The sequence below is a fragment of the Leptopilina heterotoma genome, unplaced genomic scaffold (genome assembly GCF_015476425.1).
Source record: "Leptopilina heterotoma isolate Lh14 unplaced genomic scaffold, ASM1547642v1 Lhet_559, whole genome shotgun sequence".
NCBI classification, from domain to species: Eukaryota; Metazoa; Arthropoda; class Insecta; order Hymenoptera; family Figitidae; genus Leptopilina; species Leptopilina heterotoma.
This window is the reverse complement of record NW_025111122.1, coordinates 96,578-168,666: the sequence shown is the minus strand read 5'-3', so window position 1 is coordinate 168,666 and position 72,089 is coordinate 96,578. Positions and strand designations below refer to the sequence as shown.

At 28.0% G+C, this 72,089-nt stretch overlaps 2 protein-coding genes across 2 annotated transcripts; one reads left to right on the top strand and one right to left on the bottom strand.

Annotated features, from left to right (window-relative positions):
• The first annotated feature begins 22,081 nt into the window (after nt 1–22,081).
• LOC122508730 (27 kDa hemolymph glycoprotein-like) lies at nt 22,082–48,347 on the top strand. The gene is made up of 4 exons (XM_043622250.1): nt 22,082–22,127; nt 46,811–47,164; nt 47,894–48,011; nt 48,188–48,347. Exons 1-4 carry the CDS (start codon nt 22,115–22,117, stop codon nt 48,345–48,347), a joined length of 645 nt encoding a protein of 214 aa, XP_043478185.1. The 5' UTR covers nt 22,082–22,114.
• Nucleotides 48,348–57,693: 9,346 nt separating this feature from the next.
• Nucleotides 57,694–58,305, bottom strand: LOC122508729. The gene has a single exon (XM_043622249.1). It carries the CDS (start codon nt 58,303–58,305, stop codon nt 57,694–57,696), a length of 612 nt encoding a protein of 203 aa, XP_043478184.1.
• Nucleotides 58,306–72,089: the final 13,784 nt, after the last annotated feature.

The window sequence follows — 72,089 nt, the reverse complement described above, 5'->3', positions numbered from 1 at the left end:
ATTTGAAGAAATCAACGTAAATCACAATTTTTAATTTTCCTATAGAAAAAAAACGAGAAAAACGACGATTTTTAAATTTTGAAAAATTTTCAAATTCTATTAAAAACTTGTTTTTTGTGTATAATTTAGATGGAAAATAAAAAAATTTTATGAATTTAGTCGAAAATCAAGATTTTTAAATTTTCTGTACAAAAAAAAAAACGAAAAAATCGATCAATTTTTATTTTTCAGAAATTTTTTAAATTGTTTAAAAACTGATTTTTCGAGTATAATTCTGCTTGAAAATGAAAATAAATAACGAATTCAGTCGAAATTTACGATTGCAAAAATTTTCTGAAACAAAAATAATAATAATTTTTATTCTGTACTATAAAATATACATTTTGTTACAGGAAGTTTCCGCTATATACACTATTTAATTTAATTACATTTATTCATTCAACACAAACGATCGCAGTAAACAACAATTTATCACATAATAGCAAACATTTTTAATACTATAATCATCTGGTACATTACAAAGCGCTGTCATTTTATCACAATCCAAAGCATTTAGCTTAATTTTATTTAAATAAAATTCTCTATAACCCTTATAAATCGGACAAACAAACAAAAAATGATACAAAGATTCTTTCTCCTCTAGATTGCACAGTGTACACATTTGACTTTGGTCCCATGAGTAAAAGTTTCCCTTATATGTAAATCTATGAAAATACTTCGATGCCAGCCTCAATTGTATAAACACTTTAGTCAAAAAAAATTTGCGTTGCCTGCTTAAGTACAAGGATGTTTTGTCTTCCAATGATCGTGTTATATTATTCAATTTTGATTCGGATCTATCATATTTAATGACATCAGAGAACCTCAAAAATCTCTCATAACGCTCTAATGCCAAACCCATCTTTTCTGTCCATATTTCAGATGAAGGAGTTAACCATAAGTCCGACATATTAATTTTGGATAAAAGTGTGTCAAACTGAGCGGCCCAGTTATACTCAAGCGCAACATCGGTGTTTCTCATTAAATTAATTTGTCGCATGAGTCATACATAGGGTAATCGATATTCTGGCATCGAGAATACTTTAACAATATATAGATAAGCAATTTTAAAAATTTTCAATTCCAGACTGACAATACCTAATTCCAGGCGCATAGCTGCGTTAAACGTGCATTTAGGAAGGGATAACAGACTTTTAAAATGTGACGTATGCGTAGCTTCTAATTTTGCTATATATCGCAATCCCCATATATGTCCCATATACGAAAGAATTATTAGCGAAGTACAATTGTAAAGCTTACATTGAGCTTGCCAAGAATCGGTTTTACCATTATACACAATTCTTCTTACGGCGCCTAAAGCTCGATTCGCATTTGCTATTGCATTCCCCGTTGCCAATAGTCCTAATGAAGAGCTTGAAAATTCAACACCTAGATAATTATACGTACTTACAATCTTCAATAGTTTTCCGTTTATGCGAAATGTTTCAGATGTTTTTTTACCCGCTCGCCTAAAATGTACTATTTGAGTTTTCTCCGGATTTATTCCAAGCCCATTTAACGTACAATACTTTTCAATAGCACTTATTAATCTACGCATTGCTATTGGTGTATTTGCCAAAGCAACAGCATCGTCAGCATACAATAACAATAGTAAATCCTTATACCCATTCAAATTCAATCCCTCGTTTCCCGCATCCCTGAGCTTTTTCTCAAAATCTGCGATGAACAAAATGAACAGTATAGGACTCAGAATCTCACCCTGCAACACCCCCTCCGTGACTTCAATGGGATTTGAGGTTTCACCTCCGACCCTAATTACAAGAGATGCATAATCGTATAACGCTTTCATTATTCTTATTAACTTCGGACTCACTCCCATATCATACAATTTTTGCCATAGCAATGTATGAGATACGGAGTCAAAAGCTCTTCGAAAATCAATAAACAACGCAAAAGCTGATGCATTTCTTGTTCGCAGTCGGAAATGAAGAGCCGATTGCAGAGTGTAAACACTATCGGCACAGCTTCTCTTTGCTCTAAAACCATTTTGTGATTCCGGAAGGAGTGAATTTTCCTCTGCCCATTTCGTTAGTCTTGTGGAAAGTATTTGTGTAAAAATTTTAGCAATGCTATTGCAAAGTGCAATACCTCTATAATTATGGGGATCAGATCTATCGCCCTTTTTATAAATCATAGTTAGAACGGCCTTAGACCATGCTTCGGGAATTTTTCCTGTTTCGAATATACTATTAAAAAAAGACTGAACAAACAATAACCAAGATGGCGGTAAATTTTTGAAAAACTCAGAACTAATCTTATCAGATCCCGGGGCTTTGCCGATTTTGGTTTTTTTCAGCGCGGCATGCAATTCCAAGAAAGAGATTTCTCGATCCAGCTCAGGGACACAGACACCAAAAAACATTACATCTACATTTATTCTTATCGGGTATACTGAGGCGTAGAAATTTTCCCAATCTTCAATTGTTAATATTTTTTCGTTATATTTTATATTTTCTCGGCAGATCTTTACTGCTGCCCAAAAAGTTTTTGCATTTTTAACATTGGTAAATTTTTCTTTAATATTTTGCTCGTATTTTATTCGTTTTTTTGATAACTCTGACTTATATTTTTTTTTGTCATGCACAGTTTAGCTCTACCCAATTCATCGAATCCTGTCTCTTTCCACGCCTTAGCCACCCCTTTTACTTCCTTTTTTAAATTATACAATTCTTTATCGAACCATGGTTTTTTGTATTTAGGTATGAAATTAAAATTTATATTTTTTGTCATTTCTAGCTTTCGCGCTACAATTAAAATTTTATCTATAAGTATTTTATTTTGTTCATCGACTGATAGTGTAGATTAAACAATTTTCAGTGGACCAAAACAGTCACTCTCTAAAATATCCCTATAATCAGTCCTCTTATTTAAATCCCATTTTAAACGCTCACCATACAGTTTTCCGGAACCGGCAGCACCGCAGTCCCCCCTCGATGTTAACCGATATTTACTTTTAAAAATGACTTCAATTGGAAAGTGATCCGAGTTAATTACGGACGTGTGTACCAAAAAATCATCCACCAAGTTAGCGTGCGCGATATCAATCCATGCTAGGTCGACAACGCTGCTACCAATTCCACTAGAAAACGTCATGCTACCATCTACATCTCCACTTGTCCTTCCGTTCAACAATAAAAATCCATTCATACTCATAAACTCATTCAACTGTATTCCTCGCTTGTTTACAATTCTATCGTGGGAGTTTCTTTTCGCAGAAAATTGTGAATTAAAGTCCTCAATCTGATCAAAATTATCAAGAGCTCCCAATCTAGCGTTAAAATCCCCCCCTATTAATATTGGAAGGTGATTAAAATTTGAATAAATTTCGTCCAGGACTACCTGAAGCATCTCGAGCAAAATCCCCATTTCTAAAGCAGGTTTAAAATAAAGTGACCCAAGAATATAACTGAAATTATTACTACAAGTAATTTTCAAAAAAATCCAGAAAATCGATTTTTCAACAATTTCACACTTAAAGCTATTATTGTACATTACCGCAAGACCTCCTGAAGCTCGCCCTGTATTGCGTTCCCTTACCGCTGGTGAAACAGTGTAGTCGCTTGCTGTCCAATTCTTTGGTAATCGCAAGGTCTCCGCAGTAATCCAGGTTTCTGATAATGCCAAAATTGTTTCCCCTTCCGAAGGTTTGAATCCATCATCCTCTGCATCGCTCAAGTTATTCAAACCATGTATATTCCAGAAGATGACAGACACTGCTTTTGTTTCTAGTTTTTTGACTGATTATTTTCCAATCTTGAATGTTCACCCTTTTGGACTAACTGTCCTGTTTCTTCATTTATAGCATACCACAAACCATCAACTTGTAGTGTCCCATTTCTGATGCGAACATTTTTGCCACTTTCTCTGTATTCGCGAGCTTTTATTCTCAACAATTTATCAATTCGAGCGTCCTCAGGGGTAAGATCCGGATTTATAAAGATGTTATTTCCTGTTAATTTTTCTTTCTTTGTTTTCAGAATTGTGAGTTTTGACTGATGGGAGTGGAGCTTAATCATCAACAAAGGTTTATTCTCTGATCTGGATAACACTTTTACTTCAACTACCTGATTTATCAATCCGAATTTATCCCTTAAAAAGCTATTAACATCCTCTTTCATATTTTCCTTTGAGATTTCAAGGCCTCTAATCAGAAGATTATTTTCTCTATTTCGACGTTCCTGGATATTAATCACCTTTGCTTGCTTATCTAATTGCTGTTTTAGGGATTTTAAGGGACCATCCAAATTATCCAAATTGACAAGTGACTCCACATGAGCCAAACGCTTTTGAATATTAGTGTCCGGTGTTAGAATCGGACGATCTTCAAGGGCTGTTAGTCTCTTATTTGTTGTTTCCATCTCTCTCCTTAGATCAATAATTTCTTGCTGAAAAATGGCTCTATCATCATTAATACGTTGAGTAAGAGTATTAATTATTCTATCAAATCCTTCATCCATATAAGCTTTCAATTGATCTCGAACCTCCGAAGTTGAGATATCCTCCTCAGTTTTTGACATTTCTGTTTTTGATTTAGAATTGCTACTTGACGTGTTTACTCGCTTTGACGGTGTGTCTTCTATCACGAGCTCTCCGATTTTTCTCTTTCTCTGTATCTGGTCTGGTGTTTTCAGTAGGAATGTGTCGATTTTGTTCTTTGTCGTAGACCCCTCTCTCAACGTTAGTTGTAGCTGTGTTGGTCTTCCCCTGCCTTTTTCCTCTTGCTTCTTATTTCCATCACTCATACCATCAAGTAATTTGAACTTGACATATATATCCAAACAGAAGCAGAATGAAAACTAGCACTGATGAAAACACAGCTGATGACCGTTGAAAACAAGCCTTTAGAGTTGTGATAAAAATGTGCTTCAAGGAATTTATATTCCTATCAAGTCATTTCATCAAAAAGACAATTTATAATCACTCAGTTAAATGCACCACACTTTAAACTATCAGCACTGCACTTTATATTTATACAATCAGTACTTTTCATTTTCTGAAACAAAAAATTGGAAGAAATCGACGAAAATCAAAATTTTTAAATTTCCTATAGAAAAAAAACGAGAAAAACCACAATTTTTAAATTTTGAAAAATTTTCAAATTCTTTTAAAACTTGTTTTTCGTGTATAATTTAGATGGAAAATAAGAAAATTTTATGAATTAAGTCGAAATTAAGTTTTTTAAATTTTCTGTACAAAAAAAAACGAAAAAATCGACCAATTTTTATTTTTCAGAAATTTTTAAAATTGTTTAAAAACTGATTTTTCGAGTATAATTCTGCTTGAAAATGAAAATAAATAACGAATTCAGTCGATATTTACGATTGCAAAAATTTTTTAAAACAAAAAATTTGAAGAAATCAACGAAAATCACAATTTTTAAATTTCCTATAGAAAAAAAACGAGAAAAACGACGATTTTTAAATTTTGAAAAATTTTCAAATTCTCTTAAAAACTTGTTTTTCGTGTATAATTTAGATGGAAAATAAAAAAATTTTATGAATTTAGTCGAAAATCAAGATTTTTAAATTTTCTGTACAAAAAAAACGAAAAAATCGATCAATTTTTATTTTTCAGAAATTTTTTAAATTGTTTAAAAACTGATTTTTCGAGTATAATTCTGCTTGAAAATGAAAATAAATAACGAATTTAGTCGAAATTTACGATTGCAAAAATTTTTTGAAACAAAAAATTTGAAGAAATCGACGAAAATCACAATTTTTAAATTTCCTATAGAAAAAAACGAGAAAAACGACGATTTTTAAATTTTGAAAAATTTTCAAATTCTCTTAAAAACTTGTTTTTCGTGTATAATTTAGATGGAAAATAAAAAAATTTTATGAATTCAGTCGAAAATCAAGATTTTTAAATTTTCTGTACAAAAAAAAACGAAAAAATCGATCAATTTTTATTTTTCAGAAATTTTTTAAATTGTTTAAAAACTGATTTTTCGAGTATAATTCTGCTTGAAAATGAAAATAAATAACGAATTCAGTCGAAATTTACGATTGCAAAAATTTTTTGAAACAAAAAATTTGAAGAAATTAACGAAAATCACAATTTTTAATTTTCCTATAGAAAAAAAACGAGAAAAACGACGATTTTTAAATTTTGAAAAATTTTCAAATTCTTTTAAAAACTTGTTTTTCGTGTATAATTTAGATGGAAAATAAGAAAATTTTATGAATTCAGTCGAAAATCAAGATTTTTAAATTTTCTGTACAAAAAAAAAACGAAAAAATCGACCAATTTTTATTTTTCAGAAATTTTTAAAATTGTTTAAAAACTGATTTTTCGAGTATAATTCTGCTTGAAAATGAAAATAAATAACGAATTCAGTCGATATTTACGATTGCAAAAATTTTTTAAAACAAAAAATTTGAAGAAATCAACGAAAATCACAATTTTTAAATTTCCTATAGAAAAAAAACGAGAAAAACGACGATTTTTAAATTTTGAAAAATTTTCAAATTCTCTTAAAAACTTGTTTTTCGTGTATAATTTAGATGGAAAATAAAAAAATTTTATGAATTCAGTCGAAAATCAAGATTTTTAAATTTTCTGTACAAAAAAAAACGAAAAAATCGATCAATTTTTATTTTTCAGAAATTTTTTAAATTGTTTAAAAACTGATTTTTCGAGTATAATTCTGCTTGAAAATGAAAATAAATAACGAATTCAGTCGAAATTTACGATTGCAAAAATTTTTTGAAACAAAAAATTTGAAGAAATCAACGTAAATCACAATTTTTAATTTTCCTATAGAAAAAAAACGAGAAAAACGACGATTTTTAAATTTTGAAAAATTTTCAAATTCTATTAAAAACTTGTTTTTTGTGTATAATTTAGATGGAAAATAAAAAAATTTTATGAATTTAGTCGAAAATCAAGATTTTTAAATTTTCTGTACAAAAAAAAAACGAAAAAATCGACCAATTTTTATTTTTCAGAAATTTTTAAAATTGTTTAAAAACTGATTTTTCGAGTATAATTCAGCTTGCAAATGAAAATAAATAACGAATTCAGTCGAAATTTACGATTGCAAAAATTTTCTGAAACAAAAAATTTGAAGAAATCGACGAAAATTAAAATTTTTAAATTTCTCATAGAAAAAAAAACGAGAAAAAGACAATTTTTAAATTTTGAAAAATTTTCAAATTCTTTTAAAAACTTGTTTTTCGTGTATAATTTAGATGAAAAATAAGAAAATTTTATGAATTCAGTCGAAAATCAAGATTTTTAAATTTTCTGTACAAAAAAAAAAACGAAAAAATCGATCAATTTTTATTTTTCAGAAATTTTTTAAATTGTTTAAAAACTGATTTTTCGAGTATAATTCTGCTTGAAAATGAAAATAAATAACGAATTCAGTCGAAATTTACGATTGCAAAAATTTTCTGAAACAAAAATAATAATAATTTTTATTCTGTACTATAAAATATACATTTTGTTACAGGAAGTTTCCGCTATATACACTATTTAATTTAATTACATTTATTCATTCAACACAAACGATCGCAGTAAACAACAATTTATCACATAATAGCAAACATTTTTAATACTATAATCATCTGGTACATTACAAAGCGCTGTCATTTTATCACAATCCAAAGCATTTAGCTTAATTTTATTTAAATAAAATTCTCTATAACCCTTATAAATCGGACAAACAAACAAAAAATGATACAAAGATTCTTTCTCCTCTAGATTGCACAGTGTACACATTTGACTTTGGTCCCATGAGTAAAAGTTTCCCTTATATGTAAATCTATGAAAATACTTCGATGCCAGCCTCAATTGTATAAACACTTTAGTCAAAAAAAATTTGCGTTGCCTGCTTAAGTACAAGGATGTTTTGTCTTCCAATGATCGTGTTATATTATTCAATTTTGATTCGGATCTATCATATTTAATGACATCAGAGAACCTCAAAAATCTCTCATAACGCTCTAATGCCAAACCCATCTTTTCTGTCCATATTTCAGATGAAGGAGTTAACCATAAGTCCGACATATTAATTTTGGATAAAAGTGTGTCAAACTGAGCGGCCCAGTTATACTCAAGCGCAACATCGGTGTTTCTCATTAAATTAATTTGTCGCATGAGTCATACATAGGGTAATCGATATTCTGGCATCGAGAATACTTTAACAATATATAGATAAGCAATTTTAAAAATTTTCAATTCCAGACTGACAATACCTAATTCCAGGCGCATAGCTGCGTTAAACGTGCATTTAGGAAGGGATAACAGACTTTTAAAATGTGACGTATGCGTAGCTTCTAATTTTGCTATATATCGCAATCCCCATATATGTCCCATATACGAAAGAATTATTAGCGAAGTACAATTGTAAAGCTTACATTGAGCTTGCCAAGAATCGGTTTTACCATTATACACAATTCTTCTTACGGCGCCTAAAGCTCGATTCGCATTTGCTATTGCATTCCCCGTTGCCAATAGTCCTAATGAAGAGCTTGAAAATTCAACACCTAGATAATTATACGTACTTACAATCTTCAATAGTTTTCCGTTTATGCGAAATGTTTCAGATGTTTTTTTACCCGCTCGCCTAAAATGTACTATTTGAGTTTTCTCCGGATTTATTCCAAGCCCATTTAACGTACAATACTTTTCAATAGCACTTATTAATCTACGCATTGCTATTGGTGTATTTGCCAAAGCAACAGCATCGTCAGCATACAATAACAATAGTAAATCCTTATACCCATTCAAATTCAATCCCTCGTTTCCCGCATCCCTGAGCTTTTTCTCAAAATCTGCGATGAACAAAATGAACAGTATAGGACTCAGAATCTCACCCTGCAACACCCCCTCCGTGACTTCAATGGGATTTGAGGTTTCACCTCCGACCCTAATTACAAGAGATGCATAATCGTATAACGCTTTCATTATTCTTATTAACTTCGGACTCACTCCCATATCATACAATTTTTGCCATAGCAATGTATGAGATACGGAGTCAAAAGCTCTTCGAAAATCAATAAACAACGCAAAAGCTGATGCATTTCTTGTTCGCAGTCGGAAATGAAGAGCCGATTGCAGAGTGTAAACACTATCGGCACAGCTTCTCTTTGCTCTAAAACCATTTTGTGATTCCGGAAGGAGTGAATTTTCCTCTGCCCATTTCGTTAGTCTTGTGGAAAGTATTTGTGTAAAAATTTTAGCAATGCTATTGCAAAGTGCAATACCTCTATAATTATGGGGATCAGATCTATCGCCCTTTTTATAAATCATAGTTAGAACGGCCTTAGACCATGCTTCGGGAATTTTTCCTGTTTCGAATATACTATTAAAAAAAGACTGAACAAACAATAACCAAGATGGCGGTAAATTTTTGAAAAACTCAGAACTAATCTTATCAGATCCCGGGGCTTTGCCGATTTTGGTTTTTTTCAGCGCGGCATGCAATTCCAAGAAAGAGATTTCTCGATCCAGCTCAGGGACACAGACACCAAAAAACATTACATCTACATTTATTCTTATCGGGTATACTGAGGCGTAGAAATTTTCCCAATCTTCAATTGTTAATATTTTTTCGTTATATTTTATATTTTCTCGGCAGATCTTTACTGCTGCCCAAAAAGTTTTTGCATTTTTAACATTGGTAAATTTTTCTTTAATATTTTGCTCGTATTTTATTCGTTTTTTTGATAACTCTGACTTATATTTTTTTTTGTCATGCACAGTTTAGCTCTACCCAATTCATCGAATCCTGTCTCTTTCCACGCCTTAGCCACCCCTTTTACTTCCTTTTTTAAATTATACAATTCTTTATCGAACCATGGTTTTTTGTATTTAGGTATGAAATTAAAATTTATATTTTTTGTCATTTCTAGCTTTCGCGCTACAATTAAAATTTTATCTATAAGTATTTTATTTTGTTCATCGACTGATAGTGTAGATTAAACAATTTTCAGTGGACCAAAACAGTCACTCTCTAAAATATCCCTATAATCAGTCCTCTTATTTAAATCCCATTTTAAACGCTCACCATACAGTTTTCCGGAACCGGCAGCACCGCAGTCCCCCCTCGATGTTAACCGATATTTACTTTTAAAAATGACTTCAATTGGAAAGTGATCCGAGTTAATTACGGACGTGTGTACCAAAAAATCATCCACCAAGTTAGCGTGCGCGATATCAATCCATGCTAGGTCGACAACGCTGCTACCAATTCCACTAGAAAACGTCATGCTACCATCTACATCTCCACTTGTCCTTCCGTTCAACAATAAAAATCCATTCATACTCATAAACTCATTCAACTGTATTCCTCGCTTGTTTACAATTCTATCGTGGGAGTTTCTTTTCGCAGAAAATTGTGAATTAAAGTCCTCAATCTGATCAAAATTATCAAGAGCTCCCAATCTAGCGTTAAAATCCCCCCCTATTAATATTGGAAGGTGATTAAAATTTGAATAAATTTCGTCCAGGACTACCTGAAGCATCTCGAGCAAAATCCCCATTTCTAAAGCAGGTTTAAAATAAAGTGACCCAAGAATATAACTGAAATTATTACTACAAGTAATTTTCAAAAAAATCCAGAAAATCGATTTTTCAACAATTTCACACTTAAAGCTATTATTGTACATTACCGCAAGACCTCCTGAAGCTCGCCCTGTATTGCGTTCCCTTACCGCTGGTGAAACAGTGTAGTCGCTTGCTGTCCAATTCTTTGGTAATCGCAAGGTCTCCGCAGTAATCCAGGTTTCTGATAATGCCAAAATTGTTTCCCCTTCCGAAGGTTTGAATCCATCATCCTCTGCATCGCTCAAGTTATTCAAACCATGTATATTCCAGAAGATGACAGACACTGCTTTTGTTTCTAGTTTTTTGACTGATTATTTTCCAATCTTGAATGTTCACCCTTTTGGACTAACTGTCCTGTTTCTTCATTTATAGCATACCACAAACCATCAACTTGTAGTGTCCCATTTCTGATGCGAACATTTTTGCCACTTTCTCTGTATTCGCGAGCTTTTATTCTCAACAATTTATCAATTCGAGCGTCCTCAGGGGTAAGATCCGGATTTATAAAGATGTTATTTCCTGTTAATTTTTCTTTCTTTGTTTTCAGAATTGTGAGTTTTGACTGATGGGAGTGGAGCTTAATCATCAACAAAGGTTTATTCTCTGATCTGGATAACACTTTTACTTCAACTACCTGATTTATCAATCCGAATTTATCCCTTAAAAAGCTATTAACATCCTCTTTCATATTTTCCTTTGAGATTTCAAGGCCTCTAATCAGAAGATTATTTTCTCTATTTCGACGTTCCTGGATATTAATCACCTTTGCTTGCTTATCTAATTGCTGTTTTAGGGATTTTAAGGGACCATCCAAATTATCCAAATTGACAAGTGACTCCACATGAGCCAAACGCTTTTGAATATTAGTGTCCGGTGTTAGAATCGGACGATCTTCAAGGGCTGTTAGTCTCTTATTTGTTGTTTCCATCTCTCTCCTTAGATCAATAATTTCTTGCTGAAAAATGGCTCTATCATCATTAATACGTTGAGTAAGAGTATTAATTATTCTATCAAATCCTTCATCCATATAAGCTTTCAATTGATCTCGAACCTCCGAAGTTGAGATATCCTCCTCAGTTTTTGACATTTCTGTTTTTGATTTAGAATTGCTACTTGACGTGTTTACTCGCTTTGACGGTGTGTCTTCTATCACGAGCTCTCCGATTTTTCTCTTTCTCTGTATCTGGTCTGGTGTTTTCAGTAGGAATGTGTCGATTTTGTTCTTTGTCGTAGACCCCTCTCTCAACGTTAGTTGTAGCTGTGTTGGTCTTCCCCTGCCTTTTTCCTCTTGCTTCTTATTTCCATCACTCATACCATCAAGTAATTTGAACTTGACATATATATCCAAACAGAAGCAGAATGAAAACTAGCACTGATGAAAACACAGCTGATGACCGTTGAAAACAAGCCTTTAGAGTTGTGATAAAAATGTGCTTCAAGGAATTTATATTCCTATCAAGTCATTTCATCAAAAAGACAATTTATAATCACTCAGTTAAATGCACCACACTTTAAACTATCAGCACTGCACTTTATATTTATACAATCAGTACTTTTCATTTTCTGAAACAAAAAATTTGAAGAAATCGACGAAAATCAAAATTTTTAAATTTCCTATAGAAAAAAAACGAGAAAAACCACAATTTTTAAATTTTGAAAAATTTTCAAATTCTTTTAAAACTTGTTTTTCGTGTATAATTTAGATGGAAAATAAGAAAATTTTATGAATTAAGTCGAAATTAAGTTTTTTAAATTTTCTGTACAAAAAAAAACGAAAAAATCGACCAATTTTTATTTTTCAGAAATTTTTAAAATTGTTTAAAAACTGATTTTTCGAGTATAATTCTGCTTGAAAATGAAAATAAATAACGAATTCAGTCGATATTTACGATTGCAAAAATTTTTTAAAACAAAAAATTTGAAGAAATCAACGAAAATCACAATTTTTAAATTTCCTATAGAAAAAAAACGAGAAAAACGACGATTTTTAAATTTTGAAAAATTTTCAAATTCTCTTAAAAACTTGTTTTTCGTGTATAATTTAGATGGAAAATAAAAAAATTTTATGAATTTAGTCGAAAATCAAGATTTTTAAATTTTCTGTACAAAAAAAACGAAAAAATCGATCAATTTTTATTTTTCAGAAATTTTTTAAATTGTTTAAAAACTGATTTTTCGAGTATAATTCTGCTTGAAAATGAAAATAAATAACGAATTCAGTCGAAATTTACGATTGCAAAAATTTTTTGAAACAAAAAATTTGAAGAAATCGACGAAAATCACAATTTTTAAATTTCCTATAGAAAAAAAACGAGAAAAAAAACGATTTTTAAATTTTGAAAAATTTTCAAATTCTCTTAAAAACTTGTTTTTTGTGTATAATTTAGATGGAAAATAAAAAAATTTTATGAATTTAGTCGAAAATCAAGATTTTTAAATTTTCTGTACAAAAAAAAACGAAAAAATCGACCAATTTTTATTTTTCAGAAATTTTTAAAATTGTTTAAAAACTGATTTTTCGAGTATAATTCAGCTTGCAAATGAAAATAAATAACGAATTCAGTCGAAATTTACGATTGCAAAAATTTTCTGAAACAAAAAATTTGAAGAAATCGACGAAAATTAAAATTTTTAAATTTCTCATAGAAAAAAAAACGAGAAAAAGACAATTTTTAAATTTTGAAAAATTTTCAAATTCTTTTAAAAACTTGTTTTTCGTGTATAATTTAGATGAAAAATAAGAAAATTTTATGAATTCAGTCGAAAATCAAGATTTTTAAATTTTCTGAACAAAAAAAAAACGAAAAAATCGATCAATTTTTATTTTTCAGAAATTTTTTAAATTGTTTAAAAACTGATTTTTCGAGTATAATTCTGCTTGAAAATGAAAATAAATAACGAATTCAGTCGAAATTTACGATTGCAAAATATTTTTGAAACAAAAAATTTGAAGAAATCGACGAAAATCACAATTTTTAAATTTCCTATAGAAAAAAAACGAGAAAAAAAACGATTTTTAAATTTTGAAAAATTTTCAAATTCTCTTAAAAACTTGTTTTTCGTGTATAATTTAGATGGAAAATAAAAAAATTTTATGAATTCAGTCGAAAATCAAGATTTTTAAATTTTCTGTACACAAAAAAAAAACGAAAAAATCGACCAATTTCTTTTTTCAGAAATTTTTAAAATTGTTTAAAAACTGATTTTTCGAGCATAATTCTGCTTGAAAATGAAAATAAATAACGAATTTAGTCGAAATTTACGATTGCAAAAATTTTTTGAAACAAAAAATTTAAAGAAGTCGACGAAAATCACAATTTTTAAATTTCCTATAGAAAAAAACGAGAAACACGACGATTTTTAAATTTTGAAAACTTTTCAAATTCTCTTAAAAACTTGTTTTTCGTGTATAATTTAGATGGAAAATAAAAAAATTTTATGAATTCAGTCGAAAATCAAGATTTTTAAATTTTCTGTACAAAAAAAACGAAAAAATCGACCAATTTTTATTTTTCAGAAATTTTTAAAATTGTTTAAAAACTGATTTTTCGAGTATAATTCTGCTTGAAAATGAAAATAAATAACAAATTCAGTCGAAATTTACGATTGCAAAAATTTTTTGAAACAAAAAATTTGAAGAAGTCGACGAAAATCACAATTTTTAAATTTCCTATAGAAAAAAAACGAGAAAAACGACGATTTTTAAATTTTGAAAACTTTTCAAATTCTCTTAAAAACTTGTTTTTCGTGTATAATTTAGATGGAAAATAAAAAAATTTTATGAATTTAATCGAAAATCAAGATTTTTAAATTTTCTGTACAAAAAAAACGAAAAAATCGACCAATTTTTATTTTTCAGAAATTTTTAAAATTGTTTAAAAACTGATTTTTCGTGTATAATTCTGCTTAAAAATGAAAATAAATAACGAATTCAGTCGAAATTTACGATTGCAAAAATTTTTTTAAACAAAAAATTTGAAGAAATCGACGAAAATTAAAATTTTTAAATTTCTCATAGAAAAAAAAACGAGAAAAACAACGATTTTTAAATTTTGAAAAATTTTCAAATTCTCTTAAAAACTTGTTTTTCGTGTATAATTTAGATGGAAAATAAAAAAATTTTATGAATTCAGTCGAAAATCAAGATTTTTAAATTTTCTGTACAAAAAAAAACGAAAAAATCGACCAATTTCTTTTTTCAGAAATTTTTAAAATTGTTTAAAAACTGATTTTTCGAGTATAATTCTGCTTGAAAATGAAAATAAATAAAGAATTTAGTCGAAATTTACGATTGCAAAAATTTTTTGAAACAAAAAATTTGAAGAAGTCGACGAAAATCACAATTTTTAAATTTCCTATAGAAAAAAACGAGAAAAACGACGATTTTTAAATTTTGAAAACTTTTCAAATTCTCTTAAAAACTTGTTTTTCGTGTATAATTTAGATGGAAAATAAAAAAATTTTATGAATTCAGTCGAAAATCAAGATTTTTAAATTTTCTGTACAAAAAAAACGAAAAAATCGACCAATTTTTATTTTTCAGAAATTTTTAAAATTGTTTAAAAACTGATTTTTCGAGTATAATTCTGCTTGAAAATGAAAATAAATAACAAATTCAGTCGAAATTTACGATTGCAAAAATTTTTTGAAACAAAAAATTTGAAGAAGTCGACGAAAATCACAATTTTTAAATTTCCTATAGAAAAAAAACGAGAAAAACGACGATTTTTAAATTTTGAAAACTTTTCAAATTCTCTTAAAAACTTGTTTTTCGTGTATAATTTAGATGGAAAATAAAAAAATTTTATGAATTTAATCGAAAATCAAGATTTTTAAATTTTCTGTACAAAAAAAACGAAAAAATCGACCAATTTTTATTTTTCAGAAATTTTTAAAATTGTTTAAAAACTGATTTTTCGTGTATAATTCTGCTTAAAAATGAAAATAAATAACGAATTCAGTCGAAATTTACGATTGCAAAAATTTTTTTAAACAAAAAATTTGAAGAAATCGACGAAAATTAAAATTTTTAAATTTCTCATAGAAAAAAAAACGAGAAAAACAACGATTTTTAAATTTTGAAAAATTTTCAAATTCTCTTAAAAACTTGTTTTTCGTGTATAATTTAGATGGAAAATAAAAAAATTTTATGAATTCAGTCGAAAATCAAGATTTTTAAATTTTCTGTACAAAAAAAAACGAAAAAATCGACCAATTTCTTTTTTCAGAAATTTTTAAAATTGTTTAAAAACTGATTTTTCGAGTATAATTCTGCTTGAAAATGAAAATAAATAAAGAATTTAGTCGAAATTTACGATTGCAAAAATTTTTTGAAACAAAAAATTTGAAGAAGTCGACGAAAATCACAATTTTTAAATTTCCTATAGAAAAAAACGAGAAAAACGACGATTTTTAAATTTTGAAAACTTTTCAAATTCTCTTAAAAACTTGTTTTTCGTGTATAATTTAGATGGAAAATAAAAAAATTTTATGAATTCAGTCGAAAATCAAGATTTTTAAATTTTCTGTACAAAAAAAACGAAAAAATCGACCATTTTTTATTTTTCAGAAATTTTTAAAATTGTTTAAAAACTAATTTTTCGAGTATGATTCAGCTTGAAAATGAAAATAAAAAACGAATTCAGTCGAAATTTACGATTGCAAAAATTTTTTGAATCAAAAAATTTGAAGAAATCGACGAAAATCACAATTTTTAAATTTCCTATAGAAAAAAAAACGAGAAAAACGACAATTTTTAAATATTGAAAAATTTTCAAATTCTCTTAAAAACTTGTTTTTCGTGTATAATTTAGATGGAAAATAAAAAAATTTTGTGAATTCAGTCGAAAATCAAGATTTTTAAATTTTCGGTACAGAAAAAAACGAAAAAATCGACCAATTTTTATTTTTCAGAAATTTTTAAAATTGTTTAAAAAAACAATTTTCAAGCAATGTTCCTTACATTGTTCTAGTACACTGCAAAAACCAGTGTCCTATTTGATATCTTAAAATAAGATGCCTTCGAAAGCATCTTACTGAATTTTAAGATGCTTTATACGTCTTAGATATTTTTTCTATCTCAAAAAGTAAGACACTTCTGTAAGTTTTTTAAAGTGTCCCAAATCAAGATGTTTTTGGCGCAATAATATGTTTAGTGATAGAGTCACTTATGTATCGTAAAATGCGAAAAATAATTTAAGTTACTAAAAACTAAGATGCATGAAATGTTTTACATATAAGCCCATAGTTAACCTCCAAACTTTTTTTAAAAAAAAAATATGCTGAAAATATGTACGAAGATACTTTTAACATCTTAAGTTAAGACACCTCAAGTAACTAAAAGTGACTACTAAAACATCTTAGAAATGACTACGAAAACGTCTTAAATTAAGACACTTCTTTTTTGCAGTGTACCAATTCTTAATCCGTACTATTAATCAAAAGTTGTCTTGTTTTATGTTTAATTTATGTCAATATAACTTTTTTTAATTATAAATAATGATTTGATTTAAACAAAACTTAATTTGTAATTTTAAAATATCTTATCTTATCTATAGCCATTGTTGATGGAATTTTAAATAATTGGTGACAGGTTGGTTAGGGTTATTTTTTTTTACTTCTGAAGAAAGGATGATTTGTCTTATTTTGACAAAGTAACTTGATTTCAATACCTTTATAACACAAGAAAATTATATGATAATGCGATACTTTGAAATTTTGCCGATTGCGAAAAATTCTTCTTTTGTAGACTAGTTAAACAATAGCTGAAAACAATACTTAAAAATAGCTTTTGGTTTTTTTTTTGTGTATACGAAATTTTCAAATCAACGATCGAAACCACTTGTTCTGGCTTGAATTTTGTTCTGATGAAATTTTTTTTTAGAAATCAACCCTTTTTGAATTACTCTTATATGATGTATTCAAATATATGTCAGTCACATTACAATTGTTCTTCATGATTATGTTTCAAGACTTTTTTTTTCACTATAATATTCGAGCTATTTTATATCATATAACGAAAGAGTAATCTGGATATTATAACCTCAAAAGTGAATTTTAACATCTAAAGGTTTTACTTAGTTATATTACTCATAATCTTTAGAAGTAACTTAAAAAAACAAAATGATGAAACTAAAATAATCATACACAATATATTAGTGATAATATGAATAATGCACACATAACCTAATACAAGAAAAGCACAAAAAAACGATCTGTTACGTTTAACTGAAAAAGAGAAAAGAAGAAACTACTACATAAGTATATACATAAATTGTATACTAATATGTTTACAATTTACTAATTAATATATATTAAAGATAAAGCTAGTTTAATCTATATTTGTGATTAAAGCTTATTCATCAGTTTCAAAATTAGTTACTAACTTACTTACGACATTCCTAGTGGCTATTTTTATAGAAAGACATTTTTCAATATAATTAAATGTTGTATACTTCATCTTAGTACTATTTTAATTAAATATTTAAAATTTAAAAATTAATTTTTTCTCAGGTTAAGGCAATAGATTTTATGCTACCTATCGGAATATGTTAATTTTACCTAATTGATTAAAATTTTTTTTTAATTATTCTTGTTTTTAAACTTTTTTTTTAACATTTTTTTTTTATAATGGTAATTTTTAATTACGTTAAAAGAAGTAATACTAATAGTCTCATTCGTCGTGAATGGTTATTGACTAAACTTAACCAAGCAAAAACAAAGCAAATACATATTTTTTATGGTTATTATAATCTTAAAAAACTTATTGGATTTCTCCTGTAGGTATTCTTATAATTCGTATATATTAGTATAATTCTGTTAAGATCTTATAGAATTATTTAAACTATTTTATTACATTATGATAATATATTATACCATTTAGAATTATTTATCAAATAACAAAAATATAATGATATTACAATGCATTATAGTATTTTATTGTTTTAATAACAAAGTAATTAGATAACTAATAATGCAACTGGCAGTATCTTTATTTACAAAATTAACTTTAATAATTAATTAAAAATAAGTAATATTAATATTATTAATTAAAACTAAATATCTTGCTTCTTAAAGACTTAATACATTTAACTATAATATATATCGTAATGATTTATTTTTTAATTTAATATTAAAATCCTAATTATTTATTATTATAAAGAGAAGATTACGCTTCAAATATAAGATAAGTAATAGAACTATAATTATTCAAGTAATACGATCACAGTAAAAGTAAATCTTATTTTGAGAATTATTTGAAATGAAACATATCTTGAAAAAAATTCAATCTTAATTTAAGCTGGGCTTACGTGAAAATAAGGATAGGCAATCTAAATTTATAATTCTTATTACTTTATTTTTAAATTATTCACTGAATTTAATAGTTGTATCATTTAGTTTTCTCACATTCTATATGATTTCCTTAAATTGAAGATAATCAATGTTCTGATAATCAGCATGAATTTCTCTTTAAATTCAGGAAAATTTATGACTTGTAATTAATCAAGGACTAAAAATAAGTTTTCTTTTACTGTGATATTGTAATTTAAATAAATTAACTGAAATTACCTAAAAGACACTTTCACATTATAACTATTGCAATATGATATATATATATGTGTGTGTGTGAAGATAAATGCTTGAATTTGTTTTGTTCCTTTTAAAATTTTGAGGTTATAATAAAGCTCGAATATATAGTGATAGAATAAAATTTTTTTTTACAGAAAAGTTATGCCAAAGTCATTCTGAGTAATCATGAGAACTTCAAATATCAGAAATATTAAAATTTAAATTAATTAGTAATAATAAGTAGCACTTTGTATTTGTGATACGTATAAATGACATGTGGGTAATAATATCTCTTCTAATTAATTTTGTCTAATCAACAGAGAATTTGCGGGAAACAATATTGATTTAGTATTTCCCTTTTTTTAAAAATAATTTATCTTTTTTTTAAAAAGAAGGAGTTTTCGCAACCGACATCACTTTTGGCTAAGGTGAAACTTAGAATTACCAAACATTTCTTCATACCAGCTGTGTCCTTGAAATCAACCTTGCTAATTAAGCATGGTGGATCATAGTAGAGCTTATCTCAATTACTGATGCATGCCAGGACAAGAATCATTTCTTTTAATTTCGGGAATATTAAATAATTTAATTGATTAATAATAACTTGTTATTGTAACTTATTGTAAATTTTGTTTTAACAATTGTAGATTTAGACCAAAGAAAACATTTTTTTTTTAATTAAGATAATTTCCTTTTTTTTAATAAATAGTTATTGATTTATTATAAGGGACCATCACTAGAACGGAACAAAATTTGAATTCAATTTTCTTTTGGTTTTGTTTAATCATATGAAATCCAAATTTAAATCATTTATGAATTTTGTATTTAAGACGGTAACAAAACTATCACATTCAATTTCGTTTTTAAAAGAAACTCAAAATTTAAATGAACTTTCGGTTCCAATAAATCAAAAGATAAATGACTAAACATATTACATTTACACTAAACTTACAAAATTGTTATTACTTTCAAAAAATTAAAAAACATTAAATGTCAAATGCTTAATCAATTCAATTTTTTTTAGAATAAAGTTTTCTTTAAATTAAACATGATTCATTTAAACAATTTGTTTTAAGCTTACCAATTTTATAAACTTAAAAATTTAATTTTAATTAAAATTATTATTATTATTATTATTATTATTTATTATTATTATTTTTTTTTTTTAATTTTTTTTTTAATTTTTATTTATTTTTTTTTTATATTTTTTATGAGAAAAAGTTTTTTTAGTTTAAAATAAGATTTAATTTATTAAATCTTATTTTAAACTAAAAAAACTTTTTCTCATTGAATATAATAATAAATTTAACATATAGTTTCAAATTGAATAGATTATTATTGTTTTCAAATAATACGATTAAAACTTTTTGAGCTAATGATTTTTTTTTAATTAAATACTATTAACAAAAATAATGTAATAGTTTTTTTTTATTGCACCTTTTTTTTATACGACTTTTGTTCTGTTTAATAAGAACATAACTGAATGAAACGAAAATTTTTTTTGTCGATCCTTGTTTATTGTCAACAATATTTATTATAATTTTCGTCGATTTAAAAATAGAAAATGTTCAATGGCAGGCATCATTAATTGTTATTTTTCTAGATAAAAATACTGAAATTAGCTTACAATATAGGGGGTAAACATGTGCAAGTTTTGTCATACATTATTATTTTATAATTAGGATTGGATATACTCAAGTCAAATGTAAATCACAGTATTTAACAAGTGTTTTATAATTTTTAAATCTGACTTGTAACATTCCTCGCCACCACGGAAATTTTCTGTTACATGTAAAGAAAATTTACGTTGCTAATAAAAGTAAAAATTAGTGTCGGAAAAATGCAATTTTTTAAATTTCAATTTACTTATGAAATTGAAAACAGCCATTCTATTAATTTCCTTGACGTACTAATTATTAAACAAAATGACACCTTAATAACTGACTGGTTTATGAAACCTACTTTCTCTGGACGTTTTTTAAATTTTCACTCCCAACATCCAATATCACAAAAAATTGCGATCGTATATAACTTAATTGATAGAGCTATTAGACTTTCTGACAAAAATTTTCATGAAAAAAAATATCAGAATTGTTAAAAAACTGCTGTGTCAAAATGGTTATCCATTGATTTTTATTAACAAATTTATTAAAAAACGCCTTAACGTTATTCATTCAAACCAGGAACGCAAAAATAAAACATTTTATTACAAAAAGGTTAAAAAGAATACTTTGCCATATTCAGAATTTTTATGTAATAAAACTTCAAATCTTTTACATGAATACAATATAATAACAATTCCAAAATCTAATGACAGTTGTAATTACATAAAAAAGGCAAAGATATAACAAATAAAAAAGAAAAAACTAATTGTGTTTATAAAATAAAATGTAAAGACTGTTCTGCTTCTTACGTGGGGGAAACTAAGAGAATGTTGAATGTGAGAATTGACGAACATAAAAAATCCAAAACAAATGTTATTGCTGCGCATAATCGAGTGCTAAAACACGATTTTGATTGGGATGGTACATCGATTCTTGATAGTGAGCCTATTTGGCGTAAGAGATTGATCTCTGAAATGATACATATAAATTTATAAAAAAAAATCTTTAAATAGAAAAAAAGATACTATAAATTTAAATCAAAGTTATAAAAAATTTTTCTCTAAGAATTTCGGATAATAATGTTACACTAATTTTTATTTTTAATTTTATATTATTCATAATTATTTTCTATCAATATAGTATATTTTCATAGATCATTCTCTATTAGTGTGTTTACACCTACACTTATAAGAAATCTCATTAGCATTCATTCTACAGGTCATTGACTTGCAATTATAAACAAAGTTTGATTATTGTAATGACAATTTTTCTCTCTGCGTTAGTTTAATATGTGATGTCCGACAATGAATATTAATTGATAAGTGCTCGTGATGTCTTTTTTCGGTAATAATTAATTTATATAAATTTTTATTTGTTATTTAATTTTTTTATATTTTCTTTTGTAAAAATTTTATTTAAATTAAAATAAAAATTTTTTTTAGTTCTGAAGAGGACGGCTGTGACTGTCGAAACGTAAAAATAGACATATTTGTTTTTTATTATTAACCTGACTTGGATTGATTGATATACTCTCATATATTGTTTTATTATTTTTTAAAGTCTTCAAAAATTCAAAAAAAAATTTGAAAAAATATTAAGTCACATTTTTATTAAAAAATTTTTCTTTTTTTTTAGTAATGACAGTATGAAAATTTATTCAAAAGTATAGGCATGTTATAATGAGACAGATATACTAAAACAAGAGGTAGGCTTAAAATTTAACTTGAATAAATTTAAACTGTAGAGAATAGCTTGATTTTAAAATCTTATATAAATTTTCATAATTCAATTATATTAACTCAAATACTATCAATAATAACTATAAACATTTTAATTTGCATTTTGTTTAAATTTTATTACTTTAATTTATGATAGCTTATTTCAACTATTGTTTTGGGTAATTTTATATATTTTTTTTTACTAATCAGTGTCATATTTTATAAAGATTATGTTGATTCTGCATTTACATGTTTTTTTTTACTAAATTTACTATTATGCTTTATCAACTATTCACATTATTTATAGATTAAGAATCAGGATTTACAATCCAATTGAAAAATAGGTCACTGAGAGATCTTAAAAACAAGTAGAACCATATAAAATTTAATATGGCAGCCTTAAAAAGTCTGGAAATCTGGGATCCTTTTTTTTAATTGATATGGTACTATTCTAACCATATAAGAATCAAAATTATAATAAGTATTCCAATGAACGGAACAATGTATTAGATTTTGTTATGATAGTTTAAAGTACTTAGAACGCTCTAGTTCAGGAATGTCACTTCTTTAGTTCCTTTATATATTAAATTCAGAAATATATCTGAGCTTACAAGAAACTAAGTTACTAAAAAAAAAAGACGAATATTCAGTAGGGAAAAAAAAGCTTTTTCTTAAAATGAGAATTAAAAATTAATTTCTTTTATTAAAGAACTATTTTTATAATAAATAATTAAAAGTAGATTTAAATAAATTCAAAGATAAGTTATTTTATTCAATTTAAAAATTTAAGTTAATTTAGCAAATCATATATATATAGATTAAAATTTTTTTTTGAACAATTTTAATTTACTCTTTAAGTAATATTTAAGTGACTGATATTTTATAGATATTCACATAAAATGAATATATTTATTAAAATTGAAAAATGATAAATTAAATTAATTCACAGATGCACATTTACAAATATTAAATATAATTATTATAACCAAAATCATAAACAAAAGGTTTGGTCTTTAACCTAATTTTCTATATTGTATTGTCAGAGAGTGGTACGTTAAAATTAAACCTAAAATTATAATATTATTAAACACCATATTAAAAGCGATTTTCTTACTTTGAAATAATAGTACCTACATTAAACTCTAAATCGAAAAGTCTCTCAGTGTAGTGACAATAAACAATTTAATCAACAATTCGAATAGCGTTGATGCAAATTTGAATTAATAGGTGATCAATTGTACCACAGTGTTATTCTTTTCTTCTGTCCTAATGCTTTGTATTACGATTTCTCATCCAGAAGTTCAAAAACTGGCTGTGGAAAGGGATTGTCTTGGCATTGAGAGAAATTCAGATAACTGATGATAAAATCTTAAATATTTGTTCTGGATTACTGCTTTCCTTTTTACCTTTTAATTTTACCTAAATTTTTTTAGTAATTTTTAAAACCAACATAATTAAATTTTTTTTAGAATAATATATTTATGGTGAGTAATATTAATTTATTTAAAAACGTGGCTTTAGTAGTCATGATATTTTGTTTTTAATAATAGCAGATTTTTTTTATTATTATTAATTCAATTAAAAGATTCCATAAAATTCAATTCAGTAAAATGATTCGATAAAATGCTTTACAGTGTTTGCGAGAGTGTCACTATGCATGTTCGAATTACTACGAACTTTAAGTAAAATACAAACCAGAAAATTAGTTTAAAATTTTAATGAAACTTTAAGGTTTAAAAAAGAAATAGAATCTCCATTTTTAGGTAACAGTTTCAAATATTGTAATAATACATAGCATTAAGAATATTTATAACAGATATGTAATTAAAATAAATAATAATTAGATTTTTAATTAACAGACTAAAATAATAACGTTATAAATAGAATATTCATGTCTAACATGCAGATGCATTTTCTTCATTTTTTTTTAAATTTATTTATTCATGACTTATACGAATTTTTTTTTATTAACTTTCTTATGAATTTTGTAAAAAGATACAAAAACTAAACAAGAATTTACAGATAAATATCAAGATAAAATCTGTAAGTGCTTCTTTAAAATGTCTATTTAAAAACATGTAGTAATATCAACAAACACTAGTAATAAAAATTTTTTTTATTGAATAGCAATTTCAAAATCTCTTTGTTGAAAAAATTTTTTTTAATTCGAAATCGTATTTTAATATTAATATTATTAATTAAACAAGTAAATGTTTAAATAAAACATGTGTATAATTTACTCTGTATGAATACGTGTATGTGTACACATTGTACTTTTTAGTTACAATGATACAGAAAGAATATACAAAGAAAGTATTAGAATTTCACCACCACGGAAATTCTCTTTTACCTGTGATAGAAATTTCAGTAAAGATAAGAAAACTGTTATTTAATTTTGCTGCAATAAATTTTTTTAAAGTAGAGAAAATTTTTTTTTTATACAGAAGTTTTGTAACATGTGAATCATAGTTTGTCGCTCATCTCTTTAAACGTGTGGATTAGGTGTCATAATCTTTGATAGAAACCTGATACACAAGTTCGAGATACGAGCAGTTCTCATAGGATTCGCATATTACTATTTTATCACTGAAAATTAAAGACTAACAGCAAGAAAAGAAATTTAGAAAGTTTAGAAAACGTCTGCTAAATCAATCGATTGATTAATTGGTTGATTGACTAACCAATGAAACTCACTATAAAGAACATCCATGGTCATACCATAACCATTATTCAATATTCACAAGATATTGATTGAACATTAAATGAAAATCTTTATGATATCCCAATTGAACAATTTTAGGATAATCCATGGATACTCTCCTCATTAGGGAGAATAACTCTTCAACATATTTCCAAGTTATCCCTTGGATATCTCGAGTATGTAATTTGTGCATCTACAATTAGCCAGCAAAAATTTATTTTAAATATTAACGAAGAATCTCAGTATAACCGTTGAATATCCTAGAAATATCCGACTGTTGTCCTTCAAATTACCAGAGATGTTATCTAAAAATTGATTTAGAAAAATGGTATATGTGTTGAATTAACTTATTTACAAATTACAATTATATTTAAAAAAATATCCGTACAACATCCCAAAGATATCCAAGGAATATCCTCTAAATATAAATTTTTTTTTCATTTCCTTTTTTTTACTATTTTTTTTTATTTTCAAATTTTCCTATTTCTTTTTCTTTATTTCATTTTTTTTTACAAAAAAAAAAACTTTTTTTTTTACTTTTTTAAAAAATTGCATAAAAATGCAATTTTTTTTTCTTTTTTTTTAATTTCTCTTTAAATTTTCATGTGCCTTTTAAATGCGATTAAAGTTAAGTTAATTAAAAAGAAATTTATAAGACAGTGAAGTACTCTTCTTTTACTGTAGTCCGCAAGACACATGAAATATGATCAGTGGCGTGTGTAAGAATACCACTGGGACAATATTTTTAGAAAGAATATGGAAATGAGAAAAACTGATTGAACAGAAAAGAATTTTTTATTTATTACAAGCATTATAGAAAAGCCTCGAATTAATACTAATGTAAATTCGAGGAACTGTTCTGATAATTTTTTATTTAATTTGGAAATAGAGAGGCATGCAAAAGTTTATTTCTACTTAATTTTAAAAGTTACATAAAATTTAAAAACTCCTGAAACTTCAAGGTGATAACGGAACAAAAAGAACAACTTTAGATTAAAACAAGTTAAATATTTTTTAAAAATAAAAGGCCTACGTAGTTTACAAAAATATAAAACGATTTAACATAAAGCAAATAATTAAAATCAATTAATCTACTAATTAATGTTTTGAAAAATTATAGAACCTTTTCTAGCATGCTTAGCTAGATATTTATTTTTTTATTTCTACCTTAAGCAATATAATTCAATGTTATAGCAGATTTATGTTATTATTATTATTATTATTATATAACTATATTACACAATTATCATCTTCATAATAATAATTATTAGTATATTATAGTTATTATTATAATTTAGTACTATTATTTGAAGAAAAGTTATTGATACATCGCAAGAAAACTTATCAGGTCAGAATAACGATACTGTCATTGTTAAAATTAGTTATTTGTTTAAAACTCTATAAAAATAAATTAGTAAGAATTCATAACAGACAGAATTGGTGCCTCTTTTCTAGAAATACGAGAAATTCAATTTTAAGTAAAGAAAAAAGACTAATTTATTTTTCCTGTGTCAACCAAAATTTAAATTTTACTAATTCGGGATAAAATAACGTAAATAAGTGAAATGGACTAATTTTTTGATTTTTAAAATGACACTAAATTTTCTGATTTTATTTTAGCATTTTTGTTTTCACTTTAGTTTGAAAAGTGTATAATTTATTTCAGCAGAATTTTCTTTTTGTCTGAAACGTTATGGTTCGCAATTTTAACGGACATTTTGGAATTTGAAATTTAGAATGATAGAAGAAAAACATTTTTTTTATTAAATAGTGCGATAAGTTTAACAAATTTAGCGCGGAATTCCATAATCACTAAGCAATTTATATTTTATTCCAATCAAGCTCGTTTCTATTTCTCATCAGCTGTCTGAATTCAATGTTTCAATTATTCGAGTCGTCATCAACAACCTTTCGGTCGGAGAGCCAAGATAAATTAGAAATAAGTCATCATCAACGACGAGTCGGAGAGCCAAACTTACAATTTATTTAAAACAAGGAATTCTTATTTTCTGATGAGAGATAGAAGAATAAGCGAGTAGTTAAAATACTATAAAAACCAGTGTCTTAATTGATTAAGTCGTCATCAACAACCTTTCAGTCGGAGAGCCAAAATCGAAACATAGAATAAGTCATCAACAACCGAAGTTGGAGAGCCAAATTCTTAGCTTCTGTGAGACAGAGGTTCTTATGTATTTTAATTAAATTTTCTTGTGTCAAATTGCTTAGTAAAATACTTAGTTGTATTACTACAATCAGTAAATTTTGAAAATAAGATGGTAAAAAGAAATATTTAAAGGTAAGAAGAGAAAGAAAATAGAGAAACTGTATTAACTAAATGTTAAATTTTGAAAAATACAAAATGGTGCCACTGGTAACAAATGTTACCAGGTTACGAAGTAGGGCGGTAACGCGTAGGAAAATCCCACCGCTGCCACCATCAGCTTGTTACAAACCAGAATAATAAATTTATGTTGTTCCTTTTATTCGAGCTTTTGAGATGGCTCTTATTTAAATTCGGTTTGGGGAGGCACCAAGCTGCCAGGGTCTTTAAGGCCCTGTTTAATTGTGTGGGTTCGTGATTCTACTTTTAAAAGTTACCGTTTCTGCTTTGTTTTAACTCTGATAAATAATTATTTCAATTTACTTTATTTATTTCAGGAGTTTTAAAATAAATAAAATCAGATTTGGCATTCACATTAAAATTTTATTTTAACAAGATTTTAAGAAATTTACAAACTTGCACATGTTTGAAAGAGAATTAAAGTTAAAAGTAACATTAAATCATTGAAACGATACAGACTTACCGCTAAAATCCTTAATCCTACCGACAGGGCATAATTTCTTTTAGACGGCGCAGGCGCTACGCGCGCGGACTGGCCGGTCGAGAAACAGGGATCCTCCATCGGGCAAAACACAAGTTGAATGTCGAAAATTAAGTCGTCTATGCGACCAATTTTTATTTACGCGAAGTCGCGAATTTTGTGGGGCCACTGCATTGAGACGGCGCAGGTACTAAACGCACGGACTGGCCGATTAACAAACAAGATTCACAATTGTTAAATATTTAATTAATTGGAATCTCACTCAAAACAGCTCTCACTGGACTCCGTCGGTTAGAAGATTCTATTACATTTTTCGTCTGCCTTTCGCGTTGTACTTGATATGTTATACGCGGGGGTCCGACGCGCAGACGGGCTTAGTCGCGGCATTTCCTACTTTCTTGCGATCAACAGATCTGTCAGGCCGCAGCCAGGACAGGTGTTGATCGCTTGAAGAGGAAAATTGTACAGCAGCGATGGAAATATCGCGACAAGCCTCTACTTCTTGTCCTGTTGTCAAAGTGGGGTAAATTTGTCAACTAAGGATTTTTAGAATTAGAAGTAGGGGAATTCTTCAGGCCCATTGGACTTTGCACTATGCTGACGTTTCTGATTGCATGCAGTTTTCGTGAGAACGGAAACGGCGTTGTTAATTTGATACTTATCAGAAACAATTTTTTATAACTAAATATATAAATTATAATTATATTGTAAAGAAAGAATTTTTTATTTATAATTATAATTTATTTATAGTTATAAGTGTTTAATATAAGTTGTATAAATAACGTTATATTTGTCCTACATTTTATAGGTTACTAGTATATGTATTTTGCATTCATAATTATACATATACACATATACATGCAACTTACAGTCCTCCGGCATTTTATTGTTAACAAGAAGTTACAATAAAATGTTTAGCTATTATCAAATTATTTTCTGTAAATTTGGAATAGTGCATAAAACGAATAAAATATATACGCTTCATAAAGCGTTGAGTCAGCCTCCAAATGCATGTGCATTTGTTATGATATTCTAGTCCCTAAGTTTGTAGGCCCAAAGGGGAAAAAGGAAGGAGAGACAAGAAAAGACAATAGGAGAGACAAGGCAATGAGCAGAGGCATGTGTAGCATGCTTGTATGAGTGCCCGCAACGCGAAGAACTCAAGGGTGTGGTCGTGTTAGATCTTGTAGCCATCGGAATCAGTGGATGTGCACGTATACACCTTGGTCGTCTCAATGCATGTGTGAAATGCATTACTTTTAATTATTTTTAAATGGAGGTTTCATTTATTATATAAAATTTTAAGTATTAATAATGTTTATAAATTTATGCATATAATTTATAAACAATATTATAAAATATATAGGAATTTATGATTTATAAATTCTGTCCAATCTTTTGTAGCTTTATTAAAAAGAAAAATAATAATAAAATAGTACCTGTTAAGTACCTTGTACGTAACAATGAAATTTGTATTTAAAATTTTTTTATAAATAATATAAATAAGTAGTAAATGTCACGCCTGCCAAACAAAGTATTTAATTTATTATTATTATTATTATTATTATTATTATTATTATTATTATTATTATTATTATTATTATTATTATCATTACTCAAAAGAAATTCGATTATCTTTACAAAATTTCAATAAAAAATGCTTCGAAAAATTTATGAAAAATTACAAAAATGTTATCTTTTAAAATTATTACAGGTGACAGCTAAAAAAACGCGCGTGTAGTTTCTCCTAGTATTAATAGATAATTAATAATAATGCCTATTAACAATAAAAACTGGTACTTAATCACTTAACTACTTAATCACAAAAAATAATTAAAATTTTTTTAAAAATTTCGTTAAAAATTGAAATTTACAAAATATGTCACTGCTTTGCTAACTTTGCATAAAATTTCATATTTATGCCTTTAAAAAATGAATTTAAAAATGTTTTGATAAAATTCTTTATCAGACTTAAATTTTAAGAAATTTTAATTATTTAATTTATTTTTGCATTCAAATTATTTAATTCTCTAATAAAAATTTATTTCAAAATGAATTTCAGTTAAAGTTCTACATAATAATTAAATATTAAAAGCATTATAGCATGAATTTTTAAAAATAATTAAATTTTAAAATGGTTCCAAATCAAATTCTTTAAAAATTTGTATTTTTCATACTTATAACTAACAATTCTGTAGAATTAATTATTTTAAAAAAGTTTAATTGAATTTTTTTCTGAAATTATTTGAAGTATTTATTTTTTAATTCGTATTTAGTTGAAGAATTTCTGAATAATTTAAATTTCGTAAACAAATGGATTTTATAATTCTCAAAGAATTTTTTTAAAAAATTATTAAAAATAATTTATTCCTGTGGGAAAATAATAATGATTAAAATTTATTTAGAAAAGAAGTAATTGATGTTTTCAAATAATTTTAGAATTAAAGAAATTCGTAAATAAATGTAATGGAACATTTTTTGGAGTATCTAATCATTTTTAGAGAGAATCAGAATATTCTTTAGAGTCAAGGAAGAAGTCAAAATTTTGTTAAGTAATAAAGTTTTTCATATTAAAAAAAAGAAAATATTTTACAGGATTTACATTTGTTAATTTTCTAAAATGTTTGTTACAAAATGCTAATTTTTGAGAATCAAAGGAAGTAATGAATAGTATAATAATATTAATAATTTTTTTAGATTAATAAAAATATTTTTGAATTATTTGAGAAATAAAAATAATATTATTAAATCAAAAAAAAATAAAAACAAAATAAAGAAATGTAATATTATCTATCAAAACATATAAAAAACAAAAGCATACATTTTGTTAAAAAATTGTTATTTTATATTTTATTTCTATTTTCTATCAAAACGAATAAAAAACAAAAGAATAACCATGACTAACTTCAGGTGTGGACAGACTGGACAGAATGAATACGACGATTATTATAGTTAATGTTTTACTGTGCAGACTTTTTCTATTATAATGTTAATATTTTTATGAAAATGGGAAACCCAGGTGGGGCCCAGCTGGCCCCCAGTTTTTAACTGGGCTAACTTGGGCAGATTTCCACACGGGTGACGAAAATGTATAGTTATATTGTGATGTGTGGAAAGAATTTAAAACAATCAGACAAAATAAGATTAAAATTGTTATGATTAAGTATTAAATATTAAATATAATTATTAAAATATTACTTAGTTATAAATTTGAATAGCTAAAGTAATATGAATGAAAAAGGATGATTTCAAAACTGCTCTGTCGAAAAATATGGGACAAGATTTCTTTCTCTATATTAACCTTATGGGGCTGATATTATGAAGAAAAACTCGAATGTTTTTTGCTTTGCTTTAAAGTGAAGTTCCTCGAATACGACAATCCCTCTTACTAAAGGCAGAGTATGTAACACATATTCGCCTTCTGACTGTTCCCGAGTGGATGTTTTTAAATCAAATACGCTACCTGATTCGTCGCACAGTCAAGTTGTTAACTCGAACACGTTATTTTTGATCGGAACAATCTTGGAACATATGCCCGAAGGTGCTATTAATCAGTTTCACGCCGGTTTAATTCAGTTAGATGCTTGCAGTTCGTAAGTCGCAGTTCGGTACAATATTCGTAAAAATAAAAATGAAGATTTTTTTCTTTTTCCTTCTTATCGGTAAGTGTAAAAATTTCATTTTATTTCTATTTTGGATTTGAAAAATTGCTTTAGATTAATACATAATTTTATTTCATTAAAGTGGGGAATTCGGTCAAACCGAGGGTTTTTCCAAAGTGTTTTTTTAATTTTTATTAAATACAAATTTTTTTAAACACATAAAAGAACATATTCAGAAGAAAATTTAGATAAAAAATAATTATATATATAATAGTTCATTAAGGGGAGACCCCACCTTAATTTTGACCCCTTTAAAATAAAATTATTAAAGGAGGTAATATTTTTTTTCTTGCATCATTTTTAACCTGAAAACATATAAGATAGTCAAAAATATTTAATTTTAATTTTTGAAGAGGTTTGAATTTGTTTCTTCTGACCTAATGCATATTATTGCAAATCCATGCGAGAAGTTGTTTAGAATGGTAAAATATGCATGGAAAAAAAATTTCGTTAAAAAATATTAAAAACTGTAAGAGAAGATCGATTTTTCATATTCAAATCTTTAAATTTTGCCGAAATTTCGGAAGTCCTGAACCTTTATTTTTTTCCAATTTGATGCTCTGAGTCAAAAAAACATCGTTAAAATTGACGATTAGCTCATTTTCATAGTAAAAACTATCAAAATCATGGCTTTTTGCATTTATTTCGGTATATATAAAGTATACCATAAAAGCTTCGGACTATGATTTTTATGGAATTTACCAAGAAAATGAGCTAAATATAAATTTTAACAATGTTTTTTGAATAATAGCATCAAATTACGTAAATATACACAATTTGGAAAAAAAATTAAAGATTTACGGATTTATTAAAAATCGATCTTCTCTTACAGTTTTTAATATTTTTTAACGAAAATTTTTTTCCATGCATATTTTACCATTCTAAACAACTTCTCGTATGGATTTGCAATAATATGCAATAGGTCAGAAGAAAAAAATTCTAACCTCTTCAAAAATTAAAATTAAATATTTTTGACCATCTTATATGTTTTCAGGTTAAAAATGATGCAAGAAAAAAAATATTACCTCCTTTAATAATTTTATTTTAAAGGGGTCAAAATTAAGGTGGGGTCTCCCCTTAAATAATTATTTAATAATTTAATAATCATTTATATATAATAGTTCATTAATTATATATATATCTAATGTTTATGAATTTTTTTATTATAAAGAAAGTTAGAGAAAAATAAAAGAAATTTTTTTTTTCACTTTTTCTTACCCTACAGCACCGAAACTTTCCTAAATATTTATTAAATATTTACTTGCAATATTCGGAATATTTAATTGCAATGTTTAGTGAAAATTGTGTAAAGATTTAAATGTCCCGATTAAATAAATGTTTAGTGTGAACATATCCTGAAAATTTTCGCCTAATTATAATTATAATTATGCGAAGATTTTATTGAAATGTTCAGGAAAGTTTCGTGCTAAACATTTATTTAATCGGGACATTGAAATCTTCACACAACTTTCAATAAACATTACAATTAAATATTCCGAATATTGCAAGTAAATATTTAATAAATATTTAGGAAAGTTTCGGTACTGTGGGGGTATTTTTCTAGTAATTATTGGAAATTTTTGCAAATTAAGGTTCATTCTCATGTCAAATTCATATTTATTTTAAACTACAATTCTTAGAATCTTTTAGATCATTTTTGTGGCCTTCAGAATGTAATATATGTAACATATCATTAGAAAAAACACTTTTAAAAGAACCCTCGATTTGATCAGTCTCCCCCTTAACCAAATTTCAAGAAAGTTAGAGTTTTAAAGGTTAGATAAAGAACGAAGTTAAATTATTGTATTGTAGGCGATACTTATCACGTTGGTGACTTGGTAACTAAACGGTCGTTTCTTGAAGGTTACTATTTGTTTTGTAGAACGAAAATGACACAATATTCTTTGACAATTTTTATTCAGTGCAGAGTAAAATAGACGACTTTCTTCTTTCTGTGCGGGACTTTAAAACAAAACTGAAATAAGATATTTTGAAAAGATAGATAAAAATATAAAGTTCTTATTAAAATTTTAAATAAAACTAAAATTAAAATTTTTAATGAAATTTAAAATAATATTAAAATATGAATTTTAAATTATAATTAAATATTAATATTAATTAATAATATTAATCGACGATTCATTACTTCTTTTTGTCCACATCTGAAGATTCACTTTTTGTATGCTTTTGTCTTTTCTAGAAAATATTGTTTAACAATTCGAAAATATGCATGTATTTTTCATGATTTAGAGTAAATATACACTAGTAGTCAGGGACACTTAAAGATACATTTTAGGATATTATGTTTTTTTCATGAAGTAACAAATAGCTACGTTTTTTTTAAGCACATTGTCAATTAAAAGAGTTTGGCAGGATTAAACATCCTATAAATTCGTTACAAATACTTAAGTTTTTAATGAAATATTTATTTATGAATAATTTTTATGTCTCAATAACAATATTCTTCTCAAACAAATTTTTTCATTTGTTAAAAAAAAACGTTACATATTCCTCTTCTTTAATATTTTTGTAAAAAAATTTTAATTTTTAGAAGGAAATAATTTGCATCATTTCTATTTCTATTTTGAAATTTTTAATTTTTATAAAACAGTAGGTAGCCAAATGCTTAACTTAAAATTTGACCAAATGATACAAATTTTTCACATAATAACTATTGTCAGACTGAGTCTCTTCGAACTTAACTTTCTTACTGTTTAAAATTGTGATTTGGTCAAATTTTAAGTCAGGCATTTGGCTACCTACTGCTTTATAAAACTTAAAAATTTCAAAATAAATAGATCCCATCGTTTGCCCACAATCGGACAAGGATTAAAAATTTTTAATTGAGTTCTAGTTTCTTACAAAAAAATTTGAAAAAAATCGATCGATACATACATTCTTAAAAATAAAATTTTAAGTTTTTTAAATATTTTTATTGAAAACTACGTGAAAAAACAAAAATTGTCGTTATAAGAGCGTCCAATTTGATCAATTTTTGTCCGAGTTATAAGCATTTAAAAAAAAAATTACGTGAAAAACGTGTTTTTTCAAAAAACTGTAACTCTTAAACCGCTTGATGAAAAAATTTGAAAAAAATCATGGGGTGTTTACGAGATGCTCGCCCTAGGACGCCCCGAGGCGACTAAAGGTTCTCAAAGACACTTTTATTATCGTTTGTTTTCATATAAATAAACGATAATAAAAGTGACTTTGAGAACCTGTGGTCGCCTCGGGAAAAAAAAATTTTTTAAAAAAATTGGAGATGCAAAAGTAAAATACCTTCCGATTTGGCGTGGAACGCCCCATATCCTTATATGAAATCAGCAGATATGCAAATTAGGTAAAGAGAGACATTCTTATTGACATTGCCTTTAGAGAAAGAAAGAAAGGTAGCCGTTACCAGAGAAAGCGTTATCGGCGCCGTTATCCAGACGTTATCGAGACCGTTACCTTTGGAGTTTCTATTACTATATATATTATATATATATACATATAATAGACTTTTCTTTATATTTCCCTTGCGATGAAGGAAGAAAGAAAATATTACCTGGGTTCTCCGAGGTAATCCCCATTACAAAGGCTATTGTTTAAGGGTTCGTAATCCTTCTTAGGGTCGAATACAGGCCTATATATATATCTATGAGTGCGAAGAGGACACTCACGTTTAGGGCCTACCACCTAAATATAAGAACGAAAATTTAATTTAAAAATCATATCGTCGATTATTTTCCTTGGAGCACGTTCTACGTGTCTTCAACGAAATTGAAGTATAACAATTTTTTTGGGAATTCACTCACTATAGGTGAGTGAATAAAAAAGTTAAATAAGTGAATTATCAGTGAATACTTCGTGAATTAGTAAATAGTGATTTAGTGAATAGTAAGTATTAGTGAATATAATTAAATAAGTGAATATTAAATAATAATAGAAATACATTAAAATACTTTTTTCTAATTTTTTTCAATCATTTAAATAATTATGTATTTGAGTTGTGTTTAGTTTTCGAAGTTAATTAATAAAGTTAAAAAAATTTTTTTTTATGTTTATTAATAAATTAAAAAATTTGTTATAATTTGGAAATCGTATGTAATTGGAATCCAAAGGCAAAATTAGAAGTTGGTTATATTGGATAAAAGGCAAAATTGGTTAAATTGGTTATATTGGATAAAAGGCAAAATTGGTTACATTGGTTTTATTAGATAAAAGGCAAAATTGGTTATATTGGTTTTATTGGATAAAAGACAAAATTGGTTATATTGGATAAAAGGCAAAATTGGTTATATTAGATAAATATTGGTTATATTGGATAAAAGGCAAAATTGGTTATATTGGATAAAAAGCTGGAAATTGGTTAAATTGGTTTTATTGGATAAAAGGCAAAATTGGTTATATTGGTTTTATTGGATAAAAGGCAAAATTGGTTAAATTGGTTATATTGGATAAAAGGCAAAATTGGTTACATTGGTTTTATTGGATAAAAGGCAAAATTGGTTATATTGGTTTTATTGGATAAAAGACAAAATTGGTTATATTGGATAAAAGGCAAAATTGGTTATATTGGATAAATATTGGTTATATTGGATAAAAGGCAAAATTGGTTATATTGGATAAAAAGCTGGAAATTGGTTAAATTGGTTTTATTGGATAAAAGGCAAAATTGGTTATATTGGATAAAAAGCTGGAAATTGGTTGAATTGTATAACAGGAATATTGGATAAAATAAAAAATTAGAAATTGGTTATATTGGATAAAAGCTGGAAATTGGTTATATTGGATAAAAGGCAAAATTGGTTATATTGGATAAAAAGCAAAATTGGAAATGAATTATATTGGATAAAAAGAATGCTGGAAATTGGTTAAATTGGATTAAAGGAAAAATAGTAAATTGGTTATATTGGATAAAAGGCAAAATTGGTTATATTGGATAAAAAGCAAAATTGGAAATTAATTATATTGGATAAAAAGAAAGCTAGAAATTGGTTAAATTAGATTAAATAAAAAATAGTAAATTGGTTATATATTGGATAAGAGACAAAATTGGAAATTTGTTTGTATTTTCTATAGGAGGCAAAATTTGGTAATATCATTGAATAAAAGGAAATTATAATATTTATAATTAAATGTATAAAACTTGATCTTAAAATTCTACTGTAATATTGCTATTTTTAAATTTTTAATTCCTTGATATAAGTAAATTTTATAAAATAAAAGAACAATGTCTAACAAAGGAGAAACTGTTAATTTGACTACTGATGATTTAAGTATTGTTGTCACTGAAGGAGCAATGCTAAATAATGATCATATGTATGAATTTCAAAAGCTATTGGGAAGACAATCAAATTTTTTTTATAATATGCAAAATACTTTGTGTTTACAAACACTTGATTTGATAGTTCCAATCGAGAAAAATAAGCAGCACATTCAAATACTTTTTAGTGGATATTATAAGTCTGGTCATTGGATTTGTACTTATTATGATGGAAAAAGCCTTTACATTTTTGATAGTCTTAATAAAAAATATTTAAATGACGATCAAAGGGCTTACTTAATTAGATTATATCCTTTTGAACCACCAGTAGTTTTCACAACTGTTGATCAACAACCATTAAACAGTCTTGCTTGTGGAATATATGCAATAGCATTCGCAACATCGTTATTTTTTAATATTATGCCTGATTCTGTCAATTACTATTATTGTAATATGAGAAATCATTTAATGTTAATGTTCAAAAACAATAGTTTAAGTGAATTTCCCTCTGAACAACTTTCTAATAGTAGATCTTGCATAGTTGTGAATGACTGGAATTGCCTTTTAAATGAAAAAAATATTCAACTTAAGTATGGAGAATCAAACTTTTCTAAAAACTCTATGAAGAAAGAAATTTCTTTCCCGAGAATAATAAATAAAATAAATAAAGGGAGTATTGCATCAACAACAGTTAAACAAAGTAGGGCTGAAATTCAAAGAAATTATCGGGAAAGGCAAAAATTGAAGCGTAAAGTTGATAATCCAAATTATTCAGAGGAAGCAAACACTTCCCTTTCTTTTCCGAGAGCAATAAATAAAATAAATGAAGGAAATGTTGAATCATCAACAACACCTAAACAGAGTAAGGCTGAAATTCAAAGAAATTATCGCGAAAGGCAAAAATTGAAGCGTAAAGTTGATAATCCAAATTATTCAGAGGAAGCAAACACTTCCCTTTCTTTTCCGAGAGCAATAAATAAAATAAATGAAGGAAATGTTGAATCATCAACAACACCTAAACAGAGTAAGGCTGAAATTCAAAGAAATTATCGCGAAAGGCAAAAGTTGAAGCGTAAAGTTGATAATCCAAATTATTCAGAGGAAGCAAACACTTCCCTTTCTTTTCCGAGAGCAATAAATAAAATAAATGAAGGAAATGTTGAATCATCAACAACACCTAAACAAAGTAAGGCTGAAATTCAAAGAAATTATCGCGAAAGGCAAAAACTGAAATGTAAAAGTGATAATGTAAATTATTCAGGTGAAGTGCACACTTCAACTAAGAAAAAACTTCAAGTTGAATCTAAAATAGAATATGCTCAAAACCTTAAATTAAAAAATATAAACAGTGATAGAAGTACTTTGTCAAAAACAAAAAATACTCTATGTCCAAGAAATTATTGTGAAAGAGTATTAAATCATCAAATTCAAAATGAGTTGAAACTGGTAAATAATAGTATAAATTCAAATTTGAATATTTCTGTTCCAAAGAAAATATTAAATATAGATTTAGATGATAATGAAACATTTAAGTCAAATAATGTTGAAAATTATCTAGGTCCAATGAATTATTATTGCACACATTGTCAAGCTAAACATTTTAAAGATGAACAAGTTGCTGGTAGAAAAGTTAGTTTTAATGATTGTTGTAGTCATGGAGGTGTTGTTTTAACTTCCATACAATATCCAGATGAATTAAAGCTTTTGCTAAAAGGGCTTCATGAAAAATCTGGTCATTTTAAAAAGAATATAAGGCTGTACAATAATTCTTTTTCTTTTGCATCTTTAAATGCTAATGTAATTAATTTTAATAACAGAAGAAAAGGGCCATTTTGTTATAAAATTCAAGGTCAAATTTACTATCAAATTAATAGTGCTTTATATCCGGATAAAGGTGAGGATCCATGTTTTGGTCAATTATTTATTTATGACTCTGACGAATCAATCAGATACAGATTAAAAAGTAACGAAAATTTGGACAAAGAACTTTTACAAAATATAGAAAATATTATGAGAACTTCAAACGCATACACAAAATCTTACATGATGATGTCAGAAGTAATTAAAATAGAAACTGAATTAGCAAGACAAAATAATGAAGATGTTCCAGAGTTACAACTATTGTTCACGTTGAAAAAAGGTTTTGATAAAAAAAGATATAATTATCAAAGTTACAATGAAGTTGCTGCTATTTTCAATACAAACTCAGAAGGAGAAATACCAGAATCTTATGTAACAGTTTATAATAAGTCTACAAAGGAACTGAAATCAGTTAGTAATTTAGATCCGAATGTTGAACCATGGATCTATCCCATATTTTATCCACTTGGAAATAAAGGTTATAATATTAATATGCTTCGTAGTGATAGTGATTTTAGAAGTAAAAAACATAATATTTCTAGGTCTGCCTATTGTAAATACAAAATTGCTATAAGAGATAAGGAATTTAATCAATTTTTATATGGGGGAAGATTGTTTCAACAATGGGTAGTTGACAATTATGTAAAAATAGAGAAAGATAGATTGCAATTTTGTGCAAACAATCAAGCTCAATTGAGAAGTGAAACATATCAAGGATTAATCGATTATTTACAAAATAATGAGTTAGAAAATGATGTACATGTTGGAAAAATGCTTATATTGCCTTCCACTTTTATAGGATCACCTCGTAATATGATGCAACAATATCAGGATGCCATGGCTATTGTTGGTCGTCATGGTAGACCAGATTTATTTATTACAATGACGTGTAATCCAAATTGGAAAGAGATACAAGAAAATTTATTACCTCATCAAACTGCTTCTGATAGACCTGATATAGTAACTAGAGTTTTTGCATTGAAGGTGAAACAACTTTTAAATGTTATTGTTGACAACAAATTATTTGGAGAGGTTAAGTCTTATGTTTATGTTTATGAATTTCAAAAGCAAGGATTACCACATATTCATTTGTTAGTTATATTAAAAGAAAATTCTAAAATATTAACAGTTGAAAGTGTTGATCGTTATATTTCTGCAGAAATTCCTGATGAAAATATCAATCCTTCCTTGCATAACATAATAATGCAAAATAACATTCACGGACCTTGTGGAGATTGGTGTTTAATTGATGGTAAATGTTCAAAAAATTTTCCAAAAAGTTACCAAGAAGAAACTACAATTGAAGAAAACTGTTATGTTCGTTGTCGTCGAAGAAATAATAATAAAACGTATGAGCGACCAAATGGATTTGTTGTTGACAATTCTAATGTGGTTCCATATTGCCCTACACTTTCGGAAATATTTAATTGCCATATAAATGTGGAAATAGTTTCAAGTATTAAATCTGTTAAATATCTATATAAATATATTTTCAAGGGTCATGATGCTGCATCCATTATTATTACAAATGCGAATGGTGAGGTAACTGTTAATCACAATGAAATTAATCATTATGAAGAAAATAGGTATGTAGGTCCTGTTGAGGCTGTTTGGAGAATTTTAAGTAAACCTTTAGGGAAAAAGAGCCATAGTATAAATCGTTTACCCATACATTTACCAAATGAACAGAATGTTATTATTCGCGAAAGGAAAGATAATAACAATGTTTCTTTTGATTTACAGAAAAATACAAAATTGCTCGATTTTTTTAAACTTAATGAGCGTGATAGTACTGCTCGTCAGTATTATTATACACAAATACCAGAACATTATACGTGGATAAAAAAAACTCTTGAATGGCAAAAAAGGAGTCGTAAAGAAAAAGTATTGGAAAGAATGTATTCAGTTAATCCACGCCAATTGGAATTATTTCACCTTAGATTATTGTTACTTACAGTAAAAGGAGTAACTTGTTTCCAAAGTTTAAGAACAGTTAATGGAGTTATTCATGAATCTTTTACATCTGCTTGTTTGGCATTAGGACTTATAGAAGATGATAGTGAGTGGATTAGGACAATGGAAGAAGCTACTTTATGGATGATGCCTCATTCACTTCGACAATTATTTGTAAGAATTCTAATTCATTGTCATCCTGTACATCCGGAAAAACTTTGGGAGAAATTTAAAGGTCAAATGTCAGAAGACTATTCAAAAATTGACAATATTGAAGCTGAAAAAATAGCTTATAGAAATATAAAATCAATGTTATTGAATGAAGGATATTGTTTAACCGATTTTCAGGGTTTATTAGATATAGATGAAAATTTTCCTGCGCAGGTTGATGATATAAATATTTTTGAACATATAAAAATAGGAGAGCAGAATTATACTAAATTAAATGTTAAACAAAAAAATATAGTTGATTATATACTTGAAGTAATAAAAGATTCTTCTTCTAATAGTTCTAAATGCTTATATATTAATGGTTGTGGAGGATCTGGAAAAACTTTTTTATATACTACCTTATGGCATTTATTAAAAAGTAAAGGAATAAATGTTTGCAACATGGCATTTACAGGCATAGCTGCCACACTGCTTCCTAATGGGAAAACTGTACATAAAGTCTTAGGCTTACCTGTTCCATTGTACAATGATTCATCTTCAAATATTAAAGTTCAGTCAAAAGAAGGACAATTTTTAAAAAATATTGATGTTTTTATTTGGGATGAAGCACCAATGGCTCCAAAATATGCCTTAGAAATTATGGATAAGTTATTAAGAGATATAATGAAATCAAATGAAGTTTTTGGTGGAAAAATTGTAATTCTAGGAGGAGATTTTCGACAAATTTTACCGATAAAAGAACGAGGTACTAGATCAGAAATAATAAATTTATCAATAAAAAATAGTCATTTATGGCAACATTTCACAAAATACACATTAACAGAAAATATGAGAGCTTTACCAGAGGAAACAGAATTTGTAGAATTTCTACTTAAAGTTGGTAATGGCGAATTAAATGATATAGATGATAACATCGAATTACCAGAACATATTATTCAACAAGGAAATATAGATATTGCTGAAGAAATGTATAGTCATTTGATACAACAGAAAAAATTTAAAGATTTGTCAATGTGTGCAATTTTAGCACCAAGAAATGTTGACGTTGATGATATTAATAAGAGGGTGGTAAATCTCTTAGACAGTAAAGGTGAAAAAATATATAAAAGTATTGATTCAACTGAAAGTTGTGATAATGGAAAATTTTCTGAAGTTTTATTACCAGAATATTTAAACACTCTCTCTCCACCTTCTTTACCACCACATGAATTACATTTAAGAATTAATTCTGTTGTAATGCTTATTAGAAATCTTAGTATTAACGAAGGATTATGTAACGGAACAAGGTTAATTGTTTTAGATTTATCACATAATGTTATTAAATGTAAAATATTAACCGGAGATAAGAGTGGAAATATTGTTTTTTTACATCGAGTAACTTTATATTGTGAAAACTTATATCCATTTACTTTTAAAAGACGACAGTTTCCTATAAAATTGGCTTTCGCAATGACCATTAATAAATCTCAAGGTCAAACATTTAATAAAATATTCATTGATTTAAGACGAGATGTTTTTAATCATGGTCAGATGTATGTTGCATTATGAAGAGTAAAATCATTTGATTCCGTAAAAATATTTTTAGGAGAAAATAGAAGTAATATATATATAAAAAATTATGTTTATAGAGAAATTTTGGACTTTTCTTAATTTAGTTTATTTTGTTATGTTGAATTCCTTTGGGATTTCAAATTTGAAACATTACATTGAAGGGAAAGATCAGTGTAAATTTTAAAAAATACAAATATTTCTCTCTGCTAACAACACCAAAAGATATAACTTGATTATACTGAAAGAGACTAGACTCTTAATAATAATAATTATATAATAAATAATAATAATTTTTTAAGAATAACATTTTTTAAGAATAATTGAATTTCTTTAAAAAATTTTATTACTTTTGAAAAAAAAGAATTCTTGTGACGAATATTGATATTCTTGAAAATAGTTGAATTACTCTGAATGAGTTTATTATATTTTATAAAAATAATCAAATACCTGAAAAAATGTTTAAAATTTAAAATTATGTTGTGGTATTGGTATAAAATTTAATTTGTAGCATAGAAGTTTATAGTTAAAAAAATTTGAATGGGCGCGCGTAGCGCGCAGAGTTTGTTCTAGTATATATAAAATATATAATTATAATTATGCGAAAATTTTCGGGAAAGTTTCGTGCTAAACATTTATTTAATCGGGACATTTAAATCTTTACACAATTTTCACTAAATTTTTCAGTTAAATAAGCCGAATATTGCAAGTAAATATTTAATAAATATTTCGGAAAGTTTCGGTGCTGTGAGGGTATTTAGAAAAATTTACTAACATAGATGAAATTATTCTAAAAAATTGTCAAAAACTTCCTATAAATTTAGAAAAAAAAGTCACAAATGTTATGTTTTTGTGACATAGCGTAGAAAAAATTCTAAAAGTTTTGAAAAATTCTCTTAAACGCTTAGCTAAATTTCCTTATAAAAATGTAGAGAAATTTAGAAAAAAATCTTATTTTCAGATATTTTAATTTGAAATCTTTTCACAATTATTCAATTATTTAAATACAAAATTCAGAATTTTTTTATGAATTCTAAAAATTTAATTTTTTCAGTCCTTTTAATAAAAATGTCTGATTTTTTCTTGAATCTCCTGTTTCAGAATGTATGATTATTGTGTTTATGATATAGTAATAATTTATATTCCAATTCATACTTTTTATTTTTATGAAAAAAAATGTAAATTAAAAATTTTGAAATTCTGTTTTTTTTTAAATTGCTAATTTCATTTGAAAAAGTATGGCAGAAGTTAGCAGCGAGTACATTGTTACTATACATAGTTTGATATAATAAATATTGCTTTAAATTAGAATTATTCATTTGTTTACTAATATACACGTGTATGGGTTGTGTGAATATGTATGAGTATACACGTGTTTGTGTTGTGTTTATATGTGTGATTATTTTTAATAAGGTTGTTTTCGAATTTCTTTGCTCAAATGCCTTCAAATTGATTTTAAAAAATTCCTAAAAATTTGAGCCCACATATAGCACATTTTTCAGAAAGTTTGCAGCAAGTTTGCGGTGCAAAGTTCTGAAGTTTGCAGCAAAGTTTATAACTGTATAAAAATGTCCGCCCAATTTAAAGTTTGCAATGCAAACTTGCTGAAAACTTGCATGGCAAACTTAAACTTAAATGTCTGTGCAGTAGTTTTCTATGACATTTAGAGCTGCGCACTAAATTTTGTTACCTTCCCTAAGAAGGAAGGCAACATTTCTCAAAATACATATATTTTGAATAAAAAAAGTTTTTTTTTGAATTTTTTAGTAAGATTGCTGCAAATTTTCCTCAAGTTTGCTATAAAATTATCTGTAAGTTTGCAAACTTGCCATGCAAACTTCCGAACTTTGCACCGCAAACTTGCTGAAAAATGTTGTGCTATGTGGAGGCTCTTTAACTTTAAGATAGTCCGCACTACAACTAAAGTTTTTTATGGGAATAACTTAGCAACAAATAAATCAAAAGTAATAAATCGCGACATTTTTAATATAAAGGGCTAAGGGGGTTAAAAAGTGCAAAAACTGCCCCCGCATCTATTTTTCTCAAATTTGGCCCATATATTACTATCCAGATGACTATAACTTTCTGCAATTTTGAACTCAAAATTGGCTTTTTTGGGGGAGTTATGGAGGGGGAAAGCAAAATAAAGAAACTTATTTTTCTCGAAAACTACTAAACCGATTTTAATGGAATTTTAAGAGGTTGTAGATAAAGATAAGACGATTCTAGAAAAAAAAATTAAAATTTTTTTTTCAAAAAATTTTTTTGAAATTTTCAAAAATTTTTTTTAGGGTTATTTTTTGAAGTGACCACTTTCTATTTTGTTGTAAAAAGTACCTTATAATGTCCCCTTTAACATATATTTTTTCCAAATTTTTTAAAAATATAGTTTTTGAGTAAAATGTCAAAAACCATGCTCATGCTATTTGTCAAGTATACGGTAATGCACATATACATATGGGCAATTTCATGTGATAGGGTATAGCTAAATAAGTATGGAAAAAGTGACCCGAATATATTTTTCCCATTCATTCCAACACACTTAAAAATAACTTTTTGAAATTTTTAACTCAAAATTTTGAGTTTTTTGGAACTTATAGAGAGGAAAAAATCGAAAAACGCATTTTTCTCAAAAATTACTGTATGCATTTTAATCAGCTTTGGATATGTTGAAAAGACAATTAAAGAGATTCCAAAAAAAAATGCATACAGTAATTTTTGAGAAAAATGCGTTTTTCGATTTTTTCCTCTCCATAAGTTCCAAAAAACTCAAAATTTTGAGTTAAAAATTTCAAAAAGTAATTTTTAAGTGTGTTGGAATGAATGGGAAAAATATATTCGGGTCACTTTTTACATACTTATTTGGCTATACCCTATCACATGAAATTGCCCATATGTATATGTGCATTACCGTATACGTGACAAATAGCATGACCATGGTTTTTGACATTTTACTCAAAAACTATATTTTTAAAAAATTTGGAAAAAATATATGTTCAAGGGGACATTATAAGGTACTTTTTACAACAAAAGAGAAAGTGGTCACTTCAAAAAATAACCCTAAAAAAATTTTTTGAAAATTTCAAAAATTTTTTTTGAAAAAAAAATTTTAATTTTTTTTTCTAGAATCGTCTTATCTATATCTACAACCTCTTAAAATTCCATTAAAATCGGTTTAGTAGTTTTCGAGAAAAATAAGTTTCTTTATTTTGCTTTCCCCCTCCATAACTCCCCCAAAAAAGCCAATTTTGAGTTCAAAATTGCAGAAAGTTATAGTCATCTGGATAGTAATATATGGGCCAAATTTGAGAAAAATAGATGCGGGGGCAGTTTTTGCACACTTAACCCCCTAAGCCCAAAACGCTGTATATCACGAAAGACCTCATAATTTTTAGCAAAACCTATTGATTTATTATTAATATTATCAAGGATTTTTATTAATATGATAATAACTTATTATAGGGGAGACTGGGGTTAAATATTAAACAGTCAAGACAGTTAAAGTTCATTATCTTTTAAACGGAAATAGTTAGAGCATTGCAGTTTTAACTATAGAAGGGTCTTATCACTCTAAATAAATATCCATAGTTATGTGACATGCACAGGGTTGCTACAATTTTTCTCGAATGAAATTCCCTGACATTTCTAGGTTTCCCTAGGGAATTTAGATATGTGTGATTGATTTATTTATCAAATTTATTTATATATATAAATCACACAATAATTTAGAGAACAGTATAAACATCTATAAAAATTGAAATGAAAAACGATTTTTTAAAAACAAATAAAAATAATAAAAATTTTTTAATTTGGTGAAAAATTCCCGATTACACATAATATTCCTGACTTATTCGGTAAAATTCGCCAAAAATTAACATAATTTTAACAGAAAATTATTTTCCAGGTGTTTTCTCATTTTTCCCTGACTTTTCTATACGAAATAAAAGAAATTCACTCTAAATCTGAATTAGTAATGTTCTACTAATGAAATAGTGAGGATTCGTCTACCAATTGAATTAGTAACTGTTACTACTAATTTTTAGTAGTTTTTTTACTAATTATTAGTACAAAATTTACTAATTTAAAATAGTAAAAAATACGTGTTACTAATTGAATTAGTAATTTTCTACTAGCAATTTGTAAAAAACTACTAAAAATTAGTAAAAAATGTTACTAATTTAAATTGGTAAACTAATCTGCACTAATTCAGATTTAGAGAGTGTGAATTCGCTTTGTATATGTGTATTTAAATAAAAATTTTTATATATATTAGTATATTTACACATTGTTCATGTACACATTATTATTGATTATTCAAGTATATGTATATTATATATTTTACAGGTCAGTTTGTTGACAGCACGAAATTAGCAGAAAAGTGCTTTAAAAATGTTGGGCCATCAGGACTGATCGACTTGAAGCATGGAACTACCAAAATGAAAGATTGTTTTGTATCGTTAATTGATGTAGATAGTTTGTCAAAGCATACAGACATCGCCAAACGAACTGGCGATGTAGAAAACATAATCTCAAGATACTTCCAAAAATCGGAACATTTAAAAAACTGTTTCCTCCATTACACCAATGTTCTGGAGCCTTGTTTAGATCCTTCTAACAAGGAGTTTTCAAAAATATTGGTGAACATCGCAAATGCTGCGATTGACTATATTTTTGTCACAAAAAAGAGACAAGCAGCCTGTAAGTTTAAAAAAAATCGCTAATACTAGAAATAAAAAAACTATTCTCAAAAATTATAATCAAATTCTTTAAAACGATTAAATTATTTTCAAAAAGATTTGAATTTCACAATAATTCAATTACTTTCATTAATATAATTTTTGATGGATAATTAATTTTTAAAAAAAATTTTGACAAAAATTTTAATCAAGAATTCAATTTTTTCATAAATAATAAAACTAATCCAAGAATTTCAATTATTTTAAATTAATTAATCCAAAAATTCAATTATTTTCACAAATAAAGTTTATCCACAAGAATTTAATTATTTAAAATGAAATTCAAAAAATTAATTATTTAAAATAATGTGTATAAAATTCTTATAAAAAAAATTAATTATTTTCCAAAATAACAATATTTTTCACGGAATTTACACAGACATTCAATTATGGTCAACAATTTTCATAGAATTCTTTGAATAATTTAATTATTTTTATAAACTTTTCGCAATTTAATGATTTTCAATACCTATAATACTTTCAATAAAATTTGTAAGCAGAATTTACTTATTTAAAAAAATTTTTGTAAAAATCTTCGTAAGAATTCAATTCTTTTCAAGAATAATTAAAATTTCTCAGAAATTCAAATATTTAAATTAAAATAATATTTAAGAAAAATAAAAAATGTAAAGAATATTTTAAAAACCTTAAAGTATAAGTGGTAGTAATTCAATTTTTTTTATTTATTTAGCTCTTATTTCCTCTGATTGTTTTGAAAAAAATTTCAAAGCGCTCAAAAAATGTGTAAAACACATTCATGAAACCAATTTTGAAAATATAGTTTCAATAGGAAGTGTGGAAATTTGCAGGTAATTTTTTTAAAAATGTTCTTCATTTTCATTCTATTTTCAATTATTTTATTATTGTCAGTAATTTTTTTTAAAGTGTATATTTATTTTTACATTGAAATTTATAATTTTAATGTATTTTTATGTGAATAAAGAAAAATTAATTTTGTGAGTTGATTAAATTTGTTTATTTCCAGCGATATAACGAAACTGCGAGATTGCTTAATGAATGAGCTGAAGACCTGTGATAATCCACAGCCGGCGACTTTTACTAGTGGTATTTTTAATTCAGCATTACGGGCAGCGCCATGTGACAATATGTTTGATGAAAGGCAAGTCATCGTCGGATGCGGATGAGCCATTCATTGTTTTAACTTTTATTACCAGCATTCTTTATAATTTTGTTTAATTCAAATAATTATTATATAATATATAAAATTTGAATATTAGAAAATTAAAAAAAATGTATTAACAAATTAATTTTGTTTTTTTATACGCTTTTTATAAGAAATTTCGTTTGACTGATCTAAATTATGCAAATTTTTTTTGCTTTTTATTTATAAAAGATATTAGAAAATTTTTAATTATGAAAAATTATGATTGAAAAATAGAAAATATTTATCAGTTTTATGAACAATTTTAAAGGTAAAAATGCACAGGTTATAGGCAGATTTCGCAATTTTTATAGTTCAAACAAGATTATGTTTGTATTTACGAAGGTAGGGTAGAGTGGGGTAAAAAAGCCATATTTTTACATTTGATGCTATAAAATCTGTATTTAAAATTTTTTCTCAAATTTCCAAATTTGTATTGAAAGTTTAGTTACTATAGTAACTAAGCTTAAAAATTCTTGACGGAAATAATTTTTATCCCATGAAAGGACTGAAATATAAGAGTTTTAAGGAAGCACTGCAAGTGGCTTTTTTGTACCACCTGTTGGGGTGAAAAAGCCACCTCGCGACTTTAGCAAAATATGTTATTAATTTTCGAATTTTTATAGTTTTCCTTTAGGTATATGATAAATAATCTTCTTTTTCAAATATTTTTATCAATTGTAAAGAGTTTTTAGCAAGGAAAATTGAATATTATGTTAAATTTACCTGTTTTCGATTCATACTGCCAATTTTTCGTACCTTTTCTAAAATTCCTCTTCATGTTTTATATCACAAATACCAAATTTGGTTACAACCGTTAATTAGTTGTCTATTTTCTTAATGCACTTTGAACTACTTTTTCGTCGTGCTTAATTAATTTTATTAAATAAACACAAGAAGTTTTATAAAATAAGAGGGTTAGTTGAAGTAGAAAACAAATGAATTTCACATAATATTCAATGGATTTTTGTCGTTGGCTTTTTTACACCCAAGACCATTTTTCAAAACAAACTAAATTAACTATATTAAATTTTAGCACATTTTTTTACGTCGAGGTCTTTAAAAACCTAAAAGTGTCCAGTCAAAAAATTACAAATTGCAAGTTTTTTCAGTTATTTATAAATAATTTAGAGAGTAACCTCGAGACCCAGGTTGTGAAAAAATAATTAACATTAACTCACAAAATAATGTATAGATTTCGATAAATTTTGTTACTCAGGGGTTTTCGAGGTCGTTGATTACGAATCTGATGTCAGATTTCCAAATTTCAAAATAGCGGATCCAATATGGCTGACGAATTTTCAAAAATTGCATGCAATTTACACGAAAATTAAAAATGGCGGATCCAAAATGGCTGACGAATTTTCTCAAAAGTAGGCAGATTAATTTAAGAACTTTTATTCGAGAGTTCTTTTCGACATCAGATTTTAATGACATTAAATTAAATTTTGGATTTAGTGACCCCAAAAGTGTATGAAAAAACATTTTAATCAAATGCGACAATATTAAAAAAATTCGGTTGCCATATTGGATCAGACTTTTTTCATTTGTTTATAACAATATAAATATTTATGCAGAGTAAAAATTAAATATTAGTTTTCACCAACCTTTTACAAAGATAATGAAGATTATTTAAAAAAAAATTTTTGAAAGGATTGAAAATTGTTGGCTTTACCCTATTTTGAACATAAGCACATGTGTATTCTGTCAAAGAGTGCAAGGAAACTGAAAACCAGGAAACAGGGAATAAGGTTCTACGACACCTAGAGCAACAAAAGTATAGAATCATAATAGTACATTTTGCAACAAGTACGGAAAGAAGCTGTTTTCCGACAAGTGCGAAGTTTGCTACTTCGAGCGAAGCGAGGGCAGCAATTCGCACGTGGTCGGAAAATCTTCTTTCGTACGTGTTGTCAAAGGAAAGTAGCTCTTTTCCAGCATTGGTTGCACAAAATATATTTTTTAAAAATGCCTGCCAGGAAACTGAGAATTTGTCTGACCAAATGGCAATTTCGATCACAAAGGACACAATTTTAGTTAACTGAACTGCAAATTAGGTATAATGCATGTGTTATCATCTTTAGTTAACCTTTACTAATCACTATGAAAAATGGTGAATTAATCGGAATGAAAATTCTTAACAATTTTAAAGTTTTTTACGATGCCAGGAAACTGAGAATGATTTCAAGGGAAAAAATTCAAGATAATATTTTTTAAATAAAATATAAAGTAATGTAACAATTATTTAAATCTTTATACAGTACAAATATTTGAAATTATTATTCAAGTGTAAATTTGTATTTAAATGCTTGAAAATAATATTTATATAGATTTTTAATTTTCATTTTCGTATTGGGACATGCCAGAAAACTGAGAATTAAGCATTTGAAATTGTACATTTGTACATTATTATATTAGTGTTTGTTGCTCACCGCGTATAATACACTCTAATCTGTTTCCCAAATATTGCATAGCGGAGTTGAAAGGAGATTGTTATTCAACTTTATTATTATTGCTGGAGAAAAAACAGCTTCAAATGGAAAAAATCTTCTCGATTCTGTGATACTCACATATCTAATGTGTCGGGAATGAAATGCTTCTCTCAAGTTATTTATTTTTTGCCTAAAACACCTGATATGACTATATTATTGCGGGTATATGACAATATAGTTTCTATTAACAGAAATCCATATCTACCATATACTATATACATATATACTATATACATACATATACTATATACTCTTCTGTTGGTCTTCTAACAACTGCCTTCCCAACACCGACAAAATAACGACCTTCTATCATCCCTTCTGGTACTTGATGAACCTGAATCTGTAAAAGGCGTCCAATTTCTTCACGAGTTTCATTTGCAATGGGCGCGTCATCTATAGCATTCAAAAATTTTCTAATGAAAAATCTGGTTATTATTTGATCACCTCGTTCGTTAAGACTCGTAACGGAATCTAAAATTTTTTTATTAAAAGCTTCAAAAGGGAAAGCCGAATAGACCCACAACGGGCCCCATCTTTCAACAGAATCAACGCAATGGAGTAATAGATGTACGTTGAATTTCATGTTTTCAATATCATATAGAGTTTTATATTGCCTAACAAATTGATTTAATAGACGTCTTGCTAGATTAAGTTCCCCTGGCAAAATTGATGAGTTATGTAAAATGAACATAGCTGTACACAATTTTGTTAAATGATCAAAGTACAGTTTGTCAAGAAGTCCATGAAGACAAGGGAGAGCATAGAACAGTAGCCAATTTCGCCATTCTGAAGCCTTCCACATTTTATAAGTTTTTATATCACGAGGTAGACGTGAGATTCGAGTGGGAGGCTTAATTTTTAAAAGCCGTGAATTAATAGTACTTAAACATGCAGGTGATCCAATATAATACCCTTTACCTGAATCTTCCATAAAATTACTCTGCATTTCTTTTGCCACTCCAAGAAATACCGCATGGCAGCTATCAACAGGTACATTTCGCGCCAAATCAAATAGAGGTAGAAATAAAAGGCTTGAAAAGCCTTTAACACCTCTATATGGCACTCCTGAAGTGAAAGCTATCTCAGAATCTGACATGATTTCTTCGTGAGTTCTTAAAGGGTAGCGTACGGCGGGATAAACCATTTTTCTTTCCACTCTTACACCAGGAGCATAGCACAATGTACAGCCATATTTTCCATTGTATTGCTTCATTCGCAAAACTTTCGGTCTTGCGACCGAATCAGTTGTAAAAATGGATACAATAACTTTGCTTACTAATTCATTTTGTCCATTGGGTGTCCAAGCGTTTCCTTGGTCGTATAAAGTAGCTAGTTCTAAAACGATAGGTTTCAGAATATTTCTCATTAAAGGTTCTTCATTTGCAATCCATATCCCACCTAATAATAGATTTTTCTTTCGAGCATGTGGAGACAACTCGTTTATTTGAAATACAATTGGATATGTAGTTGCTCGAGATGACTTTGTTAATTTCATTCCATCTGTCCATAATGTTAAGGTTAAATTTTAGTTATTATGCAAAAATTTTCCACGTCTACTTAAATCAACATATCCTGTACCATCAAAAACATCTTCTATAGCATGCATGTCCCGTTTTACTCTGCTCTGTTTGTATTGTAACTTATCTGCTATGTTGGGTATTCTTAAAATATCGCGCAACTGTGAATACAATTTTACTTGTATAAATGTTGCTACATTTGTTCTATCCAGTTCAGGACCTATTTTATCGTGACAAGCCGCACAGTACAAACGATAAATTAGATTCGATTTATTTCTACCTAACATTTTCCATAGTGATTTTTTTGATGTTGGAATATTAATAAATTGAAATGAATCTTTTATCCATTTTAAATGATTTAAAAGGCTTTCATAAGTATTACGATTTTTAATTGATTGAGCTAAAGCAATAAGACAATGATCAATGGCTCTTATATTTTCTTTGTGTCTTAAAGGTGCTCTCATTCCAACGATTCTAAGACCTTGGAATAACGTTCTTTCTGGACGATTATCTCTTTCCACTTCCTCATCTGTCTGCAAGTCAATATCATATTCGTCATCATTATTATCATCATGCACATCATCATCATCGTCGTTATCATTATTTACTTGTTCTTGCTGCTGTTGTTGATCTTGTTGTCGTTGTTCTACTTCTTGTAATATTTCATCTTCTTCTTCTTCAATAACTATTCCTCTTTCTACTTCTTCATTTGCCAAATCTTCATCTTCATCTTCCGCTTCTAGATATTCTTCGTCTTCCACTTCTTCCCCATCATCATAAACATTTTGATCTTCAGCTTCAGGTTCATCTTCGTCTTCACTTTCATCATCATATTCATTTACATCTATATTATTATTTTCATTATCTTCATCGTCATCATCATCTTCAGAATCTGCATCGTAATTAATATTTTGTTGGATGTTTCTCACTTCTCGTCTATTTTCCCCTCTATTTGCAATTTCATTTCTCAAATCCATAGATATATCTGCAAATTAAAATAGTATAATATTAAATAACATAGAAGTATAATGACTTAAAATAATATACAAATAACAGTAGCAGCGCTAGTACTTATGCATTTATTTAAGCGACTTATATATTTTTTATTTACCTAATAAATTTGACGCGTACGCGGACTGCAGACAAGTGAAACTGTCATTTTTAAACTCAGATATGTACTTTTTGAGACAAATAAATATTTTTGGTTGACTCAAATAAAATTATTTGTTAATGTTGATAATGTATATGATCTTGGGAAGGTAAGATTTGAATAAAAAATTCAAAAGTGTGTCGTTAAAAGAGCGACGTTTCGTTGGCTAGGGTTTGCCAACCTCATCAGGCTAAAATTTTATTAAATACATAGGTTACACATCAGTATTTCTTTGGAAAGGTCTAAAAGCACTATTTCTATAAATTAACAATAATGATATACCTAAATTTCGTTAGAACATCGAACACATGCTAACACGTCAAAGATTAAAATTCTGTCAAAATATAATAAAAAATCACTCCACACTTATAAAAATAAAATTTAAAGTAGAGAGAAGACATTCTCACACAGCGATTCACTGTCAACTGAAAAGAAATTTAATTATCTTACAAAGTCGAACCAGGAAACACGTGAGAGAAGTCAATGAACCAAAACATAAACACATTCTTAAATGAGGTACAAGTTATATTGATTTTATTATTTTCTCTATGGACACGAGTCCATACGTCTAAGTAAAGGACAGAATGTTTTGTTTAAGGTGAAAATATCTTCCTTTCTGATGATAGTGGAATGATTTGTTTTTATATGGATCATTTCAGATATTCGTCTTTTTTTAAAATTAGGTTCATTATCCAATATTTTTGTATTTTCCCAATCAAAATCATGATTAAAATTTAAACGATGTCGATAGACCACAGAATTGTCATTTACTTTTTTATGTTCGTTGATGCGAGTTTGTAGTGATCGCTTTGTCTCTCCTATATAAGTTGCTGGGCAGTCTTTACAATCAAACTTATATACGACATTCGTTTTATCCCATTTTTTAGTTGTATCTTTTCCCAATTTTATAATAGAATTAGAGTTTTTGTTAACGATGGGAATAGAGGTATTCAATAACACGTATTTCTCACTCGACGGAAAATTTTATAGGCAGATTTACGGAACGCCTATGGGCTCACCAATCTCGGCCTTTGTTTCCGACCTTGTTATGGATGATCTGGAAAGTGATTGTCTTGAAATATTAAAAGAAAAATATAATTGTGTTCCACTATTCTACTTCAGATATGTGGATGATACAATTTTGGCTGTAAGAAGAGAACACGTCGATCTTGTAATTGACACTTTTAATTCTTATAACCAGAAGTTACAATTTACTATGGAAATAGAAAAGAACAATTCCATTAACTTTCTTGACTTGACACTCATTAGAGAAAATAATCATATAATCACTGACTGGTATCAAAAACCTACTTCTTCCGACAGACTAATTAATTATTTTTCAGATCATCCAATTCAACAAAAAAAGAATATTGTGTACAACTTAGTTGATAGAGCCATTTCATTATCCAATAAAAAATTCCATTTTGACAACTTGAAGAAAATTAGAAAAATTCTTAAAAACAATAGTTATCCTTTAGATTTTATTGAAAAACATATTGGTATTAGAATGAACAAATTAAAATATTCGAATGAGAATAATAACGATCAAAATAGAGTTAGTATATATAGTCAAATCCCCAAGGTTGCTTTGCCCTTTAATGAAAAATATTTCTTTAAGTTGTCAAATGTTCTTAGGGAATTTAATTGTACCTCTATTCCCATCGTTAACAAAAACTCTAATTCTATTATAAAATTGGGAAAAGATACAACTAAAAAATGGGATAAAACGAATGTCGTATATAAGTTTGATTGTAAAGACTGCCCAGCAACTTATATAGGAGAGACAAAGCGATCACTACAAACTCGCATCAACGAACATAAAAAAGTAAATGACAATTCTGTGGTCTATCGACATCGTTTAAATTTTAATCATGATTTTGATTGGGAAAATACAAAAATATTGGATAATGAACCTAATTTTAAAAAAAGACGAATATCTGAAATGATCCATATAAAAACAAATCATTCCACTATCAACAGAAAGGAAGATATTTTCACCTTAAACAAAACATTCTTTCCTTTACTTAGACGTATGGACTCGTGTCCATAGAGAAAATAATAAAATCAATATAACTTGTACCTCATTTAAGAATGTGTTTATGTTTTGGTTCATTGACTTCTCTCACGTGTTTCCTGGTTCGACTTTGTAAGATAATTAAATTTCTTTTCAGTTGACAGTGAATCGCTGTGTGAGAATGTCTTCTCTCTACTTTAAATTTTATTTTTATAAGTGTGGAGTGATTTTTTATTATATTTTGACAGAATTTTAATCTTTGACGTGTTAGCATGTGTTCGATGTTCTAACGAAATTTAGGTATATCATTATTGTTAATTTATAGAAATAGTGCTTTTAGACCTTTCCAAAGAAATACTGATGTGTAACCTATGTATTTAATAAAATTTTAGCCTGATGAGGTTGGCAAACCCTAGCCAACGAAACGTCGCTCTTTTAACGACACACTTTTGAATTTTTTATTCAAATCTTACCTTCCCAAGATCATATACATTATCAACATTATCAAACTATGGAAGGATATATTTCTAATAACTTACTAAAATTATTTGTTTTTTTATGAAACAAATTCGTGTGTTATACCGAACAAATTGTATTTAAGGGGTAAGGCCACCATGTCGTATAAAAACAAAAGGTCAAATTGGGGAATTTTTTCAGAGAGTATATTAAAAACTATTAAATTTTCGTATTTAGTGCTTTATTATATATCTCAAAATATACCAAAAAATATATTGAACAAACTTTCTTATTATGAAATGGCCGCTAAGATTTAAACAATGGCGTTTTTGGAGGTCCAAAACGGGCGAACAAATTTTACGTATTTATTAAAATAAACTAAATTTTTATTTAAATAAAAAAAATTGTTCGATAGCAACCAATAAAATAGGTTAATTAAACAGTTTGGTTCAGTAAAATAAACTTTTTCTCTAAGTGTATTAATGACCTCAGTTTTGTCGTTAAAAAAATTAAAATTTCACATACAATATTTTTCTATTTCGTCCAATATATCATTTAAAAACAATAGGTATAATTTACTTAACTAGCAAACATAATGCGCGTGATGTTTATTGTTTCACGTTTAATATACTAAACAATAAAATAAAATTTCTTTCAAAAATATTGTAAACCAATTTTTTAAATAATAAATTTTTGTTCATTTTTAATATTGGTTAATATAAAAAACTATTCCCCCGAGTCGAACTTTGAGACCTACTAGTAAGTATATTTTAAACCTAATCTGCACCTAAGAAACCCTTGGTGCTCCTTTTCCTCCTGCGTAATTACTATTAAACTCTGACAACTCCTTTTTAAGTACTAATTGAACCTTAAACCCTGTATTGCTTCTACTTAAATCTTACATTTACAAATATTATTGAAAGTATTATATTAAATAATAATAATAATAAATATAATTAAAAATAATGTTAAATTACAATTTGACTAATCAACAACTTTTGTTGAAGCGTTACTTTTTATATCACTTCTGTTGCACGCCAAATTAATTTTGTGCAACTAATTATTAAAAATTGATAGGATGACGTGGAAATAACTCTGGAATAGTAAACTTGTAATTTTAATACTTTTCATTTATTCACTATCATTTACATAAATTGGTAGTGTAAGAAAACCGTGACATTAATTTTAGTTCGCGACGGAGTATTGAACAAGACGTTTCATTTGAATCTGTTTTATCTCTTAATTTCTATTGCAGTTTGGAGTGTTGAATTTAAGGAAATTTTTAGGAAAGGGAAAAATTAGGGAGTGTCAGGAAATTAAGTCATTTGATTGGTTTTCAAATTCTATTGAAATTGGAGGAGACAGAAAAGTGGTGGTGGCAAATGGTTAAGCGATGGTTATCTTGAAAATCGGAGTCTTGGTACATAAAATTTTGCAAGGGTCTATTTTTATGATTGAGTTGTCCCTTTTTTATGATGGGCAACTTTTCGAACGTGTCGTTACAGAGTATTGCTGGGATTAAGATTTTAAAATTAGAAAGTTTATACAGCTATAATCCGCTTACTTTAGTCAAGAAAAAAAATGGCAAATACATATTTTTGGAAATACCAATTTTTTTTGCTTTTAAATATATTTTACTAAGTTTTTACAACGTAACATACCGCCCGCCATTGAGTCGCTTGCGATCAATTAATAAAATTTCAATTTTCAATAGGAAGTAGTACAATCTTTTTGATTGAACGTTTATAAATTCCTGTTATTGTTTTAATGCTAACTACTCTTACAATATCATCGTTGCCTGGATGAACTTCTACAATTCGTCCTATACTCCACTGAAGTGGAGGTAAATTATCTTCCTTAACTAATACCATTGCACCAACAGTAAATTCTTCTGAACCCTTTTTATTCCATTTTTTCCGGGTATTTAATTCGTTGAGATATTCTTTATGCCATCTTGAAAGGCGATTGGTAGGAACTTCAGAAAAATTTACGTCAGGGAAACTTGTTAATGAATCACTGATTAAAAAATGACCTGGAGTTAACGCAATAAGATCATTAGGATCTGTAGACATTGGTGTCAAAGGGCGCGAGTTTAAAATAGCTTCTATTTCAATAACATGAGTGTTAAAATCTTCGAAGGTCATTAGTGTGTTTCCTACTGTGCGAAAGAAGTGTCTTTTAAACGACTTGACAGCTGATTCCCATAAACCGCCAAAGTGCGGTGATCGAGGAGGAATAAAATGCCATTTTATGCCTTGATTTACTAGTTTTGAGGAGATCTTTTCACCTTCAGTTTCGATTAATGCGTGCATTGCTGCAATTCTTTGTTTGCACCTACGAAATTTGTCCCGTTGTCAGAGTAAATATTTAGACTTTTACCTCTTCTTGCAAAAAATCTTTTTAAACTACTTAAAAAAGCATCAGTAGTTAATTCGCTTACAACTTCCAAGTGAATTGCCTTCGTAGCAAAGCATACGAATGCTGCTACATAGACCTTAACCTTATTTCGGTTTCGGTTTTTCTTTTCTTTTATAAAAAAGGGGCCGCAATAGTCAACACCTGTATTCAAAAATGGTCTTGATTGAACCAATCGATTCTTAGGCAAATTACCCATTACCTGTTGCGTGTTTATTTTTTTAAATCGAAAACATTTTACGCACGAATTGATTGTTCGCTTAACTGTGTTTTTTCCGTCTAATACCCAATAACGCGTTCTGACTTGATAAAGTGTGTTTTGAATCCCAGCATGCAATGAAATTTTGTGATAATGCTGAATTATCAAATTAGTCACGTGGTGATTTTTTGGTAGAAGAATCGGGTGTTTTTGATCAAAGGTTAGAGTAGAATTGTCAATTCTACCTCCAACGCGCAATATTTTATTATCATCCAAAAGAGGGTTTAATGTTTTCAAGGAACTTGTTTCCTTTACTTCATTCGAATTTTGTAAATCATGAACTTCGCGAGCAAAACCTTGATTTTGAACTATTTTAATTACGCGATTATGAGAATCTTGTAATTCTTCGATTGAAAGTTGATTGGACTTGCTCTTCATTTTTAGGCACAATTTTGCGAACTTTACACAAAGTGCAATTACGCGGACTAATCTGGTGAAAGATGAAAATCTTTAAAGAAATGTAGAATCATTCACTAAAATTTTTAAAACAGTAGTTTTTCGAAGTTCAATGAGAGGGACCTTTTGTATGGAGAAAATTGGCCACTTTGAATTGTCTTGAATTAACCATTCGGGGCCGCATTTCCAGGTATAATTTTTGGTGAATGTGATTAAGTCTTGTCCCCTTGAGAGATAATCTGCGGGATTTTCTTTGGTAGAAACGTGTTTCCATTGAGAAAATGGTGTAATTGATCTAATTTCTGACACTCTGTTAGCAACAAAGGTTTTTAGTGCACTTGGTTGGGTATTCATCCAATTAAGGGTAATGGTGGAATCAGACCAAAAATGTGTCTCATCCAGTGTGATAGGCAATATTGACCTGACTGTATAATACAATTTTGCTAATAATAGGGCTGCACATAATTCTAATTTTGGAATCGTGAGTTTAGAATTTAAAGGAGCTACCTTGGATTTTGAGCATACTAAACGAGAAATGCAATCGTTGTTTTTGTTTGTTGATCTGAAATAAATGCATGCCCCATAAGCAGCTTCGCTTGCATCGCAGAAACCATGCAATTGGACATTTACGAAATCTTTTATTACTACTTGTCGTTCGAAAGATACACGATTCAATAATGACAATTGATTTTTGTAATTAATCCATTGAGTGTAGATTGTTTGAGGAACAGACTCATCCCAATCAAGTTTTTCTTGCCACAATTTTTGCATGATTTATTTTGGTACAACGACAATTGGACCTAAAAGTCCGATAGGATCAAAAACTTGAGCAATTTGTGAAAGAATACTACGTTTTGTAACACGTGTTTGGGCATCTGAATGACGACTATTATATAGCAATATATCTTTTTGTGCATTCCATTGAATTCCTAGAGTTTTAATCGATGTTGATGGGTCATTAAACAAATCTACGTCCTTTACCTTATTAGGTAATGACGCAATTAAGTTAGGATCATTTGAGGACCATTGACGTAATTTGAAACCGCCTAGCTCTAATATCTCAATTATTTCATCTCTGAGTGTAAGAGCATTTGAAAATGTATCCCTACCTGTCATTAAATTATCTACACAAAAATCGTCTTTAACAACTTGAGCTGCCAGAGGATATTTGTCAACATTATCCTCTGCAATTTTTTGTAACGTACGAATGGCTAAAAAAGGAGCAGAAGCTGTTCCGTAAGTTACTGTGTTTAAAGAGTAAATTTTTACAGGTTCATTTGAGTTTTCGCGCCAGAGAATTTTTTGGAAGGATCTATCATCTTCATGTATTAGTACCTGACGATACATTTTTTCAATGTCAGCCAATAGTACATAATTGTGAATGCGAAATCGAGTTAAAATTGTAAAAATGTCATTTTGAATAGTGGGACCAATCATTAGAGTATCATTCAACGATATGTGTGTACTTGTTTTTGCAGAACCGTCGAAAACGACACGTAATTTTGTAGTTGCACTGTCTTCTTTTAAGACAGCATGATGGGGAAGAAAATATCCTCTTTTATAGAACTTGGTTTCTTTTAATTCCGACATATGATCTAACTTTAAATAATCACTCAAGAATGTCGAGTAATTGTGCTTAAATAGAGAATCTTTCTTGAATTTTCGCTCAATAGAATAAAGGCGTTTTAAAGCCAAAGGGTACGATTCTCCAAGATTGTTAATCCTTTCATTAAAGGGTTGTTTCACAATATATTTTCCGGTTGAATCGCGTGTTGTGTTTTTTAAGAAATGCTCTTCTACCATTGCTTCCTCACTTGAAATAAATGTTCTATCAGGAATTTCTTCAATCTCCCAAAATTTTTCTATTTGTTTATTTAACGGATTAGAAATAACGTTACATGCAATTTTTGTGGGATTGAATGGAAGTGTACTTATATTCCCTGCAATAATCCAGCCGAATTTAGTTTTTTGAAGAAGAGCTGGTTGATTTTCGATTCTCATTTGCCCTAAGCATAAAATGTCAAAGAAAATTTCTGCCCCTATAAGAGCGTCGATTTCGGAAGATTTGTAAAACGTCGGATCAGCTAGTGGTATATTAGGTGGAATTTTGATTTGTCTCGAATCAATTTGTTGAGATGGCAACGAATTTGTAATAGTCGGCACGACTAACAATGAAATATTCGCTTCATAATTTTCACGCATAGATAGAATTTTTGTCTCAACTGAGTGATTAATGTTTGTTTCTAATTGATTTAACGCGGTTATCGGCATATTAACATTTTTACGTTTTAAATTTAAAATTTTTGCGAATCGTTCTGTGATAAAATGAGCTTGAGAACCACTATCAAGAAGAACACGCGCTGTTTGTTTTTTCTTGTTGTTGTCCAGAAATGAAATTTGAGCAGTAGCTAACAAGACTTGACTTGAAATGTTTACATGTAAATTATTCGTTGCTACTGTTTGTTCGTTATTTGTATCTGATTTGTCAATGTGTAGGAGTGTGTGGTGCTTACTATTGCATTTTTTGCAAGGGCTGCAAAGACAATTTTCAACAGTATGTCTTTTGCGAAGACAATTGAAACAAAGTTTCTCTTTTTTAGCAAATTGTAATCTTTCTACTTCTGTCATTTTTAGAAATTTCTCGCAATTATGAATTTTATGAGAACCCTTACAAAAATTACAATATTCAGCTTTTTGAGTTACCGCAAAGGAACCCTTTTTTGAATTAGATTGTGATTCTTTAGTTGAGTTTTTATTATTGTTTTGAGAATTACCTTTATTGGTTGCATTTTCGAAACTTGTAGCTTCAAGAATTTGACATCGCGTTTGTAAAAATTCTAAAAATTGTTGTAATTTCGGCAATTCCTTTGTGGCAATTGATTTTTCCCATTCCTCGTGAGTAAATTTATCAAGTTTTGCTGTCATAATATAAATAATAATTGTATCCCATGAATCGACTGGCAAACCTAAGACCTTTAAGGCACGAGTATGTGTGTTTATATTATCTAGCATATGTCGAATACTTGAAGCATTATGCCGAGCGCAAATAGGTTGCTCGAAAAATAGTTTTAAGTGATTTTGTATGATAACGCGTTTGTGATCGTATCGCTCTGTTAATAATGACCATGCAATATCATAATTTGCTTCAGAAGTTTCTAACGATTGTATAACTGTTGCGGCTTCCCCTTTTAAGCAAGATCTCAAATAATGCAATTTTTCTATATTTGAGATATTTGTTTTGGTATGTACCATTGATTTAAATGAATCATAAAAACACATCCATGTTTCATATGATCCGTTAAACGAAGGTAAGTCAATTTTTGGAAGTCGCACGTTCATACTTGAATTTGTTGGAAGATTTACAGATGAAACTTCGGATGAATTTGTGACTAAAATTTGTGCATTACTAGTAACGATTGGAGCAATTTCAGGCGTCCCTACCGAAAAAGAAGGATCATTATCTCGAATAAATTTCCTAGCATTTCGCATTAATTCATGATATGTATTTTCAAAGTCATCGCGATATGTTTCGTGTGAAGGATCGTCATCAAGAGATATAATTTCAAAATGCAGTTCTTCAAACACTTGTAAATGACCTTCTAACTTTTCTAATCTTGCCCGAACTTCATGGACATCGTCAATATTTATATCAGTATCTTTTGATGTTAAAAACTTAGAAAAAATAGTTAATTGTCGCGTTAATGACCCGCGTTGATATTTTAGTTTACCTATGTCACTCATTTTGATATTTTTATTGTACTCGCATTGTTCTTGAATTAAAAAAGTATATCAGTGATTCATTAACTAACTTACTTACTACTTCGTTGTATACATGACTTTAACGTTGAGTTACAATAGCAGCAATTTAGAAGGCGACGATCAGCAACAGGACGTTTCTCAGGAAATGTTGACCTCAGCGCAGCAATTGAAATTTGATTTATTATCACTTCATGAAAATAAATCTCCTCGAATACTTGTATGACAATTTGTAGACCCACTGGTAGATGAAATAATGCCTCCGAATGAATTATCAAGAGTTGTATAATGATTGCAACTTGAGAATATGTAATTGGTGTCCTTATCAGAAATTAGATGTGGACCACAGCAGTTAAGAGTTTGTATGGTATTGCATCGATGAACTTATGACACAATTTACTGTCAAATGATTGACAACTTAACTCCAACGGAGTGAACTTTTTATAATTGTTACAGAATAACGTCGCGAACTTGTCACTAAAACTGCACTTGTGAGCACTTGGTGTATTGTTTTTAGAACTATCCAGATTGTAATAAATTCCACGATAACCGTAAATTGAGAACTGTATCCGGCTCGAAGGACCATATGTTGAAGCGTTACTTTTTATATCACTTCTGTTGCACGCCAAATTAATTTTGTGCAACTAATTATTAAAAATTGATAGGATGACGTGGAAATAACTCTGGAATAGTAAACTTGTAATTTTAATACTTTTCATTTATTCACTATCATTTACATAAATTGGTAGTGTAAGAAAACCGTGACATTAATTTTAGTTCGCGACGGAGTATTCAACAAGACGTTTCATTTGAATCTGTTTTATCTCTTAATTTCTATTGCAGTTTGGAGTGTTGAATTTGAGGAAATTTTTAGGAAAGGGAAAAATTAGGGAGTGTCAGGAAATTAAGTCATTTGATTGGTTTTCAAATTCTATTGAAATTGGAGGAGACAGACAAGTGGTGGTGGCAAATGGTTAAGCGATGGTTATCTTGAAAATCGGAGTCTTGGTACATAAAATTTTGCAAGGGTCTATTTTTATGATTGAGTTGTCCCTTTTTTATGATGGGCAACTTTTCGAACGTGTCGTTACAGAGTATTGCTGGGATCCTTTCTTAAAAACGAGGTGCGTAAGATCGACTAACTTCAAGTGTAGAACTTTTTCTTGATTGGCTATTTTTTCAAAATCCTTTATTCCTTTATTTTGATTGGATAAAATTCAAAATCCTTTATTTTGATTGGATATAATCGAGACGACATTACTTACTGATGTCAAAGCAGCTAACTTCAAGTGTAGAACTTTCTTCTCATTGGCTGATTTTTGGCTTATTTTATAATGAGTGTTCCTCATTGGCTGAATTTTATAATGATGGTGACCTCACACTTTTAAATTTTCGTTTTTCTCTTTTTTAAAATTAAAATTAAAATAAATTAATTAAAATTTATTTATTAACTAAAAGTTAACCAAAAGTAGTTTAAGATAAAAATAATTTTTATTTATGATTTGGTTTGTAATAAATGAAAAGTTTTTTAATAATAAAATATATTTAATTTTATGATTCATTTTAGACGCTTCAAAATTGTTGCGCGCGCATCTTTTTTTCCAAACAATTGTTTGTTCGCTACGTAACCTCACCTCAGTGTGAAACGCATAGTTTTTTTTGGTTGGTATGAAAAATTACAAAACATTACAAGTGTCAGCAACTGTCAGCCATTTGCAAAGTGTGACAAGTGTATCGTTTCGATAAGAAGTATTGGCTGTTATTTGCTAAGTGATTTTTTTCTGAAAGTGTTGATTGTGAATTTTGTGGTTTTGTTTTTTTGTACATTTGAAAAAAGTTAAAGTACATTGCATACGTTACGTACGTAAGTATTAAAATTAAAATACATGTAAATACAAATTAAATTTTTTGTTAATATTATTTGTATAGGTATATATTTATTAGGAAGAGTTTGTAAATATAATGTGTGAATTATTTGATTTATTAATTTAAAGGATTTAATTAATTTTATTAATTAAAGTTAAAGGTTAAAGTTAAATACATTAACTATTAACTGGGGTTCGAGTCCTCACAGATGCACAGTGCAGTCGTTCACGCAGCTTATTTTTTCAGATCAAAAATTAAATTCAAAAATATAATTATTTACCGACAACCATATCGGAATAATTATCTTAAGAATAACACCTGACTCTAAACCAAAGAGTTCAATTGACGTCTAATAGATGTCACTAATTGCTGATATAGTCGAAATCTTCCTTAATTAAAAAAAAATTCTTCATCAGCAAATAATTTCCTACATTAACTATACAGCTCTTCGACTAGTGTATGGGCTTGATCTGAGATTATAAGAAACGTGAACGTCCAGGCTGTGTTGGCATGGTGCATTGGTAGGCGTTAGTCCCGCGAAAGGCAGCTATTAACTGGGGTTCGAGTCCTCACAGATGCACAGTGCAGTCGTTCACGCAGCTTATTTTTTCAGATCAAAAATTAAATTCAAAAATATAATTATTTACCGACAACCATATCGGAATAATTATCTTAAGAATAACACCTGACTCTAAACCAAAGAGTTCAATTGACGTCTAATAGATGTCACTAATTGCTGATATAGTCGAAATCTTCCTTAATTAAAAAAAAATTCTTCATCAGCAAATAATTTCCTACATTAAATACATTAATTTAATAAAAGTTAAAGTTTTAAAGTTAAAGTTTAAAGGATACATTAAATTAATTAAAGTTAAAGTTTAAAGGAATAAAGGACATTTGCCTGTTATTTTGATTTCTAAATGTAGAATATTGATTTTTTAAATTCTGATGTTTGTACATAATTATATTATAGTGGTAATAATTATTATTTAATATTGATTAATATTTGTTTTTTTAAATCTTAATTATTGATTTTTTAACATTTTGTTTTTTAACATTTTGGTAGTTAGTTATTATTTTGGAAAAAACTTTATGAATATTAAAGATGTACTAAAAATAACATGTGATTACGAGATACCAGATACTTGATAAACAGAGATTTAGTCAAGAGGTACTAGATTAACAGATACTCTATTAACAGATACTAGATTAACAGATAATAAACAGATACAAAACAATAAAAATTTACCAAAAATATACTTATATTTAATAATATTAATAATATTAATAGATGAAGATACATTCTTTACATTCTTAATAATCTTTAATAAGAAAGGATAAGATAAAAATTCCAGTTACTGAAGGAGGAATGTTAAATGATACTCATATTGATGAATTCGAAAAATTATTGAGAAGGGAATCAAATTCTGCTTTTAGCATGCAAAGCACATTGTATTTTTATACGCTTGAATTTATTAGTCCGATTGAAAAAGGTAAAAAGCATATTCAAATACTTTTTAGTGGACCTATCAAGAAAGGTCATTGGATTTGCACTTATTATGATGGAATGAGACTTTATATTTATGATAGTCTTAATGAAGGATGTTTAAATGAAGATCAAAGGAAATATTTAAGTAGATTATATCCTTTTAAACCTCCAGTAGTTTTCACAACTGTTGATCAACAACCAAACAATAATCTTGCTTGTGGAATATATGCAATAGCATTCGCAACATCGATATTTTTTAATATTATGCCCCACTCTGTCAATTACTATTATTATAACATGAGAAATCATTTAATGTTAATGTTCAAAAACAATCGTTTAAGTAAATTTCCGTCAGTAAGGTCGACTAATATTAGAACTATGACTGTTGAATGTAATTGGGAGTGTCTTCTTAGGAATCGAGCTAGAGAAAAAAGTTTCCAAAATGAAGAAAATAAAATTGTTGACAATAATTCATCATCGTTGAATTCAACCAGCAATGTTTGTAAAAAAAATTTTGTTGATAGTTGTTTAGAAGATTTGCCTTTAATTCCAGCAAATGATGTTAATAATATTTCTATTGATTCAAGCAATGGAATGAAAGATACAAGATTAATAATAACTGAGAAGCAAGGAGAAAAAAGAGCTATGGTTCATTTTCCTGAAACAGAGGAAAAATATAAAATCATAAAACGTCAAAAGAAAGCTGCTTATCAAAAAAAATATCGACAAAAAAAGCGAGAAAATAATAAAATTGTTCGCTCTGAATCATTGGATTCTAATGAATTCATTAGTGCAGAGCAAACTTTAAATACGAGGCCCCAAAGCACATCTACAGCTTTATCATCAGCAGAAGAAAATATTTCAAATAAAAATAAATAAATAAAAAATTTATTTATTTTATTTGCTTACAAGCGCACCTCTCGACAAAATAAACATACTTCTGTTCAAAAACAAAATCAGTCTGATATTATTTCAAAGTCACATATAGAGATGGGTTATTGTAATGAAATGAACATTACACGTGATCATTCTTATGTAAAACTTTGTGAACATAAAGTTAACAGTGAATTATTTATAAAATCAAAAACTAATGATGATTGTAATGATTCAAGAAATGTTACAAAATATACTAATTTAAAAAATGAAAATCAAGTAAAAAAAGATCAATAATACGTTCTTTAGAGGAAGAAGAACAACATCAAGTCATGAAACGTCAAAAGAAAGCTGCTTATCAAAGAAAGTTTCGACAAAAAAACAAGAGAATAATAGAATTCTTAACCCTCAATCACTTCAAACAAAGGACAGTATTATTACAGTGTCAAAATCAAATATAAATTCAGAAAAATCCTCTACAACTGTTACTACATCTTTGGCAAAAGATAATGTAACTGTTACAGCAAATTTAGCAAATACTAATATTTCCGGTCGTCAAAAAAATGTAGCTTATCAAAAAACTCATAGCCAAAAAAAAAAACGGGATTTTGCACAGAATCAAAATTTCTCTGACAGTATTTCAGTCTCGCATATAGAAGAACATTTTGCTGGTGCGATGAAAATTTCATGTGAGCATTGTAATGCTAAACATTTCCAAGCAGAAAGAGTATCTAATAAAAAAAATTGATTTCATGATTGTTGTAAACAAGGCGAAGTCATTCTTGAAGATCTACCTGCTCCTCCACTCATATTACAAAATTTATTTGATGGCACCCACGAATTATCTGGGCATTTTCTTCATAATATACGACCTTACAATAATTCATTTGGTTTTGCTTCTTTCAACGCTAACTTAGTTAATTTTAACAATAGACGACCAGGACCATATTGTTTCAAAATACATGGTCAGGTTTATTATCAAATGAATACATCTTTGTATGCAGAAAGGAACGATACTCCTTCATTTGGACAGTTATTTATTGTTGATCAAAACGAAGCTTCCGAAATTTGTTGTAAGAATAATGTTCAATTAAACCGAGATATTGTTGATGGAATTGAAACAGCCCTTCGGGATTGTAACCTATTTGCACAGTCCTACTGAATGATGCATGAAAAAATTAAAAAAACAATGACTGAAAATAATGCAGAAATTTAGCCTGAAATGCAATTATTATTTTCATTAAAGCCTGGGATGGATAGTAGACGTTATAATTTACAAAGTGTCAATGAAGTTGCAGCAATTTTTATTACAACTGCTGATGGTGATATTCCAGAATCATATGTTACCGTATATAATAAGAATACAAAAAGTTTACAATATATAAGTTCTATGAATCCCAATGTTGAGCCATGGATATATCCTTTATTTTATCCACATGGAACAAGAGGTTGGGACAAAAATCTGACCTGCGCTAATACAAATAAACGTGTATCAAGAGCTGCATACATCAGGCATAGAATGGCTTCTAGGGACAACAATGTATTTTTAAAGGGTGGTAGATTATTTCAGCAATGGATTGTCGACAGTTATGTGAAAATTAAAAAGGTAGGACAAATTTCTGTCGAAATAATCAAAAGAAACTTCGTGCTGATACTTACGAAGGTCTAATTGATCATTTACAAAGAAGAGCTGATGATTCGAACAATGTAGTTGGGAAAATTGTAATACTTCCATCATCTTTCACAGGTTCTCCGAGAAATATGTTACAGCATTACCAAGATGCAATGGCTATTGTGAGAAAATTTGGTAAACCTGATCTTTTTATTACGATGACGTGTAATCCAAACTGGCGTGAAATTAAGGAAAATTTATTACCTAACCAAACTGCCTTTGACAGACTTATTTGGCGAAGTGATTACTTATGTGTATGTCATTGAATATCAAAAACGTGGATTGCCGCATATGCATTTATTAGTGACTTTGAAACAAAATTATAAAATAACAACACCCAAGATTGTAGACAAATATATTTCGGCAGAAATTCAAAGTCAATCAGAAAATGTTATACTTTATGACATCGTTATGAAAAATATGATTCATGGCCCATGTGGAAATTGGTGTAAAGATAATAATAGTAAATGTTTGAAAGGTTTCCCAAAACAATTCTGTTCTGAGACAATAATTGATGAAAACGGATACCCAACGTATTGCTGCCTTAATACAGGACAATACGATCGCCTAAATGGAGGAACTACAGATAATCAATACGTTATTCCATACAATCCTACATTACTTCAGTTATTTAATTGTCATATTAATGTAGAAGTAGTTTCAAGTATTAAATCCGTAAAATATTTGTATAAATATATTTTTAAGGGACATGATGCTGCTGCTGTAGTAATTACCGATAGTAATAATAATACAAGTTCTTTAGAATATGATGAAATAAAAAACTTTATTGAAACTCGATATGTTAGTCCTGTTGAAGCATGTGATAGAATATTTGGTAGACCATTACAAAGTAAAAGTCATTCTATTCTCTGATTACCTGTTCATTTAATTAATCGGCATACTGTAACCATTAGTGAAGAAGCAAATGATGATGCTATAAATGAAGCTTTACAGAAACGGACTATGTTATTAGAATACTTCGATTTAATTAATCGTGATCCACAAGCTAGACAATATACATATGCAGAAATTCCATGTTATTATGTTTTTAAGAAAGAACGTGGTGAAAATGCATTTAAATGGGTGAAGCGTAAAGGGTCATTTAATGTCATTGGACGGATGTATTCAATTTCGCCCAGTCAATCAGAACTGTTTCATCTTAGATTACTTTTAATATTAGTTAAAGGCGCTACAACTTATGATCATCTGCGAACTGTCAACAATATTGTACATGACACTTTTCGTAGTGTATGTTTAGCATTAGGCCTTATTGAAGATGATGAAGAATGGGAACGTGCTTTGACAGAAGGAGAAGTATGGATGATGCCACAAAAATTAAGACGTTTATTTGTGCGTATTTTAATTTATTGCCATCCAGTTCATCCAAACGAACTTTGGGAAAAGTTTAAAGAGGCTATGTCTGAAGATTATTAGAAAAATTATCCATCTAATGAAGCTCATAAAAGAGCATATAATGATATAATTAACTTTCTGTTGCATGAAGGATCAAATATTCGCAATTTTTTTTTTAAATGATACAGTTAAATGAAATAAGTATTGAAACAGAAAATCAAACGAACAACAAAATGTCATTACAACAACATAAAGAGATTGGTGAAATGCAATATGTGAAACTGAATTCCAAACAGAAGGATATTGTTGATGAAGTATTAAATGTAGTTATCCAAGATAGAAGAATACCATCTTCTTCATGTTATTACATTGATGGACTAGGTGGATCCGGAAAAACTTTTGTTTATACAACTTTATACCATTTGTTAAGAAGTAAAGGAAAATGTATTTGTACTATGGCATTTACAGGCATTGCCGCAATATTACTTCCCCGTGGTAAAACTGTACATAAAACGTTTGGGATGCCTGTTCCATTGTTCTATGATTCTACATCAAATATTAAAAGTCAATCTAAGGAAGCTACATTTTTGAAAGAGGTTGATGTCTTTATTTGGGATGAAGCTCCAATGGCGCCAAGATATGCTATGGAATTAATTGATAGAACATTACGCGATTTTATAAATGTTGATATGCCATTTGGTGGAAAAACTATGCTTTTGGGTGGCGATTTTAGACAATTATTGCCTGTTAAAGTTAATGCTACTAGAAGCGAATTAGTTAATTTATCTATTAACTCTAGCACATTATGGAGTCATTTTAAGGTAATATCATTAACAGAAAATATGAGAATTTTACCTGGTGAAATAGAATTTTCAGAATATTTATTATCAGTTGGAAATGGTACTTTAAATGATAATAATATACTAGCACCAGAGCAATGTGTAGAGAATGGTGATATCATTCATAAAATATTTGGAGAATTAATTATCAATAAAAAATACGATGATTTAGCAAAAGTAGCAATATTGTCTGCTCGAAATGTTGATGTTGATGAAATTAACAACAAGGTACTCGAACTGTTTGATAATAAAAGTGAGCGAATTTATACAAGTGTTGATAGTACCGAAAATTGTGATAATGGAAGTATAAATGATGCTATTTAACAGAGTATTTGAATACTTTAAATCCATCAAATTTCCTGCCTTATGAATTACGATTAAGAGCCAATTGTATTGTCATGCTACTTCGAAATCTTAGTATTAATGAAGGTTTTTTTTTTATTTTATTGTTTATACTCCTGCCCTATTGGCCTTACGCACTTCGACAAGAGTCCCCGAGAAATACTTTTTTTGGATTAAGCATAACCATTCTACTTTAGAAATTTTCTATATATTAACCTAATTTTGCGTCTACAGCCGACTTTATTAGGAGTACTCGCATTACGCCTGGACCACCCGTCAATGGGTTTTCTCGCCAGAGAAGAGGGAAACTGTAGAAAACCTCTCTGAGTACAACCGGTTTATCGACAGTCGAGTTCTAATGGTGTGTACCGGACAATAATCGACGGTGCACATCATTATACCTCGACGTCAAACCTCCCGCTCAGATTGTCTCACGTGCCGGAAAAATACCAAGCCAAGTGGGCGCGAACCAAGGGTACTTATACCCTTACAATCTGCTACGTTGTCGTATGTTAACAGGTGATAAGGTTGGAGATATTGTATTTATAAATCGTATTACGCTGTATTGTGAGGATATTTATCCTTTTACTTTCAAACGACGGCAATTTCCTATAAAATTATCATTCGCAATGACAATAAATAAAAGCCAAGGACAAACTTTTGACAAGATTGGTGTAGACCTTCGTAAAAATGTATTTAATCATGGGCAAGTATATGTTGCATTTTCACGAGTTAAATCTTGGGAATCATCAATTATATATTTAGGAAATCAAAGACCTAATTTACTAATCAAGAATTATGTTTACACTGAATTATTGAAATAAAAGTAAATATTT

What these genes read in the sequence shown, in the direction of transcription:
- LOC122508730 (XM_043622250.1), top strand. An exon ending in AAAAAAGAGACAAGCAGCCT is followed by an intron (nt 47,165 to 47,893) that starts GTAAGTTTAAAA and finishes TTATTTATTTAG; the next exon opens with CTCTTATTTCCTCTGATTGT. An exon ending in GGAAGTGTGGAAATTTGCAG is followed by an intron (nt 48,012 to 48,187) that starts GTAATTTTTTTA and finishes GTTTATTTCCAG; the next exon opens with CGATATAACGAAACTGCGAG.
- LOC122508729 (XM_043622249.1), bottom strand. Translation starts at nt 58,305, where the DNA reads ATGCACGCATTAATCGAAACTGAAGGTGAAAAGATCTCCTCAAAACTA.